Raw genomic sequence first — 72,089 nt, forward strand, 5'->3', positions numbered from 1 at the left:
CTTTCGGATTATTTTGGAATACTTAGCGTGTGTTGAATACTTCGCCAGTACTGCCTCAGGATACTAAATTAGTAAGTTTAATTTCCTACTATAGTAATCTTCGTCCTTTTCTGAATAAAATGACATGTTATACATGAAAATAAATTGAAAAACAACATTTTTATGAATTTTTAAAAAGTTGCTTGCTAAACTCGCCTAAATGCTTGCCGCTTGAAGGTAAACCGCTTGCCGGTTCCAGGGTTAAGAGTGATTTTTTTAAAATTTCGTTCTATTCACGTACTTCTGCCCTTAAAGAATAAATCAAACAAAGTAAATAAACTGAACAATAGTAAAATTAGATTCCTACCAAAATGTGATAATAGGGAAACAACTCTAAAAGGGTATTTTCAGAAGAAGAATAACAACGAAGATCAGATAAAATGACGAAATACCGGAAGAACAGAAAAGAAAAAACATAAACCATCATAGTAGACATGACAGAAATTGACTACTGTGATCTAATGCGACCGTAAAAGCACAGTAAAAAAACAATGGCATAGGTTAATATGAATTCTAAATATGTAGGCAGTTTGAAAACCTACAACCTGTTTTCAGGTCAGTGACAGGGTTAGGGATGGAATGAATGAAGTCCGCAACTTGCGGCGAAGATAGGAATTGTGCTGGCTACCGAAGCCTGTCGCACTCCTCTGGGATAATGATTAATGACTGACAGATGAAATTAAATGATATTGGAGTGTTGCTGGAATGAAATATGACAGGGAAATCCGGAGTACCCGGAGAAACCCTGTCCCACCTCCGCTTAGTCCAGCACAAATCTCACATGGAGTGACCGGGATTTGAACCACGGTATCCAGCGGTGAGAGGCCGACGCGCTGCCGTCTGAGCCACGGAGATCTTAGCAACTTGTGATACTGACCAATTTTGCTTCAGGTTATTTCTGCGTTGTCGTTGGTACCCGCTGCGTTAATCCTTAGAATGACAACGAAAGAATAAACCCTAAGAGTCACGGCGGTTAGTTCACTTCTCTATGATGCTGCGAACTGCGGCATACCATAATGTTCATAAAACCATTGAAAAGGGCAGGCAAAACAATATGACTACGACAGGCGTATCCAGACGAGTTATCTGACCTGGTTACAACGAATGCTGCGGAACAGCGCGGATCCTAGCTACAATAATAATAATAATAATAATAATAATAATAATAGCAGCATTTGTGGACGACCTACAGTAGCAATATTTACCAGAGACGTTTCAAGAGTCCAAAATCAGATTGAACTCCTGACATAATTTGCGGAAAAAGTCGGCGATCAGGCATATTTTGGAAAGAATTGAATTGAATTGAATTGAATTGAACTGAATTGAATTGAATTGAATTGAATTGAATTGAATTGAATTTATTGATCATGATTTACATGCCACTGAGACTGAAAAGCCCCTTTATGTAGCGTCTTCTTATAATACAATGCAGATTTATGAGAACAGTAACTACATTTTTATAATATTAAAGTATTAAACTAAACAAGAAACTTAAAAAAAATGAAAATACAGATACCAAATCCAGTAAGGTTAAGACATACATTATATAATAAGTAAGAAAGTAAATCATTAAGCCCTTCTGTTATTTTGGACTACATGGGTTTAAAGAATATAAAGCTAAAGCAGAGAAACAATTTTCTTCGAAATATACATATTCCTGATTGTTCGACACAAGAATGCCTGATCTCAGCCTCTTGCGTACTCCTCCAGAAAGATAGATGTTAAGAACTGCTTTAGTTGGGTACAGTTAGTGTTACTTGCGAAACGGTGAAGATTAAGGACGTTAAAGATACGTGATGCAGTGCAAACAAAGGGTTTGTTAAATTTAGTGGTACGATGAAGGGGAATTTGAAGGGTGGTTTTTGTAAACCTATTATCTCTGTTATGCACCGCCTCCATAGGTTTAAATGCATTATAAAGGTAGGATGGTGTCTTCAGTTTGAGAATTTTCTGCGTAGCAACAGCTACTGAGATTTCCCGACGTTGAGAGAATACATGACCTGGAACAAAGAAGCACCAAAATTCATGGAGACAAATTATGGCAAAATTAATCGAGTATCACAGTTTAAGTATCTTGGTGAAACAGTTCAGGAAAATGGACTCGAAACAAAAGCCAATGAAATTAGATGCCAGAAGATGGAAACTGCACACCAACTAAACCAACATATCTATAATAAAAATATATCTCCAATCACACAAAACTAAGACATTACAATACACTCATTAAACAAGAATGTCTTTATGGATCAGAAACGCTAATTTTGAACAGGAAAAGCACACAATGAAATTATTGAAAATAAGGAATGCAAAATCATAAGAAACATTCTAGGCCTAAAACTCACCGATAGACAATACCAACGTAGAGGCAGACAGGAAATCAAACAATACACAAATATTCATAGTGACATTAGAAAACGCAGGCTCAAATTCTATGGCTATATCAAGCGAATACATACAGACAGACTTGCCAAACAAATAGTCGAATTCTATGAAAACAGGGGTAAAGTTAAAACACACACAAATAAATGGATTGGCGAAATCAATGCCGACTTGAAACAGGCAGGAATTACACCAGCAGATGTGCAAAACAGGGTAATCTTCGGCGGATCCAAAATTCACAAATGGCAAGTTGACCAAGAGAAAGACCAAAGGAGAAGACCGGAACAGCCTGGTCTGAAGACAGAAAGGAAGCCACAGTAAAAGAATGAGAGGAATATGGGCCCAAAGGAAGGCCAATGCACGCCTCTAAGTACTTTGCGTAGTCCTAATGGGTTTATTCGCATAAATAATAATAATAATAATAATAATAATAATAATTGTTACCGCTGTCTCGTGGATTACAGAGAGGTGAAAGAACGTGCGGGCTTGAATGGGTCTATCTACAATATCAAAGATTCTTTTAAAACTTTGAAATAAAAGTTATATTTCTTTTCATAAAATCAAACTACAATGTATCAGGTACAATGACAATTTTGATATAAAAATAGAAAACCCCAGAATAGGGAATTTAACACTTTTGGGCTTCAATCCCCTAATTTACAACTTTACAATGTCGCCAATATAGCGTTTACTTCGACACCAGATTCCAGAGCACTTTGCTCCAACCGTTACAATTACGGCCTTCCAAAGGCCCCATAAAATATGACATAAATACCAGAAAAGAGCTCACATACTCTCCAAATTTAACCAAGGAGACTGCGCTCCCTATTTCTTACAGCCTACTCAAGGCAACATTGCACCAAAAATCTTACAATTTCTGGCCTCTCTAGGCCCAATCTACAATTGACAATTTTGTACACAGGAATATCTGTTACTCAAACCACTGGGCCTTTGTGGAAAGAAGAACAGGTTAAATTATTGATCCAAACAAAAAAATGTATGGAGGCGCACACTTGCGCTCCTAGAAAACCAAGTAAAAGACCTTCATTGGGCTCTCGGCCCGATGATACAGAGGCTAATCCCAAGCTACTGAGGTGACTAGAACGAAAGGTTAATTTCATGCATTACAGGAAAAGAAACAGTTACAAAATCGTAGTCGCTTGCATCCGGGAGATAGTAGGTTCGAGTCCCACTATCGGCAGCCCTGAAGATGGTTTTCCGTGGTTTTCCATTTTCACACCAGGCAAATGCTGGGGCTGTACCTTAATTAAGGCCACGGCCGCTTCCTTCCAACTCCTAGGCCTTTCCTATCCCATCGTCGCTATAAGACCTATCTGTGTCGGTGCGACGTAAAGCCCCTAGCAAAGAAAATATCGTAGTCACCTCAAGATAAATTGAAGGGGAACTCTAGAAGGTAACGCACTCTCTATCCCCGATTTACAGTTTAAGACTATGAAATTTTACATGAAAAGGAAGAAGTTTACATTTTTAAAATCAAACGGTTACATAGTTAAAACTTAGGACCTTCTCCTCGGATAAGTTTGAGGAGTCAGCTACAAAGATAGAAAAATGGTGGGCATTACCTGGGCTGATGTACTGCGTGCCGGAGGATGAGGCACTCCACCTCCTGTCTTAACATACACACTCAGTACTCCGATGATCAATAAGACGAGGTAGCTCGAAAAAGCCGCAGCTTATATATCCGAAGGGATGGTTCGAGAAGGCTCTGGACTAAATCCATACAAACCCTCTCATTCTTACTGGATAGTTTAAAAGTTACAAGAAGCCTATTTTTGGCTGAAAAATAATTACAGAAAATTTTCCATTGGCCAGAGTCAAAGCTGGCGGGACGAGAAGGAAGTGTTGCAAACCTTGAAATATCAAAATAAATGAAAGATAATTTAGTTGAGAAAACATAAGAACACAAAACTTCTTTAAATCACTAGTTCTTCCACCGTGCACCAGAGTGCATGAGCACAGTTTTTGTAAGGACATCTATGGAGAAAAGTTCAGACTACTTGCTGTACACCCAAAACAAAGCAACTAAATCCAGTCAGTTTAGGAAACTTTAAAATAACACAATACTCTGTTATCTATGAGTGAAATCTTCCGATTAATGTCCCAACTTCATGCACTAGCTGTTTCAAGATTTGTATGAGAGATAGCGTTCCTTTAAATGTGCGGAGTTGAGGTGTACCCCCCGGTATAATAATAATAATAATAATAATAATAATAATAATAATAATAATAATAATAATAATAATAATAATAATAATAATAATAATAATAATATCAACAACAATTTGCTATTGTACAATGACTCGGAAATGTAAAAATCACAGATAATTTTCTCTGTAAAGTTCAATAATAAGTCTCTTAAACAAATCTCCCACAAAACAAGGAAAATGTTCGGAATTTAAATTACGCTGTTACCACAGAGCTTTACTCCCTTAAAACCAAACCAAACTCCATGGCGCAACAGATCCAAAGGGCCTGAGCCTACCAGTCGACCACTGCTCAGAACGATGGCCTGAAGAATACGACGCGTCGTGTGATCGGCACGACGAATCCTCTATTTCATTCACTAACAGGTATTAAATCGCACATCCCGCTACTTCAGACAACATGTAACCAACCGTGTATCACGCCCACAGGTACGAGTTGCGTAGATAAATTGCTACTACAGAAGCAGATGACCCTAACCCGGTTGTCACAGCAGAACAAGTTGTCTTGGCACAAAACTTCAGCAAAGGCGGATCTGTTTACGAGCGTCCATAATGTGTTCATGATGCTCATATAATTCACCTAACATCTCACTTAGCGGTGCTATTATGAAAGACGAGATTAGCAATATTCATTCAACATAGAACTCATTCACAAATGATCCCACGTATCATCGCTGGAGAATCAAAGTGAACCGATGATGTGTACAGTAGTGTTACAATACATCTTCTTTTCTTTTATTCGTCCTCTGTCTACCAGGTGTATGCATAAGACTTTCCCGGTTTCACTAAAAGACGGCGCCAGCGAACAGTACGCAGCGTATGAATTTGACACACACGTCAGTTTGTTCGTCTGACATTAACCTACCAACATACACATGTTGACCCCGCCCGTGTTGTATCGTTCAGTGATCAAGTCCACGTTTGTGACTTAAAAAGAACATTTGCGGCACGCATTGCTTTTCTTATTTAATCAAAAGGAAAAGGCTGCGGAAAGTCATCGTTTGATGTTAGAAATATATGGTGAACATGCTCCATTGATTAGATAGACCATGTGAGACATGGTTTCGACAATTTAAACGTGGTGATTTCAATGCGAAAATCAATGCGCGATCCGGTAGACAAGAAAAGTGCTAAGACGAGCAATTGCCCGGCGAAGCGGTAATGCACAATGCTTCCGCCAGTACATTATTAATTTAAGTCACGCATTGATCGAAATACGACCAGAATGGGCCAGAGGACATGGCAAAGTGACTTTGTTACACGACAATGCGCCGTCTCACACAGCAAAACCAGTGAAAGACACCTTGAAATCGCTTGGATGGGACATCCTTCCGCACCCGCCCTATTCTCCCGACCTGGCGCCATCTATCACCTCTTCGCATCAATGGGGCACGCGCTTGCAAAACAGCACTTCACCAATTTCGAGGAAGTTGGAAAATGGCTCGACGAATGGTTTGCTGAAAAAGACAAGCAGTTTTTCTGGCATAGTATTTATAACTTACCCGAAAGATGGGTGAGGTGTGTAGAAGACGGTGGCCAATATTGTGAATAAATAAAAAATGAATTTCCATTGAAAATTACGTGTTTTCTTCACCACAAAAAGCCGGTAAAAACATATGCATGCACCTGGTATTCCAGAACAGACGCTCGAATAACCAGTGTTCTCTCAGACTGCAAAGTGCCAATTTTATATCTCATGTGTTCACTGCGGTTATGAATATGTTTCCCCAGTCTGGTACAGTTCATCTCATGCCAGACAGCTAGATACGGCTCTCAATGAAACCTGTAAACTGATTACAGGTTGCTTAAAGCCTTCTCCGACAGATAAGTCCTATTACGTGGCAGGAATAGCGCCATCCTATGTAGTTGCGAACAGGAAGAGGCTTAAAATGGAACAGAACAGCGCACACCCGCTGCATGGACATAGCCCTCCTCAGCAACGGCTGAGATCCCGGAAGAGTTTCCTGAGGACATCTGAGGTGCTGAGAGAAGGCAAGACTGAAGTTGTGAAAGAAGAGGACCCCTCACCTTCGCGGATGAATGCCAGTCGCTGAGCAGTTACCACCTGGATATAATGAAAGGGTTGTGTTTTGATTGCGAACAGTCCAGATTGCGAACAAGGCAAAAACCGTCCAGATTCCGAACAACGAAATATACCCTGTCCAGATTGCGAACAAGAGATTAATGTTGACCTGAGATACATAAAACAGATACAATTTTCAAAAGAGTCTCATACGTAATTTTTGTTCTAGTAATATTAACATTAACTGGTACATTGGGATGTTTTAAGATAACCTGACCATATTAAACAAAAATTCTTGTTGAAAATGTATAATAATTTAGTTTGAGGTAATCTTACCATTTAGAAGATTATCTTTTTTATTGTACACTGACTGACAGAGCAAATGCAACACCAAGAAGGAGTGGTCAGAACTTTATGCCAATTGCAGGGTAGACTGACGTCACTGAGGTATGCTCATGATGTGAAATGCGCCGCTGTGCTGCGCACGTAGCGAACGATAAATGGGACACGGCGTTGGCGAATGGCCCACTTCGTACCGTGATTTCTCGCCGACAGTCATTGTAGAACGTGTTGTCGTGTGCCACAGGACACGTGTATAGCTAAGAATGCCAGGCCAACGTCAGCGGAGGCATTTCCAGCAGACAGACGACTTTACGAAGGGTATGGTGATCGGGCTGAGAAGGGCAGGTTGGTCGCTTCGTCAAATCGCAGCCGATACCCATAGGGATGTGTCCACGGTGCAGCGCCTGTGGCGAAGATGGTTGGCGCAGGGACATGTGGCACGTGCGAGGGGTCCAGGCGCAGCCCGAGTGACGTCAGCACGCGAGGATCGGCGCATCCGCCACCAAGCGGTGGCAGCCCCGCACGCCACGTCAACCGCCATTCTTCAGCATGTGCAAGACACCCTGGCTGTTCCAATATCGACCAGAACAATTTCCCGTCGATTGGTTGAAGGAGGCCTGCACTCCCGGCGTCCGCTCAGAAGACTACCATTGACTCCACAGCATAGACGTGCACGCCTGGCATGGTGCCGGGCTAGAGCGACTTGGATGAGGGAATGGCGGAACGTCGTGTTCTCCGATGAGTCACGCTTCTGTTCTGTCAGTGATAGTCACCGCAGACGAGTGTGGCGTCGGCGTGGAGAAAGGTCAAATCCGGCAGTAACTGTGGAGCGCCCTACCGCTAGACAACGCGGCATCATGGTTTGGGGCGCTATTGCGTATGATTCCACGTCACCTCTAGTGCGTATTCAAGGCAAATTAAATGCCCACCGCTACGTGCAGCATGTGCTGCGGCCGGTGGCACTCCCGTACCTTCAGGGGCTGCCCAATGCTCTGTTTCAGCAGGATAATGCCCGCCCACACACTGCTCGCATCTCCCAACAGGCTCTACGAGGTGTACAGATGCTACCGTGGCCAGCGTACTCTCCGGATCTCTCACCAATCGAACACGTGTGGGATCTCATTGGACGCCGTTTGCAAACTCTGCCCCAGCCTCGTACGGACGACCAACTGTGGCAAATAGTTGACAGAGAATGGAGAACCATCCCTCAGGACACCATCCGCACTCTTATTGACTCTGTACCTCGACGTGTTTCTGCGTGCATCGCCGCTCGCGGTGGTCCTACATCCTACTGAGTCGATGCCGTGCGCATTGTGTAACCTGCATATCGGTTTGAAATAAACATCAGTTATTCGTCCGTGCCGTCTCTGTTTTTTCCCCAACTTTCATCCCTTTCGAATCACTCCTTCTTGGTGTTGCATTTGCTCTGTCAGTCAGTGTATAACATAACTAGAGGGGTAGTTGTTTATGGTGGATTAGTGAGAGTTGTATTATTAATAGATTATTATTACTGTATTATTTTTTCTTTCTTTGCTAGTGGCTTTACGTCGCATCGACACAGATAGGTCTTATAGCGACGATGGGATAGGAAAGGCTAGGAGCCTGAAGCAAGCGGCCGTGGCCTTAATTAAGATACAGCCCCAGCATTCGCCTGGTGTGAAAATGGGAAACCATGTAAAACCATCTTTCAGGGCTGCCGACATTGGGATTCGAACCCACTATCTCCCTGATACAAGCTCACAGCCGCCCCTAATCGTACGGCCAACTCGCCCGGCATTATTATTATTATTATTATTATTATTATTATTATTATTATTATTATTATTATTATTATGCCAATGAAAGAAGTGAGTGGTTGCATCGACAAGGCATTAGCCTTTAGATTATTATTATTTAAAATAATACATAAGAAGTGAAATAGTCAGTTTATTTGGAAACAAGTTGGTTTTTTCTACATGCTTTTAACTTTTTTTTGTGTGTATTACCCAGTATTCCAATTATTGTGTGTACCAGAAATTGGTGTACCAACTGAGGGTTATTTTTTCTGACCGCTTTCTTTATTGCCAGAGCTGGTTTGTGAACAAATCAAATCTCCCTGCTAATAATTAAAGCGGCTTTATAAAGAACTTCAGAAGGCTGTAGGTGCCTCTACTGATGCATACTGCTGCCACAATCCACCCAGATAAGCAGCGTGACATATATAAAATGATATACTCTTGCACATTATATTCTCGCTTAGGCTCCTCTACTTTATGCCTGGCCGCAATCTCGACTCATTAATGTGTGTCAAACCCAAATCATCCCCTTGTTCGCAATCAGGACGACACCGATGAAAGCTGGCTGGTGTGTAAGTCTCTGAACAGGCTACGATCAGGAGCGGGAAGATCCAGATATAACCTTAAGAAATGGGAGATCAGCACAAGTGATACAATGTGTGAATGTGCATAAGAACAAACCACGAGCCACATGCTTCAGTGTCCCCTGTGCCCACTCTGAGTGTATTGGTCATTACAAAATAATGTGTAATATCATCTCAATGCTATGGTTCGTGTACTTCAAAGTGGCTTTTACGTTAACTGTAAATTTCTATGCTTTCGACTCGAGTATAATAAATTAGGGCGCAGAATTTAGGCAAAATGCTTTTCTTTATTTGGGCGTTTATATCGAAGTGTCAAACAGATAGAAACATATTTTCGTACGTTTGGGAACGGTAGGACCAGTTTTTATTTTGCCTTTTTCAGCTTCCGGTGCCTATTGGATAGTTTAGTGCCTTTTTCGCCTCATTTCAGTTATTGTGGATGTTTTCAGCTCTTATTTATATATTGAAATAATAATAATAATTTCGTGTGGCTATTTCTAGCCGAGTGCAGCCCTTGTAAGGCAGACCCTCCGATGAGGGTGGGCGGCATCTGCCATGTGTATGTAACTGCATGTGGTGGAGGATAGTGTAATGTGTGGTGTGTGAGATGCAGGAATGTTGGAGACATCACAAATACCCATCCCCCGGGCCACTGGAATTAACCAATTAAGGTTAAAATCCCCGACCCGGCCGGGAATCGAACCCGGGATCCTCTGAACCGAAGGCCAGTACGATGACAATTCAGCCAACGAGTCGGACATTGAAATTAAACAATGGGAGGAAAAGAGAATATGATTCCAGTGTACTGTATTAATAATAATGAAGACAATTTCATCTTAACTTAATAGATAAAAAAATACATTTACATAAACGAGATTTTAATATTTCACAAATTCCTGCTAAAAACTCGCTCTACAAGTGAAATGGTCGAGATGGTTGCCAGGTCCTGTTTCTGCTACGTAAAATTATACGGTGGTGGTGATTACTGTTTGAAGAGACAGAACAACTTGGTAACCATCTTCTATTAACACTAATCAGAAGCAAAATGGAAGAGTCCGATATTTCGAGAAATGAAGGTATCGGCCAAAGAAAGGAAACGGCCACGAACGGCGTGGAAATAATAAACTCTCTAAGGTCCGAAAACGTAATACCGTCGGGGTCGGAAAAGACCAAGAGCTGACCAAGTGAGTTCGTTTATGAGACGTAAGAGAGAGAGAGAGAGAGAGGAATCTGGAAGAAACACCAGAATCAGCTAGGGGAACCGTGGTCGCTAACCCACACTCCCAAGTTGAGAGCCCCTGAATCCTCCTCTTTAGTCGCCACTTACGTCTGGCAGGGGATACCGTTGATATTATTCTATCACCCCCACCCACAGGAGGACGTAAGATTAAGTAGTAAAATAGGATGCAGATGTCCATTAATAATAATGGCACATGGCCTCCGGAGCCGGCCCCGTGGTGTACGGGTAGCGTGCTTGCCCCTTACCCAGAGGCCCCGAGTTCGATTCCCGGTCAGGTCAGGGATTTTTACCTGGTTAGAGGTCCACTCAGCCTACGTGATTAGATTGAGGAGCTATCTGACGGTGAGATAGCGGCCCCGGTCTAGAAAGCCAAGAATAACGGCCGAGAGGATTCGTCGTGTTGATCACACGACACCTCGTAATCTGCAGGCCTTCGGGCTGAGCAGCGGTCGCTTGGCAGGCCAAGGCCTTTCAAGGGCTGTAGTGCCATGGGGTTTTTCTATGACCTCCGAAGAGGCCTGGCGCACATCTTTTTCTAGTAAACGGCCTATTAGGCCACCTGCATGTCTGTGAAGATGAGGGCCTTACCTAGGATGATTTATAATGTTGAATACGCCAAAGACACCCAGCCCCCGAGCCATTGGAATTAACCAATTAAGGTTAAAATCCCCGACCCGGCTGGGAATCGAACCCTGGACCCTCTGAACCGAAGGCCAGTACGCTGACCATTCAGCCAACGAGTCGGACAGATGTCCATTAAGTGACTTACATACTTACAATAAAACATACCGAGCTCGATAGCTGCAGTCACTTAAATGCGGCCAGTATCCAGTATTCGGGAGATAGTGGGTTGAAATACCTACTTAAGGCCACGGCCGCTTCCTTCCCACTCCTAGCCCCTTCATGTCCCATCGTCGCTGTAAGACCTCTCTGTGTCGGTGCGACGTAAAGCAAATTGTAGCTACATTAAAGCATCTTTATTATTGCCTATTTTAATTACTTTACTGCCTATTTCCTACATTTCAAATGCTTATATGCCAGCCTATGTTAGTCAAAATAAATGCCTGAACTTCCGAGCTCTAATAATAATACTGAGGTTATAGCTTTCCATTAAAGCGACTGCTGGGCTGATGGCAATATTCTCCAATTATAATTTTGCTTTGCATCGTACCGACACAGAGAGGCTTATGGCCACGACGCGATAAGAAAGGCCTAGGAGTGTACCTTGGTACAGCCCCAGCAATTGCCTGGCGTACAAATAATGGAAAATCGCGGATAACCACGTTCAGAGTTGTCGACAGAGGGGATCAAACTCACTATCTCCCGAATAGAAACTCACAGCTACGCGACCCTAAACGCACAGCCAACTCGCTCGCTGTGACATTCTCCTTGAGCCAGTTTTGCATGTTAGATAGGCTTACCTTCAGCCTGGTGCTAAGTTCAGAAGTCATAGACCTTAGATATATGCACATTTTATTCAGCTGGCGTATTCACGATTATTTTAAGATGGCGCGGCAGTTATGAACCGTAGTTGAATTAAGGTGTAGAAATGTTTTAAAACACAAGCTATTTTATTATTGTGAATCGCTCTCCAAATTTATTGAACTTACTACTGTAACATTCAGTATATTTTTGTCTTTAACTTGTTCAATAGGGTTTTATTATGTGCTATTGTTTTAATGTAGATTTTATATCACGTACAATTTAATATTTATCATGAGTTTCACATAATTTGCTTATTTTCCGATGAAATGAAATGGCGTATGGCTTTTAGTGCCGGGAGTGTCCGAGGACAAGTTCGGCTCGCCAGATGCAGATCTTTTGATTTAACACCCGTAGGCGACCTGCGCGTCGTGATGAGGATGAAATTATGATGAAGACGGCACATACACCCAGCCCCCGGACCAGCGAAATTAACCAATTATGGTTAAAATTCCCGACCCTGCCGGGAATCGAACCCGGGACCCCTGTGACCAAAGGCCAGCACGCTAATCATTTGGCCAATGGAGCCGGACTATTTTCCGATATCTTTGTACAGCTGAGGATGACGCAAAAATGCACGAAACTAGTACTGAATATTATTAGAATGTTGTAATTACATTTATAAAAAACATTATTATTGTATTGAATAGGTGGACATAAAAAAGTTTATTTATTGAAAATAATTATGCCGGACTTGCACGCTAGAGGGAAAATAAGAGATTGCTGTCCACATATGACTGACATATATATTAGAATTAACAAGTGCTATTTACTAACATGGTGAATACAGCACTGGTAATAACCTCAGCACCAGAGTTGTTGTTCCAAAAGACTTCCATTTACAGTGCATAAAAATAGAGTCACCCAACATTTATCTGCATCAATAGGTATTCATATCCATGGCGTAACTAATGTCTAGTCTAATGGCACACTGAAAAGATAATAAATTTGACATCTCCCATGATAAAATATGCCTGTTAGCTTTGGTGAGAGGAGTAATATATTCCACGTTTTAACATTGGTCTCAACATACGTCAGAGAAATACATAACGCACCACATACTGCCCGGATTCCTAACTAAATGCTATGCTTATTTGTCAAAAAGCAGACATGATTTCCGTACTAGGATACTATAATGCACGCTTGCTTCTGTAAAGTATGAATTCCTTAATATCACTTATTCTGAATGCTGTGAGGGTTACTTCATGAAATATTAACGAACTCGGTAATGCATCACAAAACCAACTGCCACGTTCATGAAAACACTTCATGTGTTATTAATATTGTGTTCTGTATTTATATTTTAAATGCAAACGATGTGTTCTAACGCTTGGAGAAACGCCAGTATTCAGTAAAAATGAAAAGACACGGATATACAGCTTTCTTTTTCCATTTTAATTGAAGAACCATGAAGTACGTTGTGCTAAATGCTATTGCTGAATTTCCAGAGAGTATACATTACACACTACAGAGAAAGTGGCAAGTATGAATTTATAAATATTAATTTTAACCTCAGTGAACTGAAGAAATTAGCATTTGTCTATATAGCATAGCGAGAAAGCAAATTGCATGCCATTAATTTCATGGTTGAATCACTGTAATACATAATATTGCAGACGTCTAATGTCCTCCATTCTATTCCTTTCGACGTTATGCAGAGAGCAAACTCATGTCGCTAGAATAGCCAAGTGGAATGGGTAATTTTAGGAGCTAAAGGCAAGTCAGTCACAATCCGCGCTTACGATTATGTATTTGAATCAATGATAATAATAATAATAATAATAATAATAATAATAATAATAATAATAATAATAATAATAATAATAATAATAATAATAATACCACCTTGTTAGCTGTCTGTTCCATTATGCTAATTAGTTGAAGTTTATGGGGAGATCAACCGTAGTCGATCTCAAAATCTAGCCGTAGAGATTGCGTCAGGATATATTCTGGCCCTTGTTTAGTTTTGGCAGTAATATTTACGACCGGATGCCCTTTCTGACGTCAACTCTCCTTGTTTATCCGCGCTTGGGACCGGAAACAACAGTTAATGAACTACGCAACACACCCATTAACTGTTGCATACAAAATTACTTGGAACAGATACAATAAAAGAACTATATCAAAAAAGACAAATTTACATTTTAACACTAGTTGAAACAGAAGCACTTTAAGCATCTGAAGTTTATAATTGGCGGCAAATCTCGAATAAAGATGGTCGAAAAACAAGAAAGAAAAGTCTTTATGAAAATCGTAGGACCATAATACGAAAACGGAATTTGGATGAAAAGGAAATCACATGAAATCTATCAAGTTACAGAAATAAATCACAGATACAATCACGAAACGGCGATTACAATGTTATGGCCACTTATATAGAATGAATAACAGGCTCACAAAGAAAATGTTAAACTTCGCCTTACCAATAGAAAATCACAATATTTGGCTAAAAGAAATCAGTGAAAACCTAAATGAAATTGGCACTAATGAAGAAACCATTCAAGAGAGAATAAAATTCAGAACCTTAATACACAAACACAAATTTTCTGTAAAGCCCACCCGACTAAATATAGGATGGAGTAAACAACGTAAAAAGGAACACAGCAAGAGGATGAAGAGAGATTGGGAAGAGAGGAAAAAATCCAAAAATAAGTACTAATGATTTCAAACGGGCTGCTTAGTTGGGCAGAACGAATCAAGAAGAATGAACACCATACCCACGGCACAACAACCCCGAAGGCCCATGGCCTACCAAGTGAACGCTGTTCAGCCCGAAGACCTGCAGATTATGAGGTGTTATGTGGTCAGCATGGCGAATCCTCTCGGCCGTTATTCTTGGCTTTCTAGACCGGGGACGCCATCTCACCGTCGGATAGCTCCTCAACTGAAATCACGTAGATTGAGTGGACTTCGAACCAGCCCTCAGATCCAGGTAAAAATCCCCGTCCTGGCCGGGAATCGAACCCGCGACCTCCGGGTAGAAGGCAGGCACGCTACCCCTACACCGTGGGGCCGCAAATTAATAACAATAATAATAATAATAATAATAATAACAACACCAACAACAGTATGAGCCTCCGTGGCTCAGGCGGCAGCGTGCCGGCCTCTCACCACTGGGTTCCGTGGTTCAAATCCCGGTTACACCATTTGAGATTTGTGCTGGCCAAAGCGGAGGCGGGACAGGTTTTTCTCCGGGTACTCCGGTTTTCCCTGCCATGTTTCATTCCAGCAACACTCTTCGATATCATTTCATTTCATTATTCATTGCCTCAGAGGAGTGCGACAGCCTACGGCAGCCGGCACAATTCCTATCCTCGCCGCTAGATGGGGCTTTATACATATCATTCCTGACCCGGTCGAATGACTGGGAACAGGCTGTGGATTTTTATTTTCAATAATAATAATAATAATAATAATAATAATAATAATAATAATAATAATAATAATAATAATAATAATAATAATAATAATAATAATAATAATAATAATAATAATAATAATAATAAATTTCACACCAGGCAAATGCTGGGGCTGTACCTTAATGAAGGCCACGGCCGCTTCCTCCCAACTCCTAGGCCTTTCCTCTCCCATCGTCGCCATAAGACCTATCTGTGTCGGTGCGACGTAAAGCCCCTAACAAAATAATAATAATAATAATAATAATAATAATAATAATAATAATAATAAGCCATATTTATTTATGTTAGGAGACAGAGGGGTTCGCGAGTGAGATAGAGGGTCAGGTAATTGTAACCAAAACTACAGGAAATATATTATCGTCAAAAGTCAGGATGGATGATTTGAGCAATAAAAGAGATGGGAAACTACAGATAATGCAAATAATGACAGCACAAATAAAAGTGATAGTTTCAACTGATCATTTCGAAAGTCGTGACGAATTTGATATAATCCTATACGGAAAGATTGTTCTCGAAAAGCAGCTAACTCAGGATTTCTTCCCATAATATCAGTAAATAACAGCCAATGTACAGGAGAATGACGGTGATGAATATACCTACCGTGTCATGAATGATTTTGGTAGTATTATTACTCTGGTGAGCAGTCAAATTAGAGACAGCCGGCGTCTTGTCGAAGTGGCACTGTGCTCGACCCGGCGCTGCACATGCCTGCGTTATCGTCAGAGCTCGTAATGGCCGTGTGAGTGACAACAGAGTGTAGAGTTACAAGATGTCATCGCGTTTGACTGCGGCATGATTGTTGGTGCAGCCCTAAAAATGGCCTTCCGTGTTTTCTATTTCCACGCCATAAAAATGCCGGGGTTGTACCTTAATTAAGGCCAAGGCCACTTCCTTCCCACTCCTAGTTCTTTCCGATCCCATCGTCGCCATAAGACCTATCTCTATCGGTGCGACGTATAGCAAAATGGAAAAAAAAAATGGAAAATTTGATTGTTGGTGCTTGGTGCCTGACGTACGTATATGCTTTCCATGGACCACTTAGTCGAGAGTATACCCTGACTACGTGGATTCAGGCAAAATTGCCACCGCCAGGCTCAACAGCCGTGGTGTACAGAGTGTTGATGGTAGGCGTCGCCGTCAGTTAGCTCGCATGGTAACAGTGGATAAATGGGCACCCGTGCAGCAGGTCACTCACGAATTTAACGGTGGACAACAACAAAATGTGAACAGTCATAGCATCCAGAAATCACCGTCCCATTAGGTTACCTTTACTCATCGAACGTCACGAATTTCAAAGGCCGACGTGGATAAACGAACACCGCAGTAGGACTCTTGAAGCACGGAAGAAGGTGGCGTGGACAGATGAGTCGAAGTCGAGGTACCGGTAGGTACACGTTGTCTAAGACATGTGGCAATGGATCTCTCTTGGCAGCAAGGTCAGTTCAGACCGGTGCACAGTGTGGTATTTTGGTAATGTGGATGGAAATGATTCTAAAAACTTAAATAACCCTTAATTTTGTACTTTTAGGAGAGGGTGCAATAATAAAATACAATTTGCTAGATTGATTGCATTTAAAGCATTAAAGTGCTTTCTAAGATATGAAAAAACTGCAGACAGTGATTGACAAAAATACAAACGAGATATGTAGTATTTACCTACAGTTTTTGTAAAGAAAACAAAAGCAATAATCAAAAAGTAAATACAGACACACAATCAACTATGGCTCAAGATAGATAGATAGATAGATATGATTTATTTTAACTGGCAAAGTTAGGGACACGTGTCCCTGTCTTACACTTAACCAGAGAAATACATAATTAACATAAAAACATATAACATACTGAATAAATGAAAAAAGAGACTGAAACAAATTACTACGGTACTATGCTTACGAGAAATTAACCCTTTAATGCTTGATTTTTTTTTATTTTCATGTTTAAATGTTATTTCTGGACTTGCCATAAGGTTTGTAGAACGGGAAAAGTATTGAAAAAAATATAAATATAAGATATTCTGTAAATATCATGGAACGTATGTAGAACATGCATTGGTTCATGAAATGCCCACTAGAGGCGTGCAGATCAATAGAATAAAAACAAGTGGGGGGGGGAAATTAGTGCGCAACTTTGCGCAATCCTTCTTTTCTGATTTGTGAATTGAATGATGCTGGCTTTAATAGTTATACGGTATAATTGCAACGTTAATCAATGTGGTTAAATACTATTTTAAAATCTCTGATGAACTTGAAAACTCACTAATAATCTAAATGAAAATTACCTTTTCAAGAAACCTCTACGTGTCGAAAGAAGGTATTAAAAAATTAAAACGCTACAGGTAAGTAGGTAAGTAAAAACTGTGTAGATAACGTTCATTAGTTAAACTATGCTCGAAATAATACTGTCAGTTGGAAGTTGTAGCGAGTTCCGACGTTCAGTTTCGCAACCTTTCTCACTTTCAGGGCAATAGACCTCTGTTCTTAGACATACTGGACGTTTTACTTTCAGGACACAACATGCAGCAATAAGTTGCCCGTTGTTGGAGAATTGATTTCCATCTAGATTGCCAAAATAACACACTGAGCGATGGTGGTAATACCTTCCTATAGTGACTGTTTACGTGCGAAGAAATGGGACCACTGATGCATCCGCCAGCGTCACTTACCGATGAACGATATAGGAATCTGCTATCGGATTATGTCCGACTATCTACTCGCTTCCAACACCCTGCAGGAGACCAGTGTAACAAGCCATTTCTCTCCAGCCGTGGCCTTTTGGTTCCGTGGACACTATGAACATGAGGATGCTTACTGGACGCCGAGGATGCCTGACCTTGATCCTATCGAGCACATGCGGGATACCGTCGAGTGGGATGTGTACGCACTGGACACTGCTCTGTACAATACCCATGCACTAGTATGCGGCAGTCATGCATCAGTATGACACCTCAGCACTTCCTGTGTGATGTACAGTCCACGCCACGCCATATCGCCCCATCATCACGATGAAATTGTCTGCTACACGCTACTAGTCAGGTAGGGGAAGTCCGTGTAATTTGGATCACTTATTTAAACGTCCTTAACTATTGACCTTAACGAAAATTTCTCAAATTGTATACACTATCATTAGTACACTCTATCAAACGATTTAGTGAAAATAAATGTTAATATTATCGTTAGGATTTGTTTAAAGGCAATATTTATTTAAAAAATTGTTATCCTGTAATTTAGACCGATAGCGAGTAACTTGGACCAGGTGATCCTGTAATTTAGATTGGTAAATATAAACACTTACAAGTTATTTAATACATTTATTATTTAATACTAAGCAATGAAATACGACACTATGAATTGTGGTCATCACTTTTGCCACGTAAGGCACGTAAGGCAATTCAACCTGAACAGGATTCATAATCTCACTTTTTGCAACTATTTCGCTGAATCCATTCATCATCATACAGTGCCGTCAGATACAATGTCACAAACAATGCCGTCAGATAGATCCTCAATTGTAATCACGTAGGCTGAGTGGACTTCGAACCAGCCCTCAGATCCAGGTAAAACTCCCTGACCTGGTCGGAAATCGAACCTGGGCCCTCCAATTAAGATGCAGACACGCTACCCCTACACCGCAGCGCCAGCCTCGAGTTATAAAACAAGTTCACTTAGAGCCACCAGTAAAACTACGAGGAAACGTAATTATTTCAATTGTTTCAACGGTCCAAATTACGCACTCTCCGGCAGTCCAAATCACACACTCTCCGGCAGTCCAAATTACACATTCTCCAGCAGTCCAAATTACACACTCTCCAGCAGTCCAAATTACACACTCTCCGGCAGTCCAAATTACACACTCTCCGGCAGTCCAGATTACACACTCTCCAGCAGTCCAAATTACACACTCTCCGGCAGTCCAAATTACACACTCTCCGGCAGTCCCAATTACACATTCTCCGGCAGTCCAAATTACACACTCTCCAGCACTCCAAATTACACATTCTCCGGCAGTCCAAATTACACACTCTCCGGCAGTCCAGATTACACATTCTCCGGCAGTCCCAATTACACATTCTCCGGCAGTCCAAATTACATGGCATGCAAAGTTTTAATCGAAAACTAAATAATATGCAAAGCATTTAAAATTTATGAATGAAGCTAAGTTAAAAACCTAGATATTTGATCAGTAGTTGTAAAAGCTAAACACCCTCTTGGCTAAAATAACTACTTCACAGTACACTTACTTTTCACCTCGTAAGCTTCCAAGGAATCTGAGTATTAACATTGTTTTCCTCTTCCCCATTCAACCTTAAGTCCATTAGCAAAACAACTTCCTCGGCTGTCTTGCTGACTTTCCCTCAGACAGAGGATGATCAAACTTGCAAATACCAAAAATATTATCGGTTCAAATTACACAGAATTCCCCTATCTTAAATTCGAATGCTCTCTTATTAATCTTCTTACTGCCAACCAAACATTTTACTTCATGTACTCTTCATTACCAATCTACAGTGTAATTATTCCACATAAAACTTCACAGTTTTAATGAGTAATAATTTCCCTGTCCGTTTCTGCGGTGTAGTGGTTAGTGTAATTAGCTGCAACCCCCGGAGGTCCGGGTTCGATTGCCGGCTCCGCCACGAAATTTGAAAAGTGGTACGAGGGCTGGAACGGGGTCCATTCAGCCTCGGGAGGTCAACTGAGTAGAGGCGGGTTCGATTCTCACCTCAGCCATACTAGAAGTAGTTTTCCGTGGATTCGCACTTCTCCTCCACGCAAATACCGGGATGGTACCTAACTTAAGGACACACCCACTTCCGTTCCTCTTCATTGTCTATCCTTTCCAATCTCCACATCCCCCAGCAAGGACCCTGTTCAGCGCAGCAGGTGAGACCGCCTGGGCGAAGTACTAATCCTCCTCCCCCGTTGTATCCCCCCGACCCAAAGTCTCACGCTCCTGGACACTCCCCTACAGGCGATGGTGGTGGGATCCCTCGCTGAGTTCGAGGGAAAAGCCAACCTTAGACGGTAAACAAATTAAGAAAGAAAGAATAATTTCCCTCTAGTGTAAATTTGGAACTGAATTTAATGATCTCAGTGGCAATGTCTGTTGTGACTATTGTTGGCTATTAATTAGTTCGCAGTCTTCAGTTTTTGCATTCGTAACATGAACGTGCAGTACTAGCCAGCTTAAAAAAATAGTGTAAAATACTCTAAAAGCAAATTATTATATTAGGTTACGGAGCGCAAACATATCAAAGAATTGTCACTGTAATATTTGTCCCAAATGGAACATAATAATCGATTTTACACAAAGAAAGTCTAAAATCTGCGGTAAAATACAGTACTTTACTACCTTACAACTATTTTTTCTGCTACGTCGCAGCGCTTCTGTATGTGTTCTTTTTGTCTAACACCTTCGTGTGTGATGTCTTTGCTCACTGAAGTTGTTTGAATTAATTAGGTGTCGTTTTCTTTATGTTGCTCATTCGCTTTGTTCCTAACTCATTCATTAAATGATATATTTATATCATGCTATTTTACTGTTTGAACTGCCCGCGCTAGTCATATGGACAAAGATAAAGAGAATTCACAGACATAGCACTCCCATTCGTCGGTCTTATTAGCGAGGATGGGATAGGAAATGCCTAGGAGTGGGAAGGAAGCGGCCCTGGCCTTAAGTAAAGTACAGCCCCAACATTTGCCTGGTGTGAAAACTTCAGGGCTGCAGACAGCGGAGCTCGAACCGACTATCTCCTGGATGCAAGTTCACAGCTGTGCACCCCTAACCGCACGGCCAATTCGCCCGTTATATGACATGTAAACTCGTCTACGTTCACAAAATAGCGTCATATAATGACGACGTAAACTCGTCCGATAGCAAATGAAAACCACATCCTTATTACAAACCACAGTAGAATTTATTTACATTGGAAGGGAACTTGATTACCACAATGATTTTGCTGTTGGATTTCCTCTCGGACAATCAACGATCAAATCCCGGTCAATTACAAGAATTTCCAAGGAATGATGCGAAGGGGATCCAGCCAAACCTTAAAGTGAGTACGGAGAGTAGTGACCCAAATGGGATATGTTGAAAGAAAGGTGATTAATTAAGAATAACGAACACACGTGCATACAGATATCCACGGACCGTGCGGTTAGGGGCGCGCAGCTGTGAGCTGCATTGGGGAGTTAGGGGATTCGAACCTCACTGTTGGCAGCCCTGAATATGGTTTTCCATGGTTTCTCATTTTCACACCAGGCAAAGGCCAGGACTGTACCTTAATTAAAGCCACAGCCACTCCCTTCCCGTTCCTAGGCCTTTCCTATCCCATCCTCGCTATAAGACCTATCTGCGTCGGTGCGACGTAAAGTAACTTGTAAAAACAAAAACAAAAAAAACAAAAAAAACAGGACATCCACGGAGTTACTATGATATGTAATTTCACAAAATTATTTAATGACATTTTATAAGTTTGAAATGCTCTATTTAGGTGTATGCTGTAACGCATGTGTACTGGAAATGTTCCCTCGACTATAATGGAATCTTTCCTGGCTTGTACTTTCGCTCTACATCATTTACGTAATTGTTGCAGATGTCCAGTACACATTTCCACATCCACCGCCCATCATTTCTAAATGTGCTGCAATGCAGAGTTTGCTAGCGGTTGCTGAATATTTCAAACCACAGCGCGGCGAATTTGGAGCTCTGCTTCGGTCTGCTGCGTGTGCACGCTCTTAGAGAACTGGCCTTTCGTGGTGCTATGGAACGCGGACTGGTCAGTACAATTTAGTGAAACAGAAAACTGCAGAAACTACAAAGGACTTCGCAAGGATTTATAAAAAAGAATGCAAAATTACGAACACTAACATACGATAAACCATTTGGACCTACCGCGAAAGAGAAAGTAAAATAAAATACATTTTCCATTCAAAACCTGGTTTAAATTTATTTATTTATTTCAATATTTTCATATCATAAGTAGAACTTGAAAATCTGCAAAAATCAAAACGTAATATAACTCAACATTCTTCCTATGATTATACATCGGATTTACAGTATTTGCTATTGTACCCGGTCAAAGCCTGAGTCCCAACCAGCATTTATCTCAGGGAGTGTTACGGTCCGAATCTATCGCAACTAATAAACAATAATAAAATTATATTTTGAGATATAAGATCTCAAACTAAACGTAAGGGCGCCATCCAATCAGTACTACAGGGTTGAACGGGACACTCTAATCTTTAACTTTAAGGCTCGTCATAAAACACACAAATTATATATATATTCAGATCAAAGGGAAATTATGAAGGCTCCGTCCTAGGAATGGGGACGGATATTTAAACGGTCACCAAGGGTTTACTATTCTACAAGAACAAGAACCTGGAACTGTTTCCTTGCAAATGCTAAAGGAGCATTTTATTTAAGTAAACAAATTAATTTTTACACACAACAAAATCTGTTGACCCTTGATTTGCCGGTAATTTGGCAAATTATTCCTGAAAAATGATTACATAATATTTATTAGTTTTGACCACCCTTCCATTTGGGTGGTGGAACCGTTGATATCTGAAGGTATCAGATATACCTTCGTAAACACTATGACCATATTTGGTCGTGGACCAATTACCTGTTGGCTAAGTAGGCGCGATCACATGGACCATGTTATCGCCTCCACTTTGATTGAGATGAGACCAACCCGGGAAACTACAAACTCTCCCCGGGTTCCTAACCAAGATATGCTAATCGTTAGTTGAAGGAAACGACAAAGTGACTATAACCTAATAGTCCAGATGTAGGGATTTGCCTTTATTTTACAACTATTAATTTAACTTATTATTCACAACACTTGACATTATTACGTTAATTCGCCAGCTGACTTCCCTAGTATCATTCATCATCAGCATCCGAAATAATAAAATAAAATAAAAATATAAAAAAGTATTATTATTATTAATATTATTATCACCATTATTATTAATAGTGGAAATCGTGATTATCGTAACTCGTAATCATCCTCGCTATAATACTTCAACTTCTCGCTCTTATTATTCTCATCAAAAAAATAAAAATAAAAACGTAGCTTCCTTTTTATTCTTCTTCTCCTTCTTCAAATATTCTCATTATTATTATTATTATTATTATTATTATTATTAGTTAAAAATCTCAATTTTTTTCATTTCAATTTCCAACATCAGCATTATGTCCAAAATCTTTAAAAAAATCTTCTTCTTCTTCTTCTTCAATTATTATTATTATTATTATTATTATTATTATTATTATTATTATTATTATTATTATTATTATTATTATTAATTTAAAAAAGTTAATTTCGCTTGTTACACGGTAGTCCACTCTTAATATGTTTAACGCATAACCCCTTTTTTACAATTCCGATTTATTTTGGCACTAATCAATCCAGACATGATTTACTTGGAATATTATTATTATTAATATTCTTATGCTTTCGAGAACCTTTATTTTTATTCCCCATCTTTATTATTTAGTCACATACGTTCTCTCCCAAACAGAAATCACCAAAATCCGAATTCACATCGGTCGGGACATAATAGTGTTCGAACCCGCAACCTTATATTCGTACTGTCGTTAATTCATGGAGACCATATGCTCCTAAGACAATTCTCAAATCCCATAACACCTCGCAGTTGGGCAAATACCTCCAATCTCTGCAAGTGTTAAATTATTCCTTCCTTTTCCATTTTGAAGTCCATTTATCCATCGGAACTCTTCAAAACATTTTCATTAATTAACCCTCGGTGCGTGGACTCTCTTCTGCCACTCAATACACCGGTATATAAATACAACCTCTATGTGGGCCTTAAGATCCATCTATTTCTTCATCAACATCAGTACAATTCACTTTTATTTCGGGCCGGATTTCTGTCCCGCAAAACTGCAAATCTCAACTTTTGGCTCAAATCACTCTGGGCCTCAAACATAGCGTGACCATATTATCAAAATGCCTATCTCGTTTCTACCAAAATTATTTATGATTAATATGGAGTCCAAAAACGTTAAAACAACAATTAGTGTTAAAATCGGATTCAATGCCCAAATTAATTATTTATGCCACATAATATCTCCACATTTAAATTACTTTAATTTGCAATCATTCTATCCAACTAGGCCCGTGCCTTTATTCTCAAAGATTATTATTAAACACGCCTTTACACATTACCCAATATTAATGTAATACTTCGACACTTGTACAGATTATTATTTTGTCCACTGGCGAACTTCGCGATATTTACAACAAATCAATGGACTTCATTCCGTCCCACAACAATTTAAATCACTTGGCAACCCTACCTCTGGATTATCTTAACAACATGCCTTAATATCTATAAACGTTCCGATAACGGAAAAACACTTTGGAAGCACTTCTAAATGAATATTAACATTATCTTTACGTGAAACGTGCTCCATATCATATCAAACAACTCAAGCACTTGAATGAACAAATAAACACTACTCTACTATATTTAATAATCAAAATTATGATGAGTGCTTGATCTAATTATGTATATATTAATTTGTCCCTTTGTCTATCTATCTTTGAATTTATACGAGCCGGAAACGGCTCGTTTCACAATTAAGTTACATGATAAATTTATATGATTTCCTCCCACTAACGATAGCAATCTACAAATATTTTAAAAGGTTACTCATCTCTGCCCTTGTAGTCTGCTAAAACCGAACAAGGAGCCTAGCCCCTCCGGTTTTTAGCACTGCATTCCACTGGTATTCATGCCAGCTTGAAGAATTAATCCTTTACCCTTTTTAACTTTATACATTTTGAATAAAAACAAATAAAATAACTGTTGCACTCTGGAATAATTTCCACCCTAAATTCTACTCACAAATTTTACACTCCCGGCCTTGTATCTAGCCCACTTAATGTAGATATACATTCTTCATTCCTTTCCCGGACACTAGGAACATGGGATACCTCGGGATCCCCTTTACAACGGCCCGTGCGCGCACTGGAATTTCCGTCACGCGTTCACACAGCTGACCAGGTATCAGTTTATAATCGACTGTTTACTAGGTGAAATACATCAAACACTCGTGATCGTTCTCACGTAACGTACTTCCTAATCTGTTGGTAGAATCTCACACTCCGTAAGTTATGCTTTACTGAGTCCTGTAACTATTTGAAACATTTCATACTAGTATACTGCTCAAGACTGTAATATGAGCTACATCGCGTTATGAATCACTGTACTATGTAACAATATAATACTTCGAACCATACTCCACAAGTAAGTACACACACGCACCCCTGGCGTAATCACGGCTCGAACAAATATCAGAAGTTGTCACGCACCCCAGGCGTGGTATCAGCCCGAGCACTTTGTCAGAAATAGTCGTCAGTCCTTGTCCACGACCTCATATTTATACTTGTATCCCTTCTCTTCCGAGTTCACCGGAGTTCATCTTGGGACGCGCAGTCCCGATATCTTCATACGACAATTTGCGGTTCGGCCCGTGGCTTAAATATGATATCCAATGATGTAACTATGTTCTCAAAGGCTCTATACCAATTCTCAACTATTATCGTTCGCTGGTAATGGATATATTTGCGAATTTAGCTGCCGTATCACGGCTCGGGATTTCGCGCTCTTTTGTGGCATCCCTGGCCGGTAGCCAATCAACGAATAGCGTCCATGAATTCTCATAATTACACCATGCAATCTCCCGCAATTATTAACTTTTTATAAGTTTTATAATATAGTAAGGCTCCTAAATTCCACTTTATTCTGAATTGATAACTCACTTCCTTCTATCAATTTAATCCGCGGATTAGCCTCGCTAGTGCTTCTTACAATACGAAGTTGGCGTACCTGCGACTGGTCGATGAAATTTTCTATTGGTCCACATAAACCACGGGACCGGGAAGGCTCATATTTTTTTCTTCCAGTGCCAACCCCGCGTTCAACTCCCGCTAGTACATGGAGATACCCTGCCTCATTTCTTAGAAATCTGCACCCGGCACTATGCGCTGTTGCCACTACCTATTCCGCCCGGGGCTATGAAAATCTTCCGCAAACTTGTCAACAACTCGTGCCTTTCTCTTTCCCCCTTCGTCACAATTTCTGAGAATTCTAATTCTGCCGTTCATTGTTTTTGTTAATCTCAGTGGAGACAACAGTCTGTGAAGGTTTCACAACATCCTCTCGACCTGGTCTGTACTTATAATATACGAAGTACGATCTTCTCGCTTCTGAAATTGAAATATATATTCCTCCATAAATAATTACAATTGCATGACGCTTATCACACCCCCACCAGGGGACACTATATATATTTCTTTTTTGCTAGGGGCTTTACGTCGCACCGACACAGATAGGTCTTATGGCCACGATTGTATAGGAAAGGCGTAGGAGTTGAAAGGAAGCGGCCGTGGCCTTAATTAAGGTACAGCCCCAGCATTTGCCTGGTGTGAAAATGGGAAACCACGGAAAACCATCTTCAGGGCTGCCGATAGTGGGATTCGAACCTACTATCTCCCGGATGCAGGCTCACAGCCGCGCGCCTCTACGCGCACGGCCAACTCGCCCGGTATTTGCTATATAAATCACAAATATACGCAGGCACCTATGCTACAAAAAGTGCTGAAATATGCCCTTAATTATGCACTTATTTTATGCTATTAAACACATTTATGGAATGCAAACTTGAGATTTCTTTACTAGACTCACGCATTCACCCACAACAGCACATAAAATCATGATCATGAATAAAAAATTAATAAAAACAAACTATCGCACACTATTTACAGATGCGGCTGTTCTATAGCTCATTCCATGTCAAGAAAACAATATTGCTCTTACGGACCTACAAGGAGTGAACACACCCCCTCTTAGACACACAATTTCTCTTGATTAAGGAATATTACAATGTAAGTTACTTTATATTGTATTATGAAAGAAAGAAAGAAAATGCATGTGGTATGTTTTTTGCCCTGAGGTATTAAAATAGGTGCTTAACCTTTTCTATTTAATAAATACAATCGCAGGGAGGAAGCACAATGGCGGGAACAGCCATCGCTTTGTTGTCTTCCTTTATTTTCCTTCTGAGTTGCTCTGGTACGGTACATGGTACGCGTAATCCGTTACGCTGTGAATCGCTGGCATATTATCGCTGTTGAAGAGAAGTCATCTATTTATTTATGTGTGTGTTGTAATATTCTTGTATTGTACAGCTTTTGTTACTGAAAAGTTTGATGCTGTGGTGTGCAGCGATATTGGTAGAGTGTCGGCCTCTGGATCCCAAGATAGCGGGTTCAAACCCGGCAGAGGTAGTCGGATTTTTGAAGGGCGGAAAAAAGTCCATTAGACACTCCATGTCGTACGATGTCGGCATGTAAAAGATCTCTGGTGACACATTTGGTGTTTACCCGACAAAATTCATTAAATCTCAGCCATAGACGCCCAAGAGAGTTTCGGTTTACTCGGTCTGCCATCTAGTGGGCATAGAGTAAAACGGAACGTCGAAATTGACGAGCAGACAGCCAGATGGCGTCAAATTGAAATGTCTGCACACGGTAGCTGAGGCCATAGGATTATTATTATTATTACGGCATGATACAGAAATTTGTTATGATTTTTATCTCTGCTTGGTTTTGTTATTAAGCTTTTGTTTCTTATGCCATTTTATTTTTGCTATATTTTTACCATTCTTATCGTGAGGCGATATGATGGCATAGTAGTCACCGGCGTTGCCCGGGAAAATTTAGTAAATTCAATTCACTGCATCCCCCACCCCGAGCCCAACAAATTATCTGTCGTCTATTTTCTCCCATTTCCCTTCAACTTCAATAATAAGGTTTTGCATGCCAGTAGTTTATCCATGTTGCTGTAAGAATCGAAATAAGCCCTCCCCCGCCCTACAACCACTGTGCCCTAAACTTCAAAAATAATTTGCAGCTTACTTTCTTCGTTCTTTTATTCTGAACTTGAGTACCGAGTTTCCCGTGATGCTGTTGACCAGAGTCATTCGATATGGCAACCCTGTTGTCGTAACAGCAATACTGTTTCGTTAAAATAAAATGACTTACAGTACATAGTTTGCAAGACGTATCAGTCTGTCTCAATCTATCAGTGTTCAGTCTTAAAACATATGCACACGTCTCCTAGATAAAACACAGTGTGTTAATCAATACACACGGTAAATCCCAATTAGTAAGAAAACCGTATAAAAAACAAACGTGAAGAAACACACTTCAATACATATTCCTCCTTCACTTTAGACTGCACATCCTACTTTTTCTATCCATAATTTGCTTTGCAGCACACTACACCAATCTTCCCCAAGTTTCCTGGTATAAAACTATGGCCTTTGTATGTTAAAATTGAGCTTCAATGAGGAGAATGAATGATCTCTCTACACCAGGGCCTCTCAAACGCCCAAAATCTCACGCGTGTAAACAGCGGCGCAAAGTTCCTGTGCACAGTGCATCGGTCCCACTCGGTTCGGCTCGGACCAACGCTTCGACTCTTGACTACTCGGCTAAGCTAGGCTCAACTCGGATCAGATTTGGGGCGCTACGGAGCAAGTGAGAAAGAGTGAGACAGGGGGAGAGAGCGAGACAGGCGTGGGGAAAGAGAGAGACAGCGCTATTGCTCCAAATCAAGGAGTGGGGGTCTGCACTCTGGTCAACCAAGCGAAGTCGTCTTTTGCACCGTGCACAGTGCATACACCAGGCGCATGCACCCTGAGAGGCCCTGCTCTACATCAACGGATGTGACAGGACAATACTTTAACCTAGGAGCGAGTGTAGGTGTTAAACATTCTGGTAGATCCACATTATCAGTACCAGCCAAATACCCCCTCTAGGGACGTCATGACCTTGACGTCAGTGTGGGGGCTTGTGTGCTTGTTGATCGCAAGGGCTGTGCCAGCTGAGGGTTACCCATGCTGGATTGGCCTCGATGTAGGGCCAGACATACAAGGTATCCCCGAGTTGCCTGTGCTCTTTATTTTTCATTACTATTTCTACCCTTCTATTCTCACCTTTTAAAATTTCATTCCTCTTCCTGTCTAGCCACCCATGGTAACCCCAGCCTGTCGTAAGAGGCGACAAATAGGGGCCCCAGGGGCTATGAACTTTGAAGCGTGGGTTGACGAACACGGGGCCGTTAGCTGAGTCCTGACATTGCGTCCACTTACTTGTGCCAAGCTCCTCACTTTCATCTGTCCTGTCCGACCTCTCTTGATCAACTCTTGTTCTTTTCCGACTCCGACGCTATTAGGTTTGCGAGGGCTAGGGAGTCTTTCATTTTCACGCCCTTCGTGGCCCTTGTCTTCCTTTGGCCGATACCTTAATTTTTCGAAGTGTCGGAGCCCTTCCACATTTTCTCTCTGATTGGTGTTATATAGAGGATGGTTGCCTAGTTGTAATCACCACCACCACTACCAGACAAATATTTGTTTATCGCTCGAATTTCGTTTGAGGACATCACGGTATTTTGTTTGCACGGTGCAGAAACTCTGCACCTCGTTCTGCACGCGTGAGATTTTGGACGTTTGAGAGGCCATGATTTAGAACAAGGCCACTCTTACCGAAAGCGTTAACGGCATTAATTACTTTTACATTTTCTGGGATACCATTCAGTTCACGCTTCACTTTCTCCACAATCTCCAGCGAATCACCCACGTCTTTCTAGATTCTTGCTTTATCCTCGAAAAGTAATGTTACTTTTGAACAGAGCCTCTCAGGGTGCATGCACCGGTGCATTGCGCGGCGCAAGGTGCAAAAGACGACTTTGCCAGGTTGAGCAGAATGCAAACCTCCACTCCTCGGTTTTGAGCAATAGCTCTGCCTTTCTCTTTCCCTATGTTTGTCTCTGACGCTCCGCCTGTTTCACCCTTCCACACACGCTCTGCAGCGCTCCACCATCCGAGCCGAGTTGAGCCGACTCGAACCGATGCACGGTACAGAACCACTGCACCTCATTCTGCACGCGGGTGATTTTGGGCGTTTGAGAGACCTGATTTAGAACAAGGCCACTCTTCCCGAAAGAGTTCACGGCATTAATTACGTTTACATTTTCTTGAAGACTGCTCGTAGAACATTTCAAAATATCCACCATAAAAGTGGAAAAAATGTACAATAAATTCCAAATTTGAAATGTATGCACTAATCTTACATATATGCAAATATGCACTATTAAATTTAATAATTCGTCCAGATTCATCTTCAAACGCACTTCCTTATCGATTTTGGGGGTATATACAATATCGGCAAACAAAACATGCATCTGCATAAAATTCTGATGTCTACTGATGACTATGGAATCTGCATTTTGCTGACTGTACTCACTACAATTCCTCAGTGTCACTCCATCTGACATTCTGCTACACCCTCGCTCAGAAGTAACTGATGCCAGAAAAGTGAGAAGAATATTGAGAGAAAGGGAATTCAGTGAGTGGTGTAACTTGCAGCAGAAAGGAAGCGGTGTATGTTTATACAATGAATATAGACCTGCCAACTCCTGGATTCGAGTTCATCACAGCTTGTCAAGCAGTGAATGGCGTGAGGCAATTAAGATGACAGCAAAGATTTCAGCAGTTATATCGGTACCAGGAAGACCTCAGAATGATTCCCTTTGTAGGCGCTGCCTCAAGGAGATTGAAACTCTTACGCATGTTCTTCTCCTCGTGGTGAACTCTAACTATAATTCAATGATGACGTGATATTACACGGGAGGGAACATATCAGGGCCTTCATACTTTACCAGTAAGTAAGGGATTACGATGAGGTATAATCTTATTTATTATCTCTGAAGTATTTTTCTTTATCTCCTTCTTCTGAGCTTTTTTTCACAGAAGTCTCTCTCCTAGTATCGAATTAGGAAGACTTTGACCCCCTTTAGGAATTCAACCCTTTAATCCCCTCCAAATTCCCCTTCTTAATACCACTATTCTCCTTGCTTCAGGAGTAACTGTCACATGGGCACATCATAGTTTGATAGAAGGAAACTATAGTCAAGCTACACAAAGATTGTTTTCCACAATTTTATTAGGTATTTACTTTACCATTCTTCAAGCCTACGAATATATTGAGGCTCCTTTTACTATTAGTGACGCTGTATATGGATCAACTTTCTTTGTAGCAACTGGTTTCCATGGACTTCATGTCATTATTGGAACTACTTTCCTATTAATTTGCTTGTTACGACATTTAATATGTCACTTCTCAATCAATCACCGCTTTGGATTCGAAGCCGCTGCATGATACTGACACTTTGTTGATGTAGTATGATTATTTTTATGTATTTCTATTTATTGATGAGGAAGATAACTCATTATTTATTTAGTATATAAGTACATTTGACTTCCAGTCAAAAAAATTGATTAATTCAAAATAAATAATCTGAATTATATTTATTGTCTCATCATTCACAATCATTCTCACAGCTTTATACAATTTACAGAATAATGTACATAAAATCACTTTTTACACATATGTGTAAAAATCACTAAAATTAATTTACTAACCTCTATAATTGTGTATCCTTATTCATAATTAAGAACTAATTATTACTTTTTTACGTTAGTGAGATCTAGTTTTTACATATTTGAGTACCACATCAAACAGTTCCTTTCAAATAGCCTCGGATTGCCATGTCTCTAATTTCAGCTGGGATTGAGTTCCAGGAACATATAGTAGCAGGTATGAAGAGTTCTTGTACGAGTTACTTTGATGAATGGGAATGGACAAGAGGGAACGTGTGGATGACCTTGAGGGAGCTCTATCGGAAGGGGAGAGGTATTTAAAGTCTGTTCTAAGATAGTCTGGTTTGCTTGTTTGCAGAATACTGTGGAGAAGGGAAACAGCATGGTATTTACGTCGTTCAGTCACTCTTAGCCATGACAGCTGAGAGAGGAAAGGGCTAATATGAGTCTGGATTGGGATATTTAATACGAATCAAGAACAACCATTGTAGGCTCGCTGTAGTCGACATGAAAGTGTTTTGCTTATACTATCATGAACTACATCTCGGTTGTCAAATATTAGAAATATTAGACTATGAACTAATAATTTTCTTGTGTTTCTTGGAAGGAAGTCCCTCATCCTTTTTGCAGAATGTGATGAATAGAATATTCTTTGACAAATTTTTGACATGTTCCGACCAACTTAAATATTTATCGAATACTACTTCAAGGTTCTTTACATGATCGCTAAATGGTATGAGATTTATACGTGCCAATTATGATGGCCTGTGATTTTGATGGGTTCACTTTCAGGCCATGTCTGCTGGTTCAGTCATTAACATTTTCAAGGTCTTCGTTTAACTTAGTGATTAAATTGTTGAAGTCATTAGGCTTGGTGTGAATATATAATTGAATAGCATCTGCATACAGGTGATATTTACAATTGGTGGTACCTAGCAAGCTTTCCTCATATCGTAGAATATTATTTAACCACCCATCCGTAACGGTGCATTCTGTCTAACTGGAAGGAGCTGACTGTGAAATATGTTGAATTTACTTATAAATACTTATACATATAAATGTCATGTATTTTGAACATAATGCTTGTTCTGGTCGTAGTAATGCTCACGGAGTAGGAAATGAATTATCCACTATTCCTTGTGGAGAAAGAGCCATAAAGAGAAGGATCCTGCACCTGTCAAGCTTCTCATTTAATTCCGATGTATTGGTAAAGTTTGTCGCAATGCGCAGCGCCTGCTGCCGTATCGATATTTCAAGCCCCAAGAATCCTGCAGAAATGCGAGACAGAGCTGTAAATCAGGATTGTAGACGTCAGGACAGGCTCAGCGCCGTCTAATACTCTGTCCTACGAACTTCACTGGGTCACATCCATGTCACAAGAGCTTATATCTGCGGCAGCTATCACACTAAATATTGGAATATAGCAGTTATTAAAAAATCCTCTAAGTAAGACTTACTCAATAAAGAAATATTTGTGCCCGGGAAGGTTAATAACTGGAAACACTAAATCTTGATATCCCCTATAGTAACGCAGGAGGAAATTGAATTCTCATAAGCATGGTATTCTCTATTTATTTTTATTATTTTATGAAATACTTCCTCTCATGCAGAGGCTGCTTTGCGACAAAGTATACTTTTACATTAATTTTTAAATGAGTAGTAGATATACTTGAAAACTGTTGATGACAACCTAATAGTAACAATGGTTTCTTAGAATTATCAATGATACCCTTACCGCTATCATGGCAATCTCCCCTAACGTTTAGACACGTGTTTCCATAAATTGGCGGCAAAACCGGGAATTGTTACCCTCGCTCCAAACATCAGACCCACTATGTCGATTTCCTCTAGCTGGTAATATTTCCCTAAAGTAAGGAATTGTTTGTAGGTAAATATTCCTATTCTTGAGGTTGTCATCTGAGGACTGCGGTTTATGTGTAAAATGGCGTATGACATTTTAGTGCCGGGAGTGTCCAAGCGCATGTTTGGCTCGCCAGGTGCAGGTATTTCGATTTAACCCCCGTAGGCGACCTGCGCTTCATGATGAGGATGAAATGATGAATACGACACATACAACCACTCCCCGTGGAAGCGAAATTAACCAATGATTGTTAAAATTCCCGACCCTGCCGGGAAACGAACCAGAGACCCTGTGACCAAAGGCCAGCACACTAACCATTTAGCCATGGAGCCGGACGTCAAAGCGGACAGTAGGGTCGATGATGTAACCTCTCTTCTTATTCTTGAAGGCAATGATGTCGATCCTCCTGTGACTTCCGTTGTCCGCTAAGCCATGAACCTCTTCAAATAGCTGGAAACCATGGTCTTACGTCGCACCGACACAGATAGGTCTTATAGCGACGATAATCTTGCACTAGTTGATTGAATTTTAATATGCTAGATAGCGTTCTTGAAGGCGCTTCATTTATACGCACGGGGATGAGGTGTACCTCCCGGTACAGGAGGTATTGATCAATTTCCAATCACAAGACTGCATGCCAATAGTTTGGATTGTATTCAAAATCTCTCTGCAGTGTCCATTTAGAGTGAGGGGATATGATGCTAATGAAGGTGATTCGCCCGTCGGTGGGAGATGTTAAGCCTTCACCAGACCCCTTGATGCTGTTAGACAGGAGTATGCTGTGTGCCGACACCGCGTTTCACTTTCTAATTTCTTTCTATCATATATTTCACATCATTCATTTCATTAACTCCTCCGAGGAGAATGACATCAAGACTCACAAAACAACTCTCATCTCACTTCATTTCCGACCCCGCAGAGAAACGGGACAAAGTTTGGACACACACACACACACACACACACACACACACACACACACACACACACACACACACACAGAGTGGAAGTATTGATCATAAGATAGTATCATAGTCATAATATCAAGAAAAGGACACTGCTTGTCTTTAGATAATGGTATGGAATATTAATTCACAATCACCTGTATTATACCTACCACATTATTCTCAACCCGTAGGTGTTCTGTTCGAGTATGTCTAAAGCTTGACGAATTGAAGCAATTGTAGTAGGAAGGCCTACGTATAGATCGATATCAAAAATTTCAGCACATCAATTTGCTGTTCTTAGTCATACTGCAAGCTACTCCAGGAACATACAGTTCTTCTTGCTGATCAAAATTTGATTTCTAGGAGCGTCAAATATATGAAAATTTCGACCGCTTTTATATAAAAGGCACCACTGTCATTCATTCATAACTGAGAAAAAGGGTAAAAAATATATTTAAATTACAAAACAACTTTTGCAAGAAAACATTGTAAGAGTAATATTAAAAATATATTAATCTCTCTTACTAATTATATATTACACGAGAGTTTCTCTCTCTTTATAGGCTTATTAATTACAAATGCTGCTTTTTCTTCCGAATAAATTAAAAGTATACTATGTAGCACAAAACGAACAGTGTTGAAATTACAAATATGCCATGAACGTCAAGATAAAAGGCAAGGTGACTACGGCAAAACGTGTCGAACTGCTTCGGTACAGCAGGTGTTCAAAATAAGCACCCTGATTCTTTCAGCATGCCCCGAACCACGAGGGAAGATGCATTCTCTCTCTCTCTCTCTCTCTCTCTCTCTGTGCCGTTTTCAACATTACAATATTCATCACAGGTACTGCCACATCCTCACAGACACGCAGGTTGCCCATAGGGGTCAATTTAAAAGACCTGCGCCACGTCCCCGCGGAGAAAGCAGCGATGCAATTTGGCTATTTATTTACAGATGGCAAAATAGCCTAGATGTCGCTTGGTTCTATTTAATCGAAACATAGAGTGAACTTTAGGTTTCGTATAACTCAGAACATGTTAAGAATGATGCTTGGTCCTCTTTATGTAAGAGCTATCGATTTACTGCATGAATTAAAGAAAGATGGGATATCATAGTAATAGCTACAGTAACACACCTCAGTCAGTGAGGTCATAGTTCTCATCCACTGAATCCTCTGCCTGACGAAAATGGGAGCCCAGAGGAGTTCTTAACTTGGGAAGTGACCGTTGGGTCCTCTAGTTGCGTCTGCATTGCTTCCACTTAGCTCTGCAAGCCTCTTCGTTTTCAGATTTCCTATCGAACTCCCTTGGTCAACTCTTGTTCACTTTTGAACCTGACGGTATTAGGTTTGCGAATCCTCGGGGGTTATTTTATTCCCATATAATTAATTGTCTTTCTCATCCTTCTGCCGCTACGTTCATTCTTCAAAGTGTCTGACCTCTTTCCTTTCTCATTAGTGTGAATAATAAGGTAGGGAAACCAAATTCCGTTCGCGGGCTTAATTTCGTCCCCCTAGAGATTTCCAGTTCGCACGGTTGGTACACTAAAGTTTAGCCGCGCGCACACACGTAGCCTCATACCGTTGTCTTGTTGTGAGAGCTGGTTGTGTGCACCACGTTTAGTTTCCGTGTTCAAGGAGGATTCATTTTTCATAGTGCAGCATTCACATTAAGAGCCTGTTATTCCTAGAGTGAGCACTGATATGTGAATGAAATACTGGACTGCATTTCAGTCGTGTGGTGTAGTTCCTGGCGTGTCATCGCTACAGTGAGGTGGTTGGCGTGAGTTACTGTAGCAACCATTATAATAAATTAGGGAATGTTCGTAATTTCGTCCCCTTCATTTTATTTGTTATTTATGAAATTTATTATTATTTTCAGGTGGGAAAACGCAAGCAGTTAGATATGGAGACCATGAAAAAGGGTATTAAGGCAGTGAGGCACAAAATAATGTGTTACAAACGTGCAAATAAAGCGTTTTACTGTATATCCCACGAGCAACTCAGCAAGACTGTGTAAAAAAAATACCAAGAAAACATTAAATAGCATTCAAGTAATTGGAGCCTCCGTGGCTCAGGTGGCAGCGAACCGACCTCTCATCACTAGGTTCCCTGTTCAAATCCCCATCACTCCACGTGAGATTTGTGCTGGACAAACCGGAGGCGGGACAGGTTTTTCTCCGAGTACTCCCGTTTTCCCTGTCTTTCATTCCATTAACACTCTCCATTATCATTTCATTTCATCTGTCATTCATTAACTATTGCCCCAGAGGAGTTCGACAGGTTTCGGTAGCCGGTACAATTCATATCCTCGCCGCTAGAAGGGGGGCTTCATTCATTCCATTCCTGAATCGGTCGAATGACTGGAAACAGGCTGTGGATTTTCATTTTCACTCAAGGGAAAAGGTTTGGTGAGGTTAGAAAGGAAAATATATTAAAATTAATTGCACTTTTCATAAATTTGGTGGGGGACGAAATTACGAACACATTTTTGGTAGTTAAGTTTTTGCAGTGTTTATGTTTGTCAAATATTGATTACCTTACGTTATAACAGTTTCATTGTTACTTGCCCCTAACTGGGAAATATATTCGGTATATCAATTTTTTAGCCTTGTTCATAATAATCCTGAATTTCTAGAAGTCCAAATTTGCTAAGCGGATGATGGTGGTGGTGATTGTTGACTTAATAGGGGGTACAAATTGGCAACCATTCTCTATGAGGAGATAGTTGTACTACACTTAAAAATGCTAATGATGCTCATGTATGGAAGGAACTAGATGCATCTGATCATTAGCCTCGTGTATTTATGTTGTGAGAAATTATTAAAGTTGTGGTACTTGTTGCTTTAAGGGACGAAAGAATGAAATTATTGGTCTTTGTGTAGAATAATTCTCTGACAAACTATGTCTATTTGTTAATTAACTGGGGCTAGAACTGAGAAGGAAGAGGCCGAGGCCTTTCTGGTAGATACTATTCCTGCATTTGCCTCGAAATGAAGCTAGAAACCACGGAAATAGTCTTATATGATAACCAAGAATGGTTCTTTCTTGCTAGTGGCTTTATGTCGCATCGACCCAGATATATCTTATGGCGACGACGGGATAGGAAAGGCCTAGGAGTGGAAAGGAAGCAGCCGTAGCCTTAATTTACAGCCCCGGCATTTGGCTGGTGTGAAAACGGGAAACCACGGAAAACCATCTTCAGGGCTGCCGACAGTGGGATTCGAACCCACTATCTCCCGGATGTAAGCTCACGATTACAAAACTATCAGCCCGGTTACATTATCAATGTCGGAGCTGGCACTAGTGATTCTGTGGCTGAGTTCGGTTGGTTTTTGAAGACGAGAAGATCTCTAGTTCGTCATCCAGGCACGTAACGGGTAACTAATGCACATATTACGTGTCTAGCCGGCAAAACTCAAACACTTGGCGTCTTAGCACGTCTCCGAGAAAGACCACTGATGATGACCCTGCACTGACGTGCAAGGTGCCCTGTCAAATCAAGAGACTTCAAATCTGCAGGATAGTGGTCAGACCGGTGAAAAAGCAAAGTGCTGAGGTTTGGGCAATAGCCACGAAACGGGAAAAGAAATTAGTGGTAGTATAAATGGGAATTTTAAGATAAATATGCAGTGTTTCAAGATTGGACAGGATCAGGGAAGAGTGAGTCAGAGCTACATGTTGTAAACAAGGAAAGGTTTACCAGAACACAACTTATTTATTTGCTTCACATATAAATTTACAGGAATAAACATAAAAATGTCTTGAAGCAAAGTGGATAATTACGCTTGAGAGAGTTTCTGTCACTATACACTATGTACACTTTGAATGTATTTACAATAGCTTCTATCTTGCAAAGATAGTTCGTAGGAATGTTCAGTTCGTGATAGTCGAAAACTATCAGTTTCACTAGCATTGATTAGCTAATGGAGTTCCTTCTGACTTTGAAGTGTCTGAGTTCATGAGCTTGCACAGAAAGGAAGCTAAGTTCACAATTAGAGAATCTAATGTGTGTGTCGGAGCCTGAGTGAGATAAGGGATGTGTAGAGTACAGCATCGGGGCTCGACTGGAATGAAGGAACGGGAAATTGGAGCAGTGACCTGAGGTGAAACCTCATACTACCAGAATTCAGTCCACCTGGTCGAGACACATTTTTAAGAGGAGTAGCCTCCGTGTTCGACGTACAGTGTATTCTGGAGCAGGACACTGGGGAGAATCCTGGTGAGTGACAGGCAGGGAGCTCCATTTATAGTGCACTCAACGGTACAGGCGCGCACTGAAGGCTGCGCGTCGAGTCTCGAAATATACACGCTGGCGTGCGTGCGGCTGGCTGGCGCTGAGCGGAGAGAGCGGAGGACATACAACACCCTCCCCTCCTAAATACGCCGATACGGCGTGAAGCGGCGGCGGCGCTGGCGGCGGCTGCGATGCTGGGCAGGAGCTTCCGACGTCACTGTTGTATTGTCCGGAGCTGTGACTGGGCGGAGTGGCGCTGCATCGTCCTGAAAGGAACCCATGGTTATTAAATGGTCTAAAGCTCGTTCAGCAATAGATTTATCTGGCTTAACAAGAGAATCAATAGCTGGATATGGACGGTAGCGCAGGCGTATCTGGTCGTGGTGGCGGCAAATGTTTTTCTCAGCAGTCTGAATCTCGTAGAGACGATGGCCCAAAGATCTGCGGATGACACCAGGTAACCAGAGCGGGTTTGACTTGAATGTCCTGACGTAGACTCTGTCGTTGACGGTGAACTTCGTTGGCGAGGTCTTAGGCTGGGCCGGAAGAGGCCGCAACAGAGAAAGTAAAGTTATGTGAGGTCGTCCATGGAGCTTTTGTGCAGGAGTGACATTATCAGCGCCGGGCAGAGTTCTGTAGTTGCTTAAAAGTTGTAGTAATGCTTGTTCTTTAGTTAAGCCTGAAGAGACAGCTTTTTTCATACTTTTCTTAAAAGTTTGTACAAAGCGTTCAGTTTCACCATTAGATTGAGGGTAAAAGGCGGTGCTAGGATATGGCGAATGCCATTATATGTACAGCAGTTCTTAAAAGCTGCTGCTGTAAATTGCGGTCCATTGTCAGAAATGAGTACTTGAGGTAATCCTTCAGTTGTAAATATTTTCTGAAGAGCACGAATGGTAGCTTCTGTAGTAGTAGTCGAAATCATATCTACTACATAGGGAAAGTTCGATAGAGAATCTATGACGATGAGCCACATGGAATTGAGGAAAGGACCTGCGAAATCGATGTGAACTCGTTCCCATGGAGAAGTAGCAGGAGGCCATGAAGCTAGATCAGAAGACGGGGCGTTCTGATTAATTTGACATTGTTCACAATGGCGGATGAGCTTTTCAATGGCTGTATCAATACCAGGCCAGTAGCAGTGTTGACGTGCTAGTTGCTTAGTGCGGGATATGCCCCAATGACTTTGGTGTAACAAGTCGAGAACTTGTTTCCGTAGACTAAGTGGGATAGCCACTCGGAAGGCGGTGACGGTTTCCAGGAGTATAACTCCGGCACGAGTCGTAAGACGATGCTGAATACGATGATAAGGCGCAAGGTGGGCAGGAAGTTTGTTCTGAACAGGCCAACCGTTGCGGATGTAAGTACGTACAGTAGCAAGTGTACTGTCCTTATCTGTAGCTTTAGCAATGCAGGTAGCGTCAATAGGAAAGCTGGATACGGTGTCTTCGAGTTCTATGTCTAACTGAAGACATTCGGATTCTTGAGAATCGAAGGCGGTATCAGGACCTACTGGTAAGCGAGAGAGGGCATCAGCATTACAATGCTGGGATGTGGCACGATAGGATATCTGATAGGAATAATCAGAAAGGAACATGGACCATCGTTGAAGCTTTCTGGGAATGCTCAGGGATCTTATTACCAGGATGGAATAAGTGTACTAGTGGCTTGTGATCAGTAATGATCAGGAAATGGTTGCCATAGAGATATTCAATGAAACGGCGAATACCAAAGATGATGGCTAAAGCTTCTTTTTCTATCTGGGAGTACCGACGTTGATGCTCATTAAGTGTCTTCGAAGCGAAGGCGATGGGACGTTCTTGTCCGTGACGATCCTTCTGTGAGAGAACGGCACCGACGCCGTAATCTGATGCGTCCGTAGCTAGCGTGATGAGTTTGCCAGGTTGAAACTGAGTAAGCTTAGCAGCTTGAACAAGGGCTTTGTTGATCTTTTGCCAGGCCTGTTGGCATTGCGGAGGCCACTGAAATTTAACACCTTTTTTGCGTAGGGCGTTTAATGGAGCCGCAACTGAAGCGAAGCGGGGAATGAACTTGTTATAGTAGTTCGCTTTGCCTAGGAAGGATTGGAGCTGCTTGATGTTCTGTGGTACAGGCATGTTTACAATTGCCGAGACATTCCGTTCACTAGGTTGAATGCCGTTTTTATCAAGGATGTGTCCCAGGTAGTGAACTTGAGGCTGAAAGAAAGTGCGTTTAGCGAGATTCGCTCGTAGGCCATTGTCTTTCAACTTCGTGAGAAGGAGGCGCAGATTATGGAGATGTTCTTGGTGATCTTTGCCGGTCACAATAATATCATCCAGGTAGTTAGCACAACCGGGAATGGAGGCGGTGAGTTGAGCTAAATAGCGTTGAAAAATGGCAGCTGAGGAAGAGACGCCGAACGGGAGACGCTGGAGCTGGAGTAGTCCGATAGGAGTGTTGAGTGTGAGAAATTGCTTGGATTCTTCATCTAAAAGTAGCTGTAGATAGGCTTCTTTAAGATCCACTCTAGAGAAGAATTGTCCACCAGCAAGACGACGGAATAAGTCCTCTGGACGGGAAATTGGAAATACATCTGTGTCGATTTGAGTTGATCGTAGATCGGAAATCACCACAAAGTCGTACGTTGCCATCAGGTTTCTTGATAACAACTAGTGGAGTGGCCCATTGACTGGAATTGACTGGTACCACTATTCCATCTTGTACCCATCTTTCTAACTCCTTAGTGACCTGGTCTTGAAGTGCTAAGGGTACTGGACGTGCTTTGAAAAAGCGTGGCTTAGCTCCTGATTTCAGCTGTATGTGAGCTGTATAGTTTTTTGCGGTTCCGAGCGTAGAGTCGAAGACTTCAGGAAACTGCTCGAGGAGAGCCGTAATATCAGAAGTAGGTTGCAAAGTAGAGACTACGTTGATGTTGTCATGAATCTGGAAGCCGAATAAATTAAAGAGATCCATGCCCATAATACTCGATGCGGTGTAGTTGTTGACTACAAGTAGTGGAATGACCTTCTGAATTCCTTTATAACTGGCTGGAAGCTTGATTTGGCCTTTAATGTCAATCTTCCGTTTGTTAAATGTAACAAGCTGGATGTCAGCTGGAGAGCATGAAGGTGAACTTAAGTCGTGATATGTAGCCAGGTTAAAGATAGAGACAGGTGATCCAGTGTCTAACTGAAAATCGATAGAGCGATCAGAGAATGATAGAGGAACGATGATTTTGTGAGAATTCTGGGTGGGAAGAATAAGATTTATCTGATCAACTTCCATGTCCTGTCGGGGCTGTATACGTTTCGGGCGCGCTGCGGGAGTCTTAGCAGGGCGGAGCGAACTCTGACATACAGTCTTAATGTGTCCTACTTTATTACATCTTTCACAAGTGGCTTTGAAAACACGACATGCACGACGTTCATGATGTTTGAAATATCCTCTGCAGAAAGGCAGGAGTTGCGACTTGCTCTTAGAAGTGGGCTTCCTTGTAGAAGAACGAGAGGGAACCGGGCGAGCCTGCTTGGCAGAGAGCGACTTGGCTGCGCGGTTCAAGGTAGCAGATGACTGGCGGGCTGGTGTAGAGACTTGAGCGACTTCGTGTTTAGAAGCTATTTCTGCGGCAGTTTTAGTAGTAAGTTCGTATACCGTAGCAATACGCTGGACGTCTTCTAAAGAAGGGTTACTCTTCTTGATAGCGTCAAAACGATCTTTGTCCTCAGGAGTATGCAGAATGACCATATCCCGAATGAAGGACTCGGTATAGGACGTACAACAACCGTCCTTGGCACATAGAAACTGGCAGAGTTTAGCTAGACCTCTTAATTCTGCTATCCACTCAGCATGAGTCTTATGCGGTTGCTTTCTGCTCTGAAAAAATTTGTAGCGAGCGGCCACTATGTGTGGGGCTTTAGCATAGTGTTCAGTGATACGGGCCAAGAGCTGTGCGAATGGCACTTCAGAGAGTTGCTCCTCTGGACTTAATTTTTGTAGTAATTCGCACGTAGCATTGCCAACCGAAATGAGAAATAGCGCACGTTGGCGCTTGTCATCCGTGACGGAATGGCAGATAAAATGCTGCTGTAGGCGGGCGAAATAGACTGACCAGTCTTCCTTAGCCGGATCAAAAGCAGAGAACGGAGGCATTGCTGAGGGCTGTGTAGAAACAGAAAGAGCTTGAATAGCTGTGAGCAATGCTGCTTGTTGTTGCTGCATGAATTGCTGTTGTTGCTGTTGGAGAGCTTGCAATACGGCAGCGAGTTGTTCGGCTGTAGCCATGTTGAGATGCGTGAGAGAACAGAACTTGTGGAGCAGCGTGTACTGGGCTGGCTGGAGGCGAGACCTTCACCGGAACAGCTGGGAGTGAGTGAGAGAGCAACAAGCGAAGCGTGCCTGACAGGTGCTGCGAGCGAGAGAGAGAGAGCCTTGGAATGTCGGCTGACTGTCCGTAGTTCGAAGGAGGCTAATAGTTGCACTGTAGAAAAGGCTAACTGCTGGTAGAGTCCGTACAGGTTCCAATGTGCAGTGGTGATAGTTACGGAGTATATTGTCACTTTGCCAAGGAGTTGACGATACACTGTAAGAGTTTCTTTGTCGCGAATGAGTTGACGAAAGAATGTAAGCAGGTTGTACCTCGTTGCGAATGAGTGGGCGACACACTGACCACTGTTGTACTTCGTCGCCAATGAGTTGGTGACAGATTGCGCACAGTTTTGTACCTCGTCGTGAATGAGTTGGTGGCAGATAGCACATAGTTTTTTACCTCGTCGCCAATGAGTTGTGTTGTAAACAAGGAAAGGTTTACCAGAACACAACTTATTTATTTGCTTCACATATAAATTTACAGGAATAAACATAAAAATGTCTTGAAGCAAAGTGGATAATTACGCTTGAGAGAGTTTCTGTCACTATACACTATGTACACTTTGAATGTATTTACAATAGGTTCTATCTTGAAAAGATAGTTCGTAGGAATGTTCGGTTCGTGATAGTCGAAAACTATCAGTTTCACTAGCATTGATTAGCTAATGGAGTTCCTTCTGACTTGAAGTGTCTGAGTTCATGAGCTTGCACAGAAAGGAAGCTAAGTTCACAATTAGAGAATCTAATGTGAGTGTCGGAGCCTGAGTGAGATAAGGGATGTGTAGAGTACAGCATCGGGGCTCGACTGGAATGAAGGAACGGGAAATTGGAGCAGTGACCTGAGGTGAAACCTCACACTACCAGAATTCAGTCCACCTGGTCGAGACACATTTTTAAGAGGAGTAGCCTCCGTGTTCGACGTACAGTGTATTCTGGAGCAGGACACTGGGGAGAATCCTGGTGAGTGACAGGCAGGGAGCTCCATTTATAGTGCACTCGACGGTACAGGCACGCGCACTGAAGGCTGCGCGTCGAGTCTCGAAATATACACGCTGGCATCGTGCGGCTGGCTGGCGCTGAGCGGAGAGAGCGGAGGACATACAACACTACATTCACGGCCCGTTGACCAGAAAGATAAAGTAGAGGGCCCATATTACGTCATCTTAGCAGATACGGACTTGTAGAAATTCAGGAATATTATGGACAAGGCTAAAAAATTGGTATATATACTACTGAATATATTTCCCAGTTAGGGGCAAGTAACAATGAAACTGTCATAACCACTGATCTCTATACCTGGATGGCTGGTAGCTGGGGTAGCAGTAAGCCGAATAGAAGATGACTGGCGTCGTAAGATGACAGCGACCGCACGGTGCAGTAGACCACGAGGAGCGCGCTTGCTTTGTTTATGCTTAGCTCAGTGATGCCAGGCCTCTTGATTGTAGTTCCACGAGTGTTCTGTGCTGTGTTATTGCAAAGTAAATAGTAGTGTATTTTACGAATTTAGGTTCGTTGCCTTGTAGTATACTTGTGGATTACAATATTCAATTTAAATATGTATGTGTTTATCTGAAATATGAATGAAGAAACATTCTACGGGGTATTAACATACCGCAGTGTTCAGCTTATAGATGTACAAACAGAACCGATCAGCAGAAGGAGAAATCATTTCATCGGGGAGTTTTATACTGTACATAAGAATCTTCCTAGGGTAGTGTTTTCAGTTTTAGGTTTATTGTATCCTTTTTCGCATATTCTTCTTCTTATCTTAATCTGTTTACCCTCCAGGGTTGGCTTTTCCCTCGGACTCAGCGGGGGATCCCACCTCTACCGCCTCAAGGGCAGTGTCCTGGAGCTTCAGACTTTGGGTCGGGGGATACAACTGGGGAGAATGACAAGTACCTCGTCCAGGCGGCCCCACCTGCTATGCTGAACAGGGGCCTTGTAGAGGGATGGGGAGATTGGATGGGACAGGCAAGGAAGAGGGAAGGAAGCGGCCGTGGCCTTACGTGAGGTACCGTCCCGGCATTTGCCTGGAGGAGAAGTGGGAAACCACGGAAAACCACCTCCAGGATGGCTGAGATGAGAATCGAACCCACCTCTACTCAGTTGACCTCCCGAGGCTGAGTGGACCCCGTTCCAGCCCTCGTACCACTTTTCAAATTTCGTGGCAGAGCCGGGAATCGAACCCGGACCTTCGGGGTGGCAGCTAATCACGCTAACCACTACACCACAGAGGCGACTTTTTTCGCATATTCCGGGAGCAAAATGGCAATTAATTTTTGTAGGTTTCCTTTCTCGAGACCCGAACTTCTAAGATCATGGATTATCAGGCGGGAGAATTGGGAGCCTTCTAAAACAGCTGTTCTCTGCTCGGATGGATCTCGTGAGATCTCCGAAGTTAAGCAACATTGGGCGTGGCCAGTAGTTGGATGGTTTGCCACGCACTGTTGGTTGGTGGTAAGGGAATGGAGGAGCGGAAAGGAACTGGCCACCCTACCGCACGTAAACTCCGGCTCAGGAACACCTCTGCGGAGGTTCGGATCTGCCTTCGGGCAGAATAACCCTTACCTTACCTGCTCGGATCACTTAGAGGAAGACTGTTTTGATAGAAATGGACAAACTGTACACCTTAAAAGTGATGTACAGCCAACTGTTTTCAATTTTACTGAACATTAATTGCAAGTAAAGATTTACTTATATATTTTTTTTATTTCTCGTAATTAAACTGACGGTTTCGATGAAATAATTGACGTGACCTTATAACAATCTTGGAAAATGAAGTCTGGAGGAATTCTAGACCTTATTTACATCAGTAATAATTATGGGTTTCAGACACTGGAAAGGTGGGAGAAGGGAAAGTGAGGTGGGTGTTTGGGGCTATCCCATTATACTATTCGTGGTATTTGGGACTCTTTTAACTGGTGTTCCATATTTCTGATGATGACTATCAATATCGCTTTGCTAGCTGAATTTAATTAAAGAGGTCTGTAATAGTAAATTAAGCTGCAGGTAATGTGATATATTGACAAGTTTTGAATATTTGCTGGTTTTATAAATGTGTACATTTGCTTCAGTTATATTTTAATTTGATAATATTCGCGTTATTTCATGGAAACAGGAAACAGAAATTCAGTATCAAGCACCGATTACGATATGTCGAATCTAGGCCTGTATAGTGAGCTACGTTTATAGGTACATCATTTTAAGAATGCATAATTTCGTGGCATACATGTATACAATTTACAGCAATGTTTCCAGAAACTGGTTTTCACTCGTATTGTGTTACCGATCGCTAATTGCATGTATTCAGCACCTAAGTTAATATTTGTTGGCCGTTATTATACATTCATGTTTATTGCTATCCCGGGGATTTACTGACCTCGGAATGACGTGTCAGTGATCTCAATATCCTTATGCTTTGAGTAAACATGTCTCTATATTTTTAATTATTCCAATGCGCCATTAATTGCGACTTAAAATTGACTATATTATCATTGCTTCCCCATTAGGAGAGCTCTAGGTTGGGTACGCCAACATGGCGAACCGCGCGCTCAACTAGGCGTACTTTCTCCTGCAGTGGAGACCTGCCATCAGCGATCCATGTATAGAGATCAGTGGTCGTAACGTAAGGTAGTCATTATTTGACATAAACATAAACACTTTAAAACCTAAACTACCAAAATTGTGTTCATAATTTCGGCCTCCTCCGTACAATGAATTTTAATATATTTTTCTTTTCTAACCTTACCAAACACTTTCCCTATAATGAATTACTTGAAGACCGTTTATGAAATATGTTTTCTTGATATTCTTTTTAACATCTTTCGGTGTTGCTCGTGGGATGTTAAATGTTTTACCTGCCCGCTTGTAACCTATTATCCTCACCCTCACTTCCTGAATAGCTTTTTTCATGGTCTCTTGATCCCACTGCTTGCGTTTTTCCATCATAAATAACAAATAAAATAAAGGGGACGAAATTACGAACATTGCCCGATTTATTATAATGACCGCTACAGTAACTCATGTCAACCATCTCACCGCAGCGACTACACGCTAGGAACTACACACCACAACTGAAATGCAGTCCAGTATTTCATACACATATCAATGGTCGCTCTAGGAATAACAGGCTCTTAATTTGAATGCTGCACAACTCAGCTCAGCATGAAAAATGAATCCTCCTTGTACACGGAAACTAAACGTGGTGCGCACAACCAACTCTCACAAGACAACGGGATGAGGCTACTCGTGTGGGCGCGGCTAAACATTAGGTACCAACCGTGGAAACTGGAAATCCCTAGACGAACAGAATCAGGTGCGGGGACGCGGTATTTGACCCTCCCCAGCCTTACAAAAAAGAAGATTGATGATGATGATGGTTATTAATGATGATGATGAGATGACGATGATGATGATGCTTGTTGTTTTAAAGGGGCCTAGCAGCTAAGTCATTGGCCTCGATGATGATGATAATAATAATAATTTCGTGTGGCTATTTCTAGCCGAGTGCAGCCTTTGTAAGGCAGACCGTCCGATGAGGGTGGGCAGCATCTGCCATGTGTAGGTAACTGCGTGTTATTGTGGTGGAGGATAGTGTTATGTGTGGTGTGTGAGTTGCAGGGATGTTGGGGACAGCACAAACACCCAGCCCCCGAGCCATTGGAATTAACCAATGAAGGTTAAAATCCCCGACCCGGCCGGGAATCGAACCCGGGACTCTCTGAACCGAAGGCCAGTACGCTGACCATTCAGCCAACGAGTCGGACGACGATGATGATGATGATGATGATTATTATTATTATTATTATTATTATTATTATTATTATTATTATTTTAAGAGGCTTAATTTCTATATCATCGGGTCTAAATTAGATTGAAATAATGTGAAAAGAAAATCTAATAAATATGTGGGAAACAGAGTTCCGTGGTTAGAGGACTGATATACCCAAGCTATAATACAGTGATAAAATAGAAGAGGACCTACGAGAAAGAGGTTGGATAGGAGAAATAGTTCTTAATACAGAAAACTGGTGGCAAGAATAATGAAGGAAATGTCGACCTCATATTCTAAATTAAAATAAGGAGAAACTACTGTAGGTTAATATTTTTGCTAATACATTCATCAAAACTAAATTCAACGAAGTAAGGAGGCAGAGACATTGAAGGTATTTGTTTAATGTGATAAAGCACATCACAGGAAAGAGAACAAGGCAGGCAGCTCATTGCATGTTTCGTGTTACTTTGTCATTAGCATGCATGCAGAATGTCGCCTACTTGCTATGCGCGTGGTGTGGGTGTCCTCTGGTCCAGCGGCCTTGCGTTGCCAGGACACAAGGCCAGCACTGACCCATCTCTCAGGTTGGGTTGGCCTCTTTCTCGCATGTAAATCGTCCACAATGTATGCATCTACACGAGTCTTCGATGCATGCACACTCCTCTATTAAAGCAATGGCTCACTACCCACCTACTTTCATCACTATGGACAGCAAGGAAGTAAATCTATATATATATCTACCTAACAATCTCTATATATATATACCTACCTATCTATCTATCTATCTATCTATCTATCAATCTATAAAACTAGGTTGCTTGCCAGCTCCATACTTTCTACTTACAAGTGTGCCACATGCACTAATGAGGAATGGGATGCCTGATACCTAATTTTCACAAGAGAATTACTGCTTGAATGCAGATTACATCAGAACATGAAGAGATAAAAACCGAAAAGTCGCTCGCTGGATGTTTCTCAGCGCTACCCGTCAAATGCGCCCCCTTGCGTTAGTAAGCGTCGTTTTCGACCGAATGGTAGTCGGCTGGTACATAGCACAGTAGCACTACAGTTCCTGTCAACACAGTGACAGTGGCTGGTGTGTTCAGCATCGACGAATACACAGACATAATTTTAATCTACGGAGAATCTGGTTGAAACGCAGCCGAAGCTCGCAGACAACACACGTAGGAGTTTCTAATTAGCCGCCTGCCTTTTATACATGTACTAGCTGATGTACCCGTGCTTCGTTACTGAATTCTACATTGTATACAGATTTCTAGGTTAGGTAGTGTACACGTTGTGAGTAAGATTGAAATAAATTGCATAGCTCTTACCATTACCCTAGAAACGCGACGGGGATGTCACCACAAGTACTTTTTATGTGAAGACTGGTTTAGGGAATTTTCATTGTAATGGTAGGCCCTCTTGCATACCATCAGTCACAATCAATTGGGGAATTTTCATTATAATGACAGACTCTCACTCTCCACGTGCCTTTTGACGTCCTCAGAAAGACTTCCTTTGCAGTTTCTCCTAATTGAAATCAACATAGGTTATTACAATGACACCAGAATGAATGTCGCGATTAAAAGCAATGATACCGGGCAAGTTGACCGTGCGGTTAGAGACGCACGGCTGCGAGCTTGCATCCGGGAGATAGTGGGTTCGAACCCCACTGTCGACAGCCCTGAAGATGGTTTTCCGTGGTTTCTCATTTCTACACCAGGCAAATTAATTAAGGCCACTGCCGTTTCCTTTCCATTCCTAGGCCCTTCTTATCCCATCGTCGCCGTAAGTCCCATCTGTGTCGGTGCGACGTAAAGCAAATAGCAAAGAAAAAACAAGCACTGATATCATATGAAATACTCGATCAAATGAAGAGCACACATTTTCTCACGTTTAACGAACAGTAGTCAAAAGTTCCATAGCTGGAATGACCAGGCCGCAGACAGCCGTGAACCGTGAGCATTTTTTTTATTTTCGGGGCAGTGAGGGGGCCGAAGGGTGGAGAGTCCTAGAGCAAAAACTATACCCTTCTACTCTCTATTTCCTAGGAGAACCCGATGACTTGGAAAGTCACAATTCACTACACTGGCGGGGGAAATCTATATGACTTGGAGGCAAATTTTTCCTCAAAGCCAGGGGAGAAACCTCCTCTTGACTGCTTATTTGGAATAAGATTTATGTAGAATTTAATAAAAATGAAGAGGAAGGAGCTTTTCTTAAGAAATGGCTCATTTCTGGGTTGAATTTTGAGTTATTTAGTGAATTGTGGTGCTGTAATTTGGAATAGGCCGAAATTGTAATTCTAGACCAGGTCATAAGTGAGCCTCTGCCATTATTCCATTAATTGTGCACACCAATTAATCCAATCAGCGCGTCAGAGTAGGGATCGAATAGCTGGAATACTATGATGAACCAGCGTGTTACGTACCAGCAGTATCAGAAAGTGTATGAACGAGACGAAAGGTAAGCTACAGAAGAAAGTTACCTAACTCCCCTGCTATATCCCGCCAGCATTCAGGCAGGCTGTTATACTCGGTACGCAGCAGTAATCCCATCTATCGGAGATAAGTGGCAGAGTAAGAGACAAAACATCACAACAAACAATAGTCATTGTAATGTTATTGTTGAACAATTGTAAACCTTAACATTCAGTTTTCTTCCGACTCTGAAATACCACCCATATCATAGTCGGTACGGTAAAACTGAATAAAACCTAAATTATCGGAAACTGTATTCTTTATAACTTTTGTTATGTAGTACTTTTCGATGGGACTAATAACATAGGTATTTATAAGAATTAAATTTTAGGCGCATTCGCCTATATTGCCATTTTATCCAGCGTGAATAAAATTATTTATAGCTTAGACTGTAGTTCACCGACTCTATATACCGATTTTCATTAAATTCTATTTACCCATTTTCTCGTGGCTCGGCATTGATAAGGACTTAGCAACAAAAAAAATCATGAATACCTCTATTATCAAAGCCGGTACGGTAAAAATGTGTAAGACATAAATGATCGGAAATTTAATTTTATATAACTTTAATTATATAGTATTTATCGATAGGACCACTAATAACATAAATATTTGAGAATTACATTTTAGGCCTTCCCCTAAACTACCATTTCGCTCAGCGTCAATAATATGATTTATAGCCTAGATTGCAGCGGCTCTTTTCCTTATTTTACATAGCGATTTTCATTAAATTCTCTTCAGCCGTTTTCTCATGATGGATGTACACACAGACAGACAGACAGACAGACATTACAGAAAAGTAAAAAAAGTGGAGGTGGACACGATCGATATAGAAATACCATTCTTTTTTAAATTCTGAGCATTATGCAGACAAAACTCTTATTTTACATTATTATATTATATAGATTTTGCCGAATAGAGTTTCAATTAAGAGGTAATGGATCGTTCAAAGCGCATACCACACACAAGCAACTCTTGGGAAGAGTGTAATGTATGTACGTGTATAAATCAATGAGTTATTAAACTTTTACATCATCGGCGAGTTTACAAATGCATCCTCGTACAGAACGGTCATTCGTCACCAGATGGCTCGCTGTATGGTAGCACAGCGCTAGCATTCCAAGCGATAACTTAAAACACTATCTAAGCTCCAGCACGGCCGACTGGATCCCTCGCTGAGCTCCTGGCTAGCTAGAGCGACGCATCAATTCGGTCGTGGCTCCAATTAACATATTCGTTGTTACACCGTGTGTGCGTGAGAAGAAACAGAAAGGTCATCAGAAGAAACAGGGACGAATACGGTAGAAGAAATAAATAGAAAAATAATGAAATAAAGTGCAATGAAAGACGCAAAGGATCAATCAGCCACTACTGCGTTGCATTTACGGCAGTCGCCCAGGTGGCAGATTCTCTATCTGATGTTTTCTTAGCCTTTTCCTAAATGATTTCAAGTAAATTGGAAATTTACTGAATACGAGGACGGTTTGAAAAATTCTCGGAATCACCGCTAGATGTCAGTGCTAGAGCAACGAGGTTCCCGCGCAATAATCACACATCCATTGTGAGTGAACACGTGGCGCGTCAGTGCTCTAGCTGCAGGAGTGAGGTAGTGACGACTCTTTGTTGTTGTTCCCGCGTAGTGATTTATGACAATGGAAAAAATTGAGATTCGAGCAGTGATTAAATACTTTGAAAAGAAAGGTATGAAAGCAAAGGAAATTCATGCCGACTTTCAGAACACCCTAGGGAACTCTGCTCCTTCATTTTCAGCTGTTGCCAAGTGGACCAGCGAGTTTAAATTTGGTCGGCAGAGCTTGAATGATGATCCGCGTAGTGGACGGCGAAAAAGTGTTATGACCCCAGAATTTATCGCAAAAGTGCATAAAATGGTCAAGGAGGATCGTCGACTGAAAGTTCGGGGGATTGCCGAAGCTGTAAGGATGTCTTCTAAATGGGTATATTATATTTTAACCAAAGAATTGGGTGTGAAAAAATTATCCGCAAGATGGGTTCCGCGGCTCTTGACATTGGACAATAAACGCACCAGATTGGAAATAACCGAACAAAGTCTGGTCCGTTTTCAGTGCAACCAACAAGATTTTTTGCGCCGGTTTGTGACTACAGATGAAACTTGGGTCCACTACTATACCCCAGAGACAAAACAGCAGTCAAAGCAGTGGAAACATGCTGATTCACCACCACCAAATAAAGCAAAGGCAGTGCGTTCGGCCGGAAAGGTCATGGCCTCAGTTTTCTGGGATGCAAAAGGCATTCTGCTGATATATTATCTTCCTACTGGCCAAACAATTACGGGGCAATACTATGCAAACCTCCTAGACCAACTACAGGGAAAGATACGCGAAACAAGGCCTGGTTTGGCAAGGAAAAAGATCATCACGACAATGCTCCGCCGCACACAAGTGTTTTTGCCATGGCAAAACTTCATGAACTGGGGTACGAATTGTTGCCACACCCACCTTATTCACCTGATTTGGCACCATCAGACTTTCATCTATTCCCCAAGCTAAAAAGTTTCCTCGGTGGACGGAGATTTTCTACAAGGAAAGAACTGACAGCCGAATTGGAGAGGTATTTTGCAGGCCTGGAGGAATCTCATTTTCGAGACGGGATCAAGGCATTGAAACATCGCTGGACCAAATGCATTAGTCCACAGGGAGACTATGTTGAAAAATAAAAGCAGTTCCACCGAGGTAAGATACTTAATTCTAGTACATTCCGAGAACTTTTCAAACCACCTTCTTATCTCCCTTGTATGTTATTCCAGTCCCTAACTCCTCTTCCTATAAACGAATATTTGACCCAATTTGTCCCCCTGAATTCTAACCATATTCATTTGTGATATTTCCTACTTTTAAAGACACCACCCAAACTTATTCGTCTACTAGTGTCATTCCCGGTGGTGAATTTGCCATATATGTGATTGATGTGTTACATCCTTTGTATTTTCAATGAGAAATAAACATTTATTGTTTATATTTTAATGGAATTTATTTATATAAAATTCAAACGCACAGTTATCCATACTCAGAAATGGATGGAACGAGCGTCGCTTGGTAGTGACTGCTACTACAGTAATTGCCAAACTGCTCCAGAGGTGGCAGCACAAGCATTGGACCCTCGTTGCTTGTGGATCTCTTTCGTGTGGTTGAAATGCGGAACGAACAGCCACATCCGTCAAGAGGGCGGTGCAAGTGAATGCTGTAAGTTATCGCGTGAGGTCGGGATTCATTTGCTATTTCGTGAAATACTGGAGTTTTTGCTTGTCAGTGGTTTTTTTCTTGTGCTATAAATGATATATGACAAACGTGTGTTGTTGTAATATAAATGATTCAGTTTCGTGTGCTTGTAGTGTAAATATCAAACAAAGAAAATGCGGGAATGATGCGATTTTGAAATTACATCACACCGATTAGAGAGTAGTTCAGCAGGCATGGTTGTAGGAGCGCCAGGGTCTTGCGTTTCTACCGCGCAATCCTAATTGAATTCTAACCATGGTGTAATTGAACTATTATTAAGAGAACCATTTACTACACTTTCTTTTACGGAGAACAGCAGAATTATAAATGAAGAACAACCGCAACCAACTGTGAATGTAACTACACAACTTACGTCGTGTGTTCGTCATTTCAACTCAAATATTTATGAAACAGACCATTGGATTAGATAAAATAAACTTTTCTGCTGGTCTTGTTTGTTGTTTTCTTTTGAAAAATGTGTTTGGAATGACGATCTGTTTGCGTTGATGTTTGCAATTTTTTCCCTAAACCTGAAGTCAGGAGTCGCCACTGGTCATTCCACACCATCTCTCCACTGACAGCTCGGAACATACCACTTAGTCGAGCAGCTCGTCTCCTTTCTCCCAAGTCTTCCCAGCCCAAACCTTGCAACATTTTTGTAACGCCACTCTTTTGTCGAAATCGCCCAGAACAAATCGAGATGAATTTCTTTGGATTTTTCCAGTCCTTGAACCAAGTAATAATGGTGAGGCTCCCATACACTGGAACCATACTGTAGTTTGCGTCTTACCAGAGACTTAATGCCCTATCCTTTACGTCCTTACTACAACCGCTAACTAACATCATAACTATGCGCAGAGATCTGCAGCCTTTATTAACAGTCCCACTTATGTGATCACCCCAATGAAGATCTTTCCTTGTATTAACACCCAGGTACTAGAACAGAGCTGAAGAATGGAAAGAAAACGGAGGACAATAGTGTGCAACGCTCTAGGAGGGCGGACACCCGGTGTACGCACATTATGAAAGTATGACACTTAACACATAGCCCGAAAGCCTATATCATGTCTGTAGATAAATTTGTTATTGAATGTTGGAAATAAAATCAATCCATGGGAGTTGCAACGGTATAAACATATCTTAAAATTCACCACGTTTGGCGAGTACATCAGCCTTTTCAATACCTAAAATTCCATCATGTCCTTCAACCCAAAGCGTCAGCAATCTGAACGAGTCAGAGCAGGTCATACACAGTACTAAAGCAATATGAAGAAGTGATTACCTTCACTACAAAAACAATTTCCAACCTTAATTTGCATTATTACTGCTTATTTACGTTATGTATTGGAAGGAAAACACATTTGAGTTTGTAAAGCTTTACATTTCGAGGTTCTGTGTCTCTGTGAAACAACATATAACATGCTGTAACTTGTATCTTTGATGTTGCAAGATATTTTGCGGTGTGTACAGAATGTCGCAGAAGGAATGCTCAATATTCAGGGATATGACAGGAGCGATAATGTGGAGCAAAAACATCATATGGACATATGTCCTATTCTGAACTGTTTCAGAGATAGAACACATTTAATGTACAGTAGATTTGCGTTTGGGCTAGTGGCGCTCACGGATTTGTCTTACCCACCCAATAGCTGCCTCTGTGGAACCGTGGTAGAGTGTCGGCCTCCGGATCCCAAGATAGCGGGTTCAAATCCGGCAGAGGTAGTCGGATTTTTGAAGGGCGGAAAAAAGTCCATTCGACACTCCATGTCGTACGATGTCGGCATGTAAAAGATCTCTGGTGATACATTTGGTATTTACCCGACAAAATTAATTAAATCTCAGCCATAGACGCCCAAGAGAGATCCGGTTTACTCTAGGTCCGCTAGATGGCAGACAGAGTAAACCGGAACGTCGAAATTGACGAGCAGACAGCCAGATGGCGTCAAATCGAAATGTCTGCAAACGGTAGCTGAGGCCATACGATTATTATTATTATACCCACCCAATGTCTTTGACATTTCATTCTATAGTTGGATCCACGAGAGTTGTAGTCTGACGTTTAGAGCCACTGGCGAGAAAAAGTTGACTAACGCTGATAGAAAATGGTCTGTTGCTATAACAGCGATAACAGAGATGCCACATTTAAGAATGCTATCGCCACGTGGGTTGGCTTGCTCTGTCACTTCTGTGATATTATTAGGAGTGGTACTGTGTTAGTTATGTAATTATTTACGTGGTTGTTTCCTGAATATTATTTTCGTTATTAGTTTTTTAATTAATCTGTGGCTAGTTACACAGTTCTAGTCTCTAATTAACATGTGCATTAGTTGTGGTTATTGTCAGTTTAGTGAATATGAAATCTCATATTTATCGGCAATGACGTGTCTGTCTTAAATGCTGGAATTATTAACACGAGCTTAGGAACGGGTCAAATATTATTGAATTGCATTAGACAAATGAGGTTATTGGTATCAAAAGGAGCAATCTCCACTGTTCGTTGGAAATGAGTAACTGATACCGTTGTATTGTATTAATAGCTGTCTATAAAACTAAGTTGTTTGTCTTTTTCAAAAAGAACAAAATCCCATCGTTTCAGAGCACGAAAGTACAGTCTGACTTTCAAACAGAACAATCTCCGCCATCTGTTGGTATCAGCTCTTTTTGCTCACGCCATGTGAGTGCTGCCATATTGGTTCAATTGAGTTATAAATTGAGACTGTCTTGCTTATGTAGGCCTATTTTTCGGTTTTAGAGTTATACTGGAGGTATTTTCGGTGTTTTGAAAGTATATGAACGTGCACGAACATATTATATTGCCAAAACAAACTGTAGCTTCCTTCAGTGTGTTCTGTGATGGACATGCTACTGCAAAACGTGACACCTGTATCACCCACAAAAGCGAGGAAATAGATTCAACGATCATCGGAAATGGAAATCAATTGTTGCAAAAAAAAAAAAAAAGTGGCAATAACATTCGGTCAGTAAATATTTTTTTACCAGGTAGGAATTCAGTTGGGAAATAGACTTATATACTCTTGTATAGTCAATATCCATATGAACTAATCATAACCTCAGGGCACTTTATTTTAACAGCTATCCTTAGTTTACAGACTTCTCTTCCTTCTTTTTACTGACTATCTGAAGGATAATGTTAATTTTTAAATTTTATTGTACCCTATATTGAATGTATTGGTAATAAGATAGGTTGCAAATCTAAACTAATGTGTTTCGTGCTGGTGGTCTTCCGTTTTTCACTCTAGGTAATGTTATTCATCACTTTTGTAACTTAAATAAATGTACAGTACATTATATTGGCATTCTTGACCTTTCAATCTAGTGTAAAGAAAAATAGTGTGGGTATCACTATTCTGTAAGTTATTAGCAAAAAGATCAATATCCACGAAAATCTGAAAGTTAGTATCAAAAGGGACAATCTCCGAAATACAATTTAAAATACCTAATTAACCATTAATTATATGGTAGGTTTTCTTTGATTACTCGCTCACAGCCTGTCTGTTGTGTCTATATAAGACAAAAAATCACCCAGATAGAGTGAATAGAAATGCATTAGATAAAAAATCACTCCCCACTGTAAAGTGCAGGTAGATGGAGATTTCTCCTTTTGATACCAATAGCCTGAAATATAGTTGATTAATAATATTCAGCCTGTATGAAAGGGTGATATGCCGCACATGGAGGTAACTATGACAACGCAGCGTACTTCGTAGTTATTGCTTTCGCCGCTTAAATGTCAGACGTCAAACCTCGTGGGCCCAAACTATCTCATTGCTTTCAACCTCTTTGCTCGGGATGTCTTTCTGCCACTAAACTAGCCCGTTGAACGCGCAGTTGCCATGGTGTGTTGTGAATGAATTAGTGCGAGGGATTGAGAGTGTATCTGAGAGAAGCATCGGTGGACTACGTTTGTACACGCGCCACACATCTACACTAATGAAGAATATGCAGATATGGTGTATGTTTACAGCTTCTGCGATGGTAGTGCTCCTGCTACTGTCGAGGAATACCGTCGGCGCTTTTTGACACGTCTAATTCTTGATCGTAGAGTGTTTACCAGGGTTTTCAGCACATTGCGTGAAACAGATATTCTTCCAAGTTCCCATTTTTCTTCTGAACGTGCAGTTCAACAACCTGTGCAGGAACAAGAACACAGTGTTGAAATGGTGCAGCGTAGTCCTACCACCAGCACACGGAGACTTCTTGCACGTACCAATGTACCACCAACAGTTGTGTGGCAAACATTACATGTGGAAAACTTGTGCCCATTTCAGAACATCAGAGAAGTTGTGTGGATAAAACACATGGGTGCACGCCACTAGCTCTAAAGCAAATGTACAGTACATTAGATTTGAGGAAAAGACTTGCTAAGTGTTACATTTGGAGCATAGCGCTGTATGGCGCCGAGACTTGGACATTCAGAAAGAAGGATGAGAGAAGATTGGAGGCACTAGAGATGTGGGTATGGAGGAGAATAGAACGAGTGAAATGGGAAGACCGGGTAAGGAATGAGGAGGTATTACGAAGAGTTGGAGAAGAACGAACTATGTTACAAATCATTAGAAGGAGAAAAATGAACTGGATCGGACATTGTTTGAGGAGGGACTGCTTACTGAAAGAAGGAATAGAAGGAATGGTGAAAGGCATACGAGGAAGAGGAAGGAAAAATATCAAATGTTGGACAATATCCAAGGAAATAAATATTCGGACGTGAAAAATTTGGCACAGGACAGGCAACAGTGGAAGAGGTTCACCCCATGACAAGACCTGCCGATAAGGCAGAATACCTAGATGATGATGATGATCATTCCTGTCATATCCAAGAATATTGACCATTCCTCCTGCGACACCTTGTGTATACATCTTACCATTTCCTCATTGAATACGAATATATTTTTGACATCGCGCATGTCGGAAGACACAAATTTTCATTGGTGTGTTTTAAAATTAACTTAGACTAAAATATCGAAAAACAAATCTGAAGATTTCACGAACGGATACTGGTTGAATACACTAGCAGCAAAACAATGGAAATAATATTGCCAGAGGTTCTGTGTTACAGATCACCGTCTCTGCAGCCGTCCCTCTTAACGATTTTCAATCAAACATCCCTTCTAACGTCAACCTGAGCTCTCCGGAGACTCCGACCAATCGATCACCACCTGCGTCCTCCGGTCTCGAGGAACGTTCTCCTTTGATACACTGACTGACCACTACAGATCAGTAGTATCACGTAAAATATTGCGTATTTTAATGTGAACAAGTTGGTAAATTTTGATTTGCAAGTAATAAATAGGTAACAACTGTTTCAGGCCAAATCTTAACAGCAGAATGGATACTCATTGTAGAGATAGGTAATGGTAGTTAATGCACTGATTGTTTGTGTTTGAAAATTCATACTTGGCATTAGAGGTGTGACAAACGGTTATATTTGTGTAACTGCTACATCTGTCACTGCTACAATAAACTAACCGTGAAAAGTAACAGTTAAAAATAACGTCTAACCAAGACCAACTACAAATCCAGAAAAAACATGGCGGACATCGGTGGGTGATATGAGAGGTTGAGGGGAAGGTTATGCATTTTTATTCCGAGTCATCTAAAGAAAAGATCACAAGTCGAACGTCATGAAATGCAACTCACTCACTCAAAATATGAATATGAATAAATAAACACCAAAAGTAACGTTATCGCGTATTGTAAATCTAAATATAATTTCAAAGGGGAAAATAACGAAGGGAGAATTATAGTATCAACGTCAGGTTGAAACAGACACAGAGTATAAATATAATTCACATATGAAACTCCGGTCAGAATAATAAGATATATAGATTTCAACAAAGAACGTTATTAACCTTAAATGAAATACTACGTAACACCACCATTAACCACAGCCCATTATGTAAAACACGCAAACAAATTTCTCCAAGAAAATTTCAACCCTCCAAAATCCACCTGGATTGTTGAGTAGGTACAAGTGATATTTGTATGATACACTTGACCATCTAAAGCACTCGTCACCTTAAAACTCACCAGAATTGATAGCACAATTGTATTTTATATAATAAAGAACATAATTCTCATCTTCACTTACGGGAAGTGGGGTTAGGTTTAGTTTACGGACGTTCATTGTAAAACGTTGAAAATTAATTACATCATTCTTGCACCACCGTTCAAGATTAATTTAGTCTCTAAATCATAACTCTTGGTCAATATTTCCGGATCTTTCCAGGATTGATTTAATTTTCTTTGTAGTAAAGTACGTTGGCTGATAGTGCAAATGCTAGGATAGGCATCATTAGTTTTAATTTCGGAAGTTTGCGCGGCACTCGAATTAGATCACCACCTTCTATGGGTATATAATATCTTCCCTAACAATAAATTTGATTTCAAAAATGATTAATGCACACAACATTATTAGGCCTATCATTCGGTTCGAATTTTCCTTACGAATGCTCTTAACCCAATTTTGCCTTAATACTAGGTCTTTTGGAAACAGGAACACTGAAGCTTGTGTCCTACCTCTTACTTACAACCAGGAACACAGCACATTAAACTATAAACATATTGCATAGGTAACTAAAAATAAAGAAAATACTTTCGGAGAAGAACACGAGAATCAACATTAACCCAATAACCACCGATATTATTGGAATAAATGAGCTCTTTGAGAACAAACAGTTTCTTACAGCACTGAAAGAGGATCTATAACCTTGTTAAGGCTATACATAAATCTCTCTCTCTCTTAGTCCAACCCTTCGTAGGGGTGTAGGGCATCACGTGACAATCATTTTGGTGATCTTCCTCCAGGAGTCTCTGCTTTGGGCATGGTGACTTGCTTGCTGTAAGCTCATCCTGGTCAAGTTCTTCATCTGGTCCATCCATCGTAATGGCGCACGTCCTCTAGGTCTTCGGCCCTCGACTTTTCCCTCTATGATAAGTATTTCCATTGCCTCCTGTCTTCTGACAATATGACCAAAATATCCGAGTTGTTTTTGGCTGATAAGGGCCGACAGTCTTGTTTTGATGCCGAGCTGTTGCAGGATCGATTCATTGGTACGGTGTACTGTCCATGGTATTCGCAGTAATCTCCTGTAGCACCACATTTATAGGGCATCAATCCTGCGGCGATCCGCCGTCTTCATCGTCCAAGTTTCTGCTGCATAGGTCGCGATAGGGAAGATCAGAGTTCGAATGAGGGTGAGCTTTGTCTTGGAAGTGATGGAGGTGTCCTTCCAGATGCGAGTAAGTTTTGCTGTTGAATTTCTCGCAATCGCAATGCGCTTGCGGATCTCAGGTTCACAGTCTCCAGTATTTGTGACAATAGATCCTAGATACTCGAAGCGACTGACAACCTCGTAATTCGCATTTCTTGTTATGGCAGGTCTGTTGTTATTGAAACGGTCTACAATCATCACTTTGGTCTTTTTACTGTTGATTTCAAGACCATATTCTCTGCTTCGCTCGTCTAACCTCCGCGTGATGGCTTCTAGTTCAAGATCATCTGTTGCAATTATCACAGTGTCATCTGCATATCTGAGATTGGTAATTTTCCTGCCACCAACTGTGATGCCGTCACTCCAGTCCTCGAGAATCTCCCTCATAATATACTCACAGTATACATTACATAGGAGAGGGGAAAGAATGCAACCTTGTCGTACTCCAGCACAAGTAGAAAAGACGTCTGAGAGGTCGCCATTACTCTCAATGTCGCAGTGTTCGAAGAGTACAATTGTTGGATCAGGTACACTAAATGTCTCGGCGTCCCCATCTCAGTGAGTATAGCCCAGAGCTTTGACCATTTTACCTTGTCGAAGGCTTTTTTGTAGTCCACGAAGCACAGGAACATCTTGATATTATACTCCCTTGTCTTCTCTATGAGCTGCCGGATGTTTAGGACCTGTTTACGAGTTCCTTGTTCCTCTGAGATTTGTGGAAGTAAGAAGGTCTTCAGCCTCTCGGTCAGCACTGTGAGCATGATTTTACTTGCATGGGAGATGAGGGCTATCGTTCGATAATTTGCACAGTCAAGTGGAGAACCTTTCTTGAACAGTGGTACGAAGACGGAGTGGCACCACTGGTCCGGCCAATTAATGGACGATTAATAATATTCAAATGTCCGTTTATTTTTGGTAACAACACGACTTACGCAAATCAAAACAAATGCATGCTAGCACTCCAGTTGCCGCCATTATGGACAGTTTCGATAGGTCGGTTAAGGTCTGAGGTATTGTAGTTGGTCTTGGTCTAACGTTACTCACCTCTTATTGGTCACAGCCTGGTTACGGCTTCAAGCTTGTCTGTGTTGCGAAGTCCCATTCATTCACTCGCACATGCGCGCACGCATCACTGCTCTGTTGAAAGTCGGTGCAGCAAAACACGCATTCCTATTTGCTATAAAGTTAACGAGAGGCAGACAACGGATGAAATGAGAAGACAACATAGCGTATTTTCTGAAATCTAGAGGAGTGAGTTTGACAATGCCCCGGTCAAGGATAGAAGACAAGGAAACATGATGATCTGTCTGCCAAACCTCGACACGAACCGGTACAAGAGGGTCGATTAAGTAAAATGAAGTAATGTTATCTATAATATGACATCTATAATATGAATATGGAACGTTAGCACACTAGAAAAATTATACGGATGAAGCTTATAAAAATATTATAATGTAGATATCCCTGCGCGACGTGTGAGTCAACGATTACCTCTGAGCAGTTGAATATGTCAATAACAGTTTACACTTTAGTTACCAGATGACAGCAGCAACTTAAACAAATACACTGTGGAGTATATTGTACACTATAGTGTATTTGACTTAAAGCAGTCTCCTACGAAAGCGCTCTCACATGGAAGGCATGCGTACTATCTGAACTCTGAAAGTCACATTCTGTGTCTGTAATCTGCTACTAATGACAGTTCCCACTTCCCAGTTACTGTTTTGACTAGTACGTTATTCTGTTATCGTTATTCTACCTCAAAAGAAAGGGTAATGTGGCCAAAAACGGAAAAACTCGAGGAAAGATTACATCATCAGGAGGAACTAAATTAATCCTGAAAAGAATAGTTTCGATTTACAAACATATTTGGAGCGTGCAAGAGTAAAAAAATGATGCTTCATCAGTGCGTGGGCGGCTTTTAGAAGCTGGAAGGAAAACTCAAAAACCTATCAGAAAACAGTTATTAACGTGTCCTATGAATAAAAAAAGAATGGAATGGGCAAGAAAATATCAGAAATGGACACAAGAAGAGTGCCGAATGATCCTATTCAGTGATGAAAGTCATTTTGAAGTGCATCTCACATGTAAGGAGAAGCAATAATGAGAAAGTCTCACTGAAGCACATAAAACAAACGGTAACTTTCCATAAGTTTTAAATTCACGAGTCCTAAATGTTTGGTTCCTGTCGATGGAATGATGAATAGAGCAACAATTACATCCCAATTTTAGAGTAAAAAGCTGCCCCAGAACTGAAGAGATTTGCTTAGGAACTGAACGTCGAAAAAGCGAATTTACAGCAGGACATCGCCCCTTGCCATGTTTCAAAAAAAAGTCACAGATTTTATGATGAACAACGATTTCCAGTGTTTGGACTGGCCTGCAAATTCACCAGACATTAACCCTAATCTTTGTGCAATTAATAAGAAACGGATGAGGAGAGTGAACTGCACTACCAACGAAAAGATGTTTTGTGCTGTAGTGACAAGAAATAAGGGAAAAATGTAAGAATCTCATTGGCCCCAAGCCGAAACGAGTGGAAAAGTTAATTAAAGACAGGGGTGGACATATTACATACAAAAATATTGTTTAATAAGAAGTAACCTTCATGATGTGTAAAACCATTGCTGATATAACATTGTATCTCTGTTCACACTGATATTCACAAGACTGCTTATACATTTCCTTTACTCCAAAGTTAACGTAAGTATCATATATCCTGAGCGGAAGAAAAGATAATGTATAAATTTCTGTATGTAGTTAAGATGACAAATGCTGAGATTTTGTGCAGAGTTAGGAAAAATAGATCTGTGCTAAAATCAGTGGCGTATGCTGGGATCCAGACGTGGGCTACCACTAGACTTTAGGTTATCCCTCTTTGGTAGATGGTTTAGTGAATATCAAACCTTTAGCGTTTTGAGCTGCAGCCAATAGCCAACAGAGAAGCTGCGGTGTTGTAAAGGCAGTTTCACATGCTACTGCCCTGATCTCTGCTACTGTCAATACTCAACACCTGATCAGTGGAGATGGTTTAGCAAGTTAAAGGCCGGCTTTGTGGCTAAATGGATATAATGCTTGCCGTTGGCCCGATCGCCCCGGTTCAATTCTCAGAATCACCCCCCTCGTTTTCTTCATTCCCGTGGTTTGGGGACTGGATATTTATGACGTCTTTCCCATTCATTTCATTCTCATCAGGCCACCACAAAGCCTATATAGATGCCATGCAATAACATTATTATTAATATTATTAAATACAAATTTTAAATTTTACAGCATTACCAGCGGTCGTACACATCGTTCGCTGGTTTATTAGCTTCCTCGGGAGATCAGTAGTGGTGTCCGACCCATGATCACGGGTTCTATTCCAACCAACAAAAGAGAACAGTAAACCTGAAGGACTGCATTTCATTATAGCAGATTGTTCTTGTTTGTCCAACCCTTGTCCCGTTTCCCTACGGGGTCGGGTATGAGGTGAGATGAATCTGTGGTGGCGGGTTTATATGACCGGATGCCCTTCCTGACATCAACCTCATCAGAGGAGTTAATGAGATGAAATGAATGACGTGATATATAATAGTAGGAAGGGAGAGGTGAAACCCAGTGTCGGCACATAGCCTACTCCTGTCGAATAGCACCAAGGGGTCCGCTCAAGGCTTAACGTCCCCATCCGACGGACGAATCACGATCAACAGCGTCATATGCCCTCACTCCATATGAGCACTGCGGAGAGGTTTGGAATTTAATCCTGGCTTTTGGCGCGCAATATAGTGATTAAAAATTGTATACCACAACCTCCCCTACCCTGCCGGCCAACCTCGGTGTCAGACCGTTTAGACTTCAGCGCCTTAACGATCATGGCCACTAGGCGGGCTAGCAGATCTACCTATAAAATTAAAACTATATTACTCCTATAACAGCAGCCCTGCAGTATTTTCCTACAAGGATGTAGAACTAAACGGAAGTGACATACCAGCACTCTGTTATATATAATTAAGTCAGAAGGATGAGGCGAGGAAGAATATACGGTGAGTAACGCATGGTTGATAGATAGCAGTGGCGATCTGACGAAGCGAAGCCTAGTACACCTATCCACCGATGGCCTCGGTAGCCCTCAGTATATGCCACTGGCTGAAATGAATATGCAGCAGAAATCTTTCCTGATGGGGCCCACACTTTACACTATTCATCATTAAGAAGACAAGGAATATGCTCACAATATCATGCAATACTTTATGAGCATTTTCAACGAATCTACTGAAATTGGGCATTTATATTTTTAGTATTTATTTTGCGATTATTTTTCAGAATTTCTAAGTTTTCAGTATGATATTTTAAGATTTTTGTCTGATAAAAATATCTGATGTATCATCAAATTATTTCGTAACATCTATATGAAGGATAACAGAAAGTTTCAACAAAAGACAGCCTCAATTGGGCTATGGAGGCTTAAAGCGAGAATAAATTTTCATGCAGGATGAAAAGGCTGTACAACAAATACCCTCCACCATGTCCCTTCTCGAGGACAATTGCCCAGAATCCCGAGAACAAATATATACTCCACTCAAAGAGCAGAAATGAAACCACGGAAACCAAAGTATGGTTGGTGCAATCTATCGGTCGCAAGCGGAAGTACTCGTACTAAGAGACTTCACAGTATTTACTATGATGAACAGTGTGTTACGTAACAGCAGTATCAGAAAATGTATGAACCAGTGGAATGGCATGCTAGAGAAAAATGTTATCTAACTCCCCAGCTATTTTCCGTCAATATTCAGGCAGGCTGTCATTCTCCGTACGCAGCAGTAATCTATCGGAAATGTGTGGCAGCATAGGAGACAAAGAATATCACAACAATCAATGGTCAATGTAATGTTATTTATCAATTTTATGAGCTTTCGATATTGTAGGCCTTCACATTTAGTATTCTACCGAGTCTGAAATACCACTCTTATCATAGCCGGTACGGTAAAACTGAATAAAACATAAATGATCGGAAATGGTATTTTCTATAACTTTTGTTACGTAGTAGTTTTCGATAGGACCAATAACATAGGCATTGTCCGGCTCCATGGCTAAATGGTTAGCGAGCTGGTCTTTGGTCACAGGGGTCCGGGTTCGATTCCCGGCAGGGTCAGGAATTTCAACCATCATTGGTTAATTTCGCTGACTTGGCGGCTGGGTGTATCTTTTGTCTTCATCATCATTTCATCCTCATAACGACGCGCGGGTCACCTAAGGGAGTCAGATCAAAATGCCTGCACCTGGCGAGCCGAACTTGTCCTTGGACACTCCCGACACTAAAAGCTACACGACATTTCATTTTACAAAGGCATTTGAAAATTAAATTTTAGGCGACTTTCCCTAAACTACAATTTCATCCAGGGTGAATAAAATTGTTTAAAGCTTAGACTGTATTTTCATAATTTTAGTTATGTAGTACTTATCGATAGGACCACTAACAACATAAATATCTGAGAATTGAATTTTAGGCCTTCCCCTAAACTACCATTTCACTCGGCGTGAATAAAATGATTTATAGCCTAGATTATAGTGGCACATTCCCCGACTTTACATACCGATTTTTATTAAATTCTCTTCAGCCGTTTTCTCGTGATGCGCGTACATTCATACATACATTCATACATACAGACAAAAAAACAGACAGACAGACAGACAGACAGACAAAATTACGGAAGAGTAAATGTGCATTCCCTTGTAACTATGGACATGATCGATAGAGAGATGCAATTATTTTTAAATTCTGAGCAATGTACAGACAAAACTCTTATTATACATATTTACTTTTCCCATTTTAGTTTCCTTTAGGTTTTGAGTATTTTGATTTCATTTTTGGCCTGCGACAGACACCAAGCATGAAAGTGAGACAATTTATATATCTCATGCCACCATTTTGTCTTACTCGTCAATAATCAAATCAAATCAAATCAAATCAAATCAAATCAAATCAAATCAAATCAAATCAAATCAAATCAAATCAAATCAAATCAAATCAAATCAAATCAAATCAAATCAAATCAAATCAAATCAAATCAAATCAAATCAAATCAAATCAAATCAAATCAAATCAAATCAAATCAAATCAAATCAAATCAAATCAAATCAAATCAAATCAAATCAAATCAAATCAAATCAAATCAAATCAAATCAAATCAAATCAAATCAAATCAAATCAAATCAAATCAAATCAAATCAAATCAAATCAAATCAAATCAAATCAAATCAAATCAAAATCAAAATCAAATCAAATCAAATCAAATCAAATCAAATCAAATCAAATCAAATCAAATCAAATCAAATCAAATCAAATCAATCCTGATCTGCATTTAGGGCAGTCGCCCAGGTGGCAGATTCCCTATCTGTTGTTTCCCTAGGCTTTTCTTAAATGATTGCAAAGAAATTGGAAATTTATTGAACATCTCCCTTGGTAAGTTATTTCAATCCCTTCACTTATAATGCTAACGATATTCTTCGGTGCACCACCCGTCACTCTCACTTCCAAACAAAACTGGGTTCAGGAAGCACAAATGAGCACTCATCCCCATGAATATGTCAAATTCTATTATTCTTTGTTATATGAACTGTCATATTCAAACTGTTTCACTCTCAGGCTTTTTAGCCTTTACGTTAACACTGCTATGAATTCAAAGCAGAATCTTAAAGTAATTATTCGTTGAAAATGTTTGAAATGGAGTATATTTTTCAAACAGTATTGCGATCGAGATTTCAACTGTATCTTAGGAACAATTCAACAATATCGTGATCATTATTAGAGGTAATAATATCCTTCAGTAAAATCTGGAGAGGTTTGGACTACCTGACCATATGCAAGAGGTCTTCCTTTGCCTTAGGTTTAAATAATCAGACATCGCACCCTGGTTTTCTTTCCCACGAGTGAACTCTAAAACAAACCAGGGAGTTTGTCAAGTTAACGCGTATAACGTAGCGATTTCAACATTTATCTAGAATTGAAACATCTCATCTGCGATCGAAAGTAAGATTTTGGGAACTTGAGAATTATCCCCACCCTTGATCTACCGACACTGTTATGCTACTCGATAAGATGTACCAGAAATATAAATATTAAATGAATGATGCTGTCAGGTGGAGCCTCGTTCCCTGTGCGGTCCGCCCCCACTGGATATAAGATGCATATCCAATAATGTCCCCAGCGGAGGCGATAATGAGATTCATCAACAAGCCGAGAACTCAGGTGCAGAGCTTTCCTTAGCAACTGTTAAGGTGAGTTCTGGCCCGAAGGCCGATCCGCGTTCTGTCACGAGCCAGCAATGTTCTCTTCGACTGACGGTAAGTATCATGGGGTACAATATTGTACAACTCTTCCTTCGAGAGGTAATGCATTGCCTCGTGTTGCGCGTCGCATGTCTCGACGAGTTGGTGAATCTCTTCTTGTGGTTGATCGCCACGCTGAGTTGGGGGCGTGGTTGGGGCCCCCTGAGGGAGGGTGGGTGGTTGGGGCCCCCTAAATACACCAGCTAACCATCGCGGATGAGCTCTAGGTGTTATGTGCATCATAAAATATGAAGGTAATGTACAATATGTAGGCTTATAAAAACATGAAGTGTAAATGTAATGTAGAATGTGCTGGAACAATGTCCGGAAATGTGAATGTAATGTAGAATGTGCAGAAAATAAAAAAAATACATTGACGTATGTCCTTGTCTCCTTGTGTACGTATTTAAGTGAAATGAAATAACTTCGAAATCCAAAGAATGACGAGAGACGAGAAAATATCATTGGACCAGCCATTTAGGCCGCTAAATACTGGGTCTTATGGTACAGTCCTTTGTCGATATGACGTACCGTTTAGCAGAAGTTAATCTGTAAATGAAGGTCTGCAATATTGTAAACATTAATATACTTTCGTACCGGTATGTCGAACGATATATATTTATTGATGTCGATTTGTAGCGATCGAGAAAGGTTGTGTTTGCTATTGAAATCAGTGCTCCCCACACCGACTTTGACTGACAATAGGAATGGGGTCCTTCTCCAACTCCTGTGTAACTGCTATTAGTAAGGAGGGCCTACCATTGTAATGAATAATTCACTTCTCGATTTGACTTGCAGAAGGCAAGGGAGGATGCATTTTTGTTCAATACTCCCCTACCCGTTTGTGTTTGGCTGTAGACCAGGGTGAACGCCATTATAAACAAATGTACCCATCTAAAATGTGACTAGCATTAGGCATAGTGGCCTGTTATTTTAATGGAAACTCGCCAAATCTGTGTGACTGGCAGTAAGCTGGCTGACAGAAGGAAAAAGGGCCCGTCATTATAATGATAACTGCACGACTCAATTTTGACTGGTTGTAGGGAATTTGCTTGCCATTATAATAAAAGCTCCTCAACATTTTTCTGCCTGGAAGTAGGAAAGGGGGCCTCCAATTGTAACGAAAACTTCCCAAGTCGATCGTGACCGCGTAGTAGGCAATGGGGCCTGCAATTATAATGTACTCTTCCCAACTCGATTGTGAATGGCAGTAGGCAAGTGAGCCTGCCGTTATCATTACAACTCCGCAACCCACACTTTACATTGGAAACAACGTATGGGGACCTCCCCATGCTATTTCTCGGATAACGCTAAGGGTCATGCAATTTTAAAACAATCTTATTTACTGCACGAATAGTATTTACTTCGACATCCGTATAAAATGTAGAATACCGTAGCGAAGCACGGGTACATTTGCTAGTATTCTCATATATGTGATTTTCACCCTTAGTGTTGTCACTGCATGCAGCCGTGTTTGATTACTACCTGTCAAGCCAGAGAGTATACAGTTCCTCTGATCATGGAAGAATATTATTCTGTGATACATGCTCTTTGATTCTCTGACCTTCCCCGGCTTGTAAATGTACTCAACGTTCCTAATAACGTACATTCTGCTAACAGGAAACATCGACGTACGCACAGATGGGAAGCTATCAAGTCTACAAGCGTTCTGTATGACCATTAATAAAGCGCAAGAACATTCTCTTGAAAAAGTGGGTGTCTACTTACCCGAACCAGTATTCAGCCACGACCAATTGTATGTTACTTTATCTCGGGAAAGTTCGTTTGAAAACGTTAAAATCCAGATAGGCCCGAATGGTCGAAGCACAGTGAATACTGTATTTAAACAAGTGTTATAATAGCGCATTATGCAACAAGCCTATAATGGCAATGATTATGTTTATAAAACAAGCGAGTGTCTTAATTACCATTATAGGCCAGACTGTTTATGCTCGACGATAATTATAACTATGTTTTTAAATATTCATAAATTTCTGTCGGGATATCGCTTGACAGTCGAGTTTACTGAACAGAGCGCAGAGCGCATGTGCAGGCTTATTTATTCTCCGTGAGTTGACCAGAGACCTTGACAATGTCATATGCTTTCAAAGCTTTGATAGAAGGTTATCATAACCTAACCTTGATAATGTCATATGTTCTCAAAGCTTTGATAGAAGGTTATCATAACCTAGCTTTATTTCAAATACAAATTGTTTATTGTACAGTTGGTGACCGCCTTTGCTGGTAGGATCTAGTGTTTACAGTGCACTATGTCTTCTGGTATAGTCTAGAGCAATCTTGTTACTTTCATTGATCTGTCTCTGTCTTATACTTGACTTTGACTATATGAACGTGACCGAGGTATGAGCGATGCTAGCAATGCCAATCCTTATGCAGCCAGTCCCTGCTATGAATGGTGTGAAAATGCTGCTCACAGGGTCGGTTGGTGCATGCATTTAAGCGGGCCCGGCAGACTGTCATGTAATAGCAACTCTGGCTCGTTGAGGAAAGCAACGGGAAACCACCCCACTCCTCACCTCCGTTCTCGACAATCATCTCTTTCCAAAAGTTGGCAACGTCATCTTTATCCTTTAGGGCAAGGAGAATCATGCATTTTCCTTGAATTTCGGTTGTTGTGGGGGTAGATATATTTGGTGAAAGGACGGAATAAGACTGCGTTGGTAAACGTCCCGCATATTTTTCCCATGGCAGTAGATATTTTTGGACAGTTCACCCGCCGCTCCGGCTCTCGGGAGAGGCCTCCTCCTCATTGACCTCCGGCAAGGTCATTGCTATGTTGGCTAAGACTGCTTGCTTAACCTCACATCCGCCATCTCGGAGGGGCTTCACCTACTTTTTGCGCGTAAGAGAGCAAGCCTAACTTCATGGAGGGGCCTATCCTCAGTTTTACGACGAGATGCCCCTCCTGACGCCAAGATGGCGGCTATACACAGCTCCTTATGTGGCGGCTTAAGGGCGCTTGCGTAAGATGGCTGCTGCTCTTATGAAACCACCTAGGGGCGCTTGCGCAAGATGGCTGCTATGCATAGGCTCTAATGAGACGCCCTAGGGACGCTTGCGCAAGACGGCAGCTATCTAATTGCACAAGATGGCGACTATGCATAGCTTCTTATGAGACGGCCTAGGACGTTTACGCAAGATGGTGGCTATACATGAGATGGCTGCGTCTCCTAAGAGCAGCAGCCATCTAACGCAAGCGAACTTAAGCCGTCTCATAACGAGCTGTGTATAGTCACCATCTTGTGCAGTTGGCGTCAGGAAGGGCATCTTGCCGTAAAACTTAGCTTAGGCTTCTCCATGCTGTTAGGTATGCTCTCTTATGCTAATCTTCATTGCCCTACTACCCAAAATAACGTCGCGAGAATCGCCATTGTCCTACTACTCATTATAGCGTCGGGAAGGGCATCTAGCCGTAAAACTGAGGTTAGGCCCCTCCAAGATAGCGGCTTTGAGGTTAGGCTTGCTGTCTTGCGCGTAAAAAGTAAGGTTAAGCCCCTCCGAGGTAGCGTCTGTGAGGTTAAGCTCGCACTCTTAGGCGTCAGGAAGGGCATCTCGTCGTAAAACTGAGGTTAGGCCCCTCCATGAGGTTAGGCTTGCTCTCTTACGCGTAAAACGTAAGGTTAAGCCCCTCCAA

Source organism: Anabrus simplex, chromosome 4 (genome assembly GCF_040414725.1).
Source record: "Anabrus simplex isolate iqAnaSimp1 chromosome 4, ASM4041472v1, whole genome shotgun sequence".
NCBI classification, from domain to species: Eukaryota; Metazoa; Arthropoda; class Insecta; order Orthoptera; family Tettigoniidae; genus Anabrus; species Anabrus simplex.